Here is a 72,089-nt window from a genome sequence, read left to right on the forward strand (position 1 = left end):
CTAGAATGAGGGTCCTTGCTTGGACAGGGGGTAACCCGATTGCCAACCAAAGACCCCATTTCTAACAGTGGTCACAAACTCTGTGATTATGGACATGGCAGGTTTTCCAATTTTAACAGGATTCTGTGCATTTGGCCCTTAGCTCTATACATTCAAAGTTGTTAGGGGTGTTTAATATGAGAAAAATACCATGCTGGAGGAGTGAAATGTTTTTAAGTGTCGGACCCTAATGTTCCTCCATTAGATTTTCTGTTATAAATTAAGGGTGTTGATTTGCCATAGATTTCTGCCTTGAATGCTCTACAAAATACAGTTCTTCTCAATTTTTGGGCATGATTGAGCTAGGTGTCAGTTTCCAGTAATGGAGATGTTATATCGTTAAGTAAGTCCTTCACGGTAGTAATACTCGTATACTGTTGTCAGCTGATCTACTGAGTCCTTCCTGCCAGTTAATTTGATATGCTGTGGTTCTAAAATGTATAGTTGTGCTTTCTTAAATATCAAAACAACAGAACATCGAAAGAAAGAACAACACACTGTTTTGTCTGCAAAAGAGAGAGTTTCAAATTGTTTGTCTTGTTTTATATCCAGAACATAGTGGTAAAGGTGAAACTTCACCATCCTACATAACAGTATTCTGTAATGACACGTTGAATCTTCATGGGCAGTGTGGCATGCAAATGCCTCTTTTTGTTTTATAGTAGGTTGCTTTTCTCGCGAGTAAACACAACATGATTTTAGTTTTCATGCTTGATGTTATATGCCAGGCTGTATTTCATGCCTTGAACTAAACTTTAGTCAGAAAGTGTTATGAAAGTCGTCAGACAAAGACATTAGATGTTCCTAAGAACAGAAAAAAATCTTCATCAGTTCAGTTTAACTTTAATATGTGCACTTGGAGATTCTGGATGTTCGTTGATGACTAGAAAGATGTCAGCAGTATGTTGTAATGAGAATTTCATATTTATAATATTGGAAGAGAAGTAAATAGATTGCTGTTGAACCGTACGTAAATCAAATTCAGTATCACATTGAACTGGCATCTAAGAAGATGAGATACTCTCCTTTCCTGGGACACCCACCTCACGTGTTTTTTTTTTAAAAATCAAATTAATTTGATTAAATATTCAAAAAACTGGCAATACATGGTCTAATAAAGGTATACATACATAATGGAAGTCATTCTGGACATGGTATGTACATTTGGTCAATAGATGTGAAAAAGTGCCTGTTTTGACATGGTTAGCTCCCCACTTTTTGTCTGGTTTATAATGTGGTTTCAAAGTTGTGAGTGCCCTAGTCTCCTGCTAAACAGGTTTCCAGGGCCAGATCACTTTCCCATAAAACTGCTGTGAGGCATTGGCACAATTAGCAACACCTTTAGTGGTCAATATAGGTCTCTAATAAATGGCACTTAGGGACCCAGCGCATGGGGTATAGAGGGGGGCCCCCTGAGGGCAGCAGCATAGATTGTGCCACCCTCGGGGACCCTGCATCCAAGTGCACTCAGCAGTGCCAATGCAGGCTAAGGGCCTGATTCTAAGCTTGGCGGGTGGCGGGAGCCGCCCGCCAAGCGGGAACCGCCAGAAGACCGTACCGCGGTCAAAAGACCGCAGCGGTCATTCTGGGTTTCCCACTGGGCTGGCGGGCAACCGCCAAAAGTCCGCTCGCCAGCCCAGTGGGAAACACCCTTCCCACGAGGAAGCCGGCTCCGAATGGAGCCGGCGGAGTGGGAAGGTGCGACGGGTGCAGTTGCACCCGTCGCGAATTTCAGTGTCTGCAAAGCAGACACTGAAATTCTTTGTGGGGCCCTCTTACGGGGGCCCCTGCAGTGCCCATGCCATTGGCATGGGCACTGCAGGGGCCCCCAGGGGCCCCACGACACCCCATACCGCCATCCTGTTCCTGGCGGGTGACCCGCCAGGAACAGGATGGCGGTATGGGGTGTCAGAATCCCCATGGCGGCGCAGCAAGCTGCGCCGCCATGGTGGATTCCCATGGGCAGCAGAAAGTCGGCGGTACACCGCCGGCTTTCCGCTTCTGGCCGCGGCTGTACCGCCGCGGTCAGAATGCCCGGCGGAGCACCGCCAGCCTGTTGGCGGTGCTACCGCCGACCCCGGCCCTGGCGGTATTTACCGCCAGGGTCGGAATGACCCCCTAAGTGTCCTGATGCAATCCTAAAATGCAAACATGACATGGCTCACAGCCTGTGTGACCTGTCCACTACACACTGCATGCAATATAGGTAAGCCATCCCTCTGGCAGGCCTTATAGCCCTAAGGAAGGGTGCACTATAATGCATGTCTGGGCATAGGTGAATGAGCAATATCCTTCTACTGCGTCCTTGCCAAACCTAGGACATAGTAAGTGTACAGAGCAGCCAATTTAAATGTATGTGCTAGACACTGGTCAGTACGAGTTTCACAGCTATATAATGGCCACTCTGAACCCTAGGTTGTTTGGTATCAAACAGCTCAGAACAACAAATCCAAACTGGTACCAGTCTTTGATTTATTGCTAAATTTACCCAGGGGCCACCTTAGAGATGACCTCTGCAAAGCAAACTAGCCTTGCCATGGTTGCTGGCCAGTCCCAATCAGCCTACCACTGCCAGACAAGATTATGGATCCCTGGGGTGAGGGTCTTTGCACTCTGGGACCAGAAAACAAACCCTTCCTGGGCAGGGGTGTTACACCTCCCTTCCCAGTAATGTGCACTGCCCTGCCTGCAAGCTTCAAAGGGCTTGCACCTTGAAACTCAACCCTCAGCACTGCTGCCTCCATTGCAAATCCCCACTTTTGGAGGGAGAAACAGCAGGAAAATGCACAAAGACCAGGATGAGTGGTCACCTTCTTCCTGCACCACCCCTCAGGTGTAGCCGGTGAGGTGACTTCTCCATTTAATTTTCCTCTATCTTGCATGGTTGGAAAATAGCCAATCAGGATTAAGGGTGTGACCTCTCCCCCTCAGGAAGTGGTCACATAGGGGGTGTAGCCACCCTAAGGTAGATGGCCTTTTGGCTACTACTAGGCACTCCCCTAAACACCCCCTACATGCAGTATTTAGTGGGTATTCCTAGACCTGCAGATCATATTTGATGGACACAAGAAGGCCAGCAACAAAGAAGACCTAAGACTCGAGAACAGAAGTCCTGTTGCAAGAAGAGAAAGGTGCCAACACCTACCTGCTACACCCTGAACTCAACAATCGCTGCTGAGGGGTCGACTGGATATCAGACAGACTCTAAGAAACCCAAGAGGACCTGTAACCTTCTAAAAATTGCCAAGAACCTCCATCCAGAGAGAAGGCATCACTCCCCGCAGCCAGCAAGCAAGATCCAGCAAAGTCCCATTCACTGACCGGCTGCTGAGCAAGGAACCAGACACAGCTTTTGCAGCAGACCTGAAGGACAAACCCTGCAAGTGTGCCAAGTTTGGTGGTACTGTGACCTGCAGTGGCTGAACCATGCAATAGCTGGGGGTACTGAAACCCAAACATCAGACTCTCAGAAGGAAAGTCCACTCTGAATTCTCCGAGGACCAGAAGCAAGTACCAGTCAAGGATCTTCAGGCCCCCCAAGACCCAACTCCAAGAGTGGCCCTGCATACCTGCAATCCACCCTCCAAATGACCTGCCCTCGGTTTCCAAAGTCTCCTTTGCGCACAGCTCTTGGTTTATTTATTTGCCGTGCACCCAGCCTCCCTGGCCTTTGCAGCGGAGAACCAGCTGGGTTCTAGGGATCCCCAACCCCTTGCAACCTCTACACTCTGAGGGGACCCACCGGACTCACCTTTAAGTCCACCTGTGTGTTTTTTTTGCTATACTTCAAACTGAGAGAAGACAAAATGAAAGGAATGCTGGCACTCTCACGCTGAGTAATAAATGTATTAAGGCACTTCTCAAGGTCAAATGCAGCAACACAAGTAAACTTCTGAAAATAATCACAGCAGTAGAATAATAATGATCATAGAAACAAACAAAAAAATACACTATTTTATTCATGAACCAAGATGACCGCGAAAAGAGAGAACTACCCACAATGAGAATCCAGGCAAGGACACCTTGGACACTGCGATCACTTACAAACTGCAACTCAAAAAAGGTGGTCTACTTGATCAGATGCCCTTGGAATTTACTGTATGTAGGAATGACAACAGGGAAGATCAAGACACAAATAGTAGAATATCGGCACACTATCAGGTGCATATGGGATGCCATAAAACCTATGAAATATTTAATTGAGAAAGGTCACATTGAGAATGATATGGAATGATGCACCTTGGAGAAACTTGTACAGACGTGCCATGATGTGACAAGGCCTCTGTTGATATCTGTATTTGTGTTTTAGTATTTATAAAGCGCATTCCGGCCATGGCATTGAAGCGCTGGGTATGAGATGAGTAAGTGTCAGAAAACCCAAAAGAGAAATGAGAGGGAAAAGGCAGCTACTGGGGAAAGAGCCAAGTTTTTACTAGGCTCCTGAAGGTCATAAAGTTTTGTTCCTTCCTTATAATCAGGGGGAGCGAATTCCAATACTTGGCCGCCACTATCGTGAATGATTTCTCTCCCATCTAGTCTTGCAAGTTCGAAGAACATGGACCAAGTGGGCTTCTGTTGATCTGAGTTTCCGGCTTGGGGTATACCAACGTAGCCTTAAGGACAAGTATTCAGATCCACATCCATGCACAGACTTATAAGTTAGGCATAGAGTTTTAAACGTAATACGCTTTGTGACCGGTAGCCAATGCAGTTGCTTCAGGCTACTGCTAGCTGATGCCGAGCGGGGAAGATCTAATATGAAGTGGGCAGCAGTATTTTGTATCAGCTGGAGCTTCCCAAGTGAAGAGTTGTCAAGATTGAGCAACAAGGCATTACAGTAATCTAATCTGGAAATTACTAATGCCTGGATGACTGTGATTCTAAGCTCCTTTTGCAAATAGGGAAAGATTTTTTTCAGCATTTTCAAAGTCCAGAAGCTAGATTTGGTAATGGAGTTCACTTGGGGCTTAAAAGAAAGAAGTTGTCAAAAATAACTCCCAAGTTTCTGGTGGCAGTAATAGGGGCAGGTAGTTCGCCAAACTTCGATGGCCACCAGTGTGAATTCCACAATTCCTTTCTGGCGCCGAAGAACAAGATCTCAGTTTTGTCACCCTTCAACTTTAGCCAATTCAAGCCCATCCAACTGTTGACCTCCCACATACATTTGTGAAAACGATCAGCCACTTCCTCCCAGTTTTTAGGGACTGGAATGATCAATTGTGTATCAGCATAAGAGGTGGGCATGAAGCCAAACAAGCAAATCAGTCTGGCTAGAGGAGCGACATACAGATTAAAAAAGGTAGGGCTGAGTGAGGAGCCTTGTGGGGCACCACATGGCAGATAATAAGCCGGTGCCTTGAAGTCTCCCCAACTCTCCGTAATAGGTTTTCTCCCAAAGAGGATTCCAAGATCTTCAATGCTGTATCTCTAATCCCTGCTTGATAGAGATGGGATGCTATAATCTTTGAACAGAGATGGATATACTGCCTCTGTATGGATGTGGTGGGTCTTAATGATGAGATTTTCTGGGGTACTTTTGGGATTGGACAGGACCAGTAACTAATTTCTTTTGAATAGTCCTCTCAGGGTGACGCAGAAGAATTTAAATAAACCCCTGGTCTAGCCCTCCCCCCCAAACCTGCACACACACACCCTATCCCCTCTCCCCCTGCACGGTTTTATTTTTTTTATCTTTAAGTTTTCTTTGCTCCCTTTCTTTTTTCTTTTTTGACTGGCAGGGGATGGGGGAACAGAACCCTTACTTTATATCCTGACCCTAGACTTGAAGGTTGGACCATCAGTACTAAACCCATGTCTGATAATGAGGGGCTTAGGTTTCTCAGCCATTTGACACTGGTAAGAATCAGGCATAAAACACACATCCTGATGTTCCCGGCCCTGGATACAGCAGGATGAATCTAATCCTTGCCCCGCTGGATATATTCCCAAAGGGGCATGCTGTTTTAGGCAGACTCGACTGGAACAGGTATGGCAGACTACACTTCCCATGATCTCAGGCGATTGTAACTACGATACCCAGATGTCCTTCAAGATTAGCAAAATAAAGACATCCACAGTTCACCTTAAAATGAGAGTGGTAAGAGGGGCCTGGATATCAGTTCGGCCTGCCGAGGGGAAGAGCTAGATGTATCCAGTAGGCTCTCCTTTTTAAGAAGTAAGTACGGGGGACTCAAATGATTATCGGAGATTTTTAGCCTTGGTAGCTCAACAATTGCTCTATGCGGGAGGTTTCCCTTGAGGCTAGACCCCTATTTCCATGCTCTTAATTTGCACTTCCTTGTCCTCTGGAAGTAGCCTTAAAACACTCCGGGTGTTGCCAAGGACAGTGTACCCATGCACAGGATTTTGTGTTTGAATAATCGGCTCCTCAACCTCGATAATCGCAAACAAGCCTGGAGACACGATCCCGACCAAAAAGCAACAGGGACTATGGGCTTCTTTTAAACTGGCTTTCGTTTTTTCTTTTTTCTTGCTTTTCTTTCCATCTCTCCTTTTCCCCCCATTTTTTCATTTTCTTCTTTTCCTCTCCCGTCACTAGTAGGGCCTCTATATACATTAATGATACAAACAGTTAAAACTCTTCAGTTACGACTACATTACTGACAAACTAGAAAATGTAAAGATCCTCAGTCTGAGCAGTCTTGTGTTTCTTCAGGGTGTGACTATAAAGGGTGTCGCCCGTCTCATGAACCTAGAAAATAGAGATTCACGAATTAATTGTAAGACGTAGAGGTGTATTGCAAACAGAAATACTGTTCATTATATGCATTCTGTACTGGTGTTTGTCACAGGCCATTTCAATGGGAATTAGGCTAATGCATGAATACAACCACAGTGTGGCACTGTTTTGAGTGTAAATATGAATACTCATGTGTGGACACTGGGCTTATGAGTGGGTTGTGTTTTTATAAAAGTGTAGGCATACCTGGAGTGACTTGTTTTTGTACTTACAGGTGCCTAGTACAGATGAGGTCCTATGTAAGGTAGAGCCCTTTGCGGGTGACTCTCTGCAGTGTCTTGTAGGGTGTATTAAACTTTTGGTGGATAGGGATGTGAGGCCCTGATGAATGCCCAAGACCCAGAAGGGCTTATAAGAATGGGCAGAAACATGTTGGCTTGAACGGGTGACACGAACCATTACTATTGTGACTTCACCGTATGATTTTAACAATACCTGTGTTCCCCATTAATAAAGGAATGACCAGGGGTAAACACAGGGTATTTTTATAAATCTGGTTCCTGGTCTTTTTATCCAGTTAATATTTATCAAGAACTCCCCTCTGCTCAAAGGAGCCAGATGGTTGAGTCTGCCCCGGTGGTACTGACCCTACCAGGGTGGGGAGTAGAAGCCAAGGATGAAGCATGGCACTATGAGGTGTGTGAGGCTTCTACTTCCTTAAAGGGAAATTACCTGAGTGTGGTCTTGTGAGCCGAGTAATTCACCTCAAGAGGTGTTCATGTATGATCAAAGTGGATAAGTGTCTTCCCTGGAGCAGTCATATTATTGTGTTTTTGGTTTTGAATAGGGGTGTTATGACAGCACGTTGACGCTTCCCTACTCTTCAATTGTCGTGTTATGAGTAAAGGCTTCCCACTCCCAGAAATGAGTTCTATCTTACCCCGGTCATCAAGCTTCCCTCTTAAATACCTTAAACAAGCTGGATTGGAGAATTCTAGAAACTCCCCCTTCCATACAGTAAGTTGTTGGCCACATCCCAAGGTGCGCTCTCAAGACCGAACTGTTCCCTACTGTACCATAAACATTCTCTGGTACATCCTTATCTCTTCCTCAATCCTTCATGTTACATGCCTGCCTTGGAGAGAAAGAGAGCGAGAAGAGCGAAAAGCATGTTGCATAAGTTGTGCGCAGAATACCTGCACCACCAATATGTCATTGTTTGAAGCTAAGCTGAGCACAAAATGGTGTCAGTGGTCAAGATGTAACTGGGGGTGAAATACAGATAGCATTACAACAGTGCATTTCCAAGTGGTCTCTCTCACCTGTCCTGCACCAGCTCCAAGACTGTCAGCCGCTGCTGCAGCTCGACCCAGAAACCACCTGAAGTTCTCCAGGTAGCCCACAGGACATCTTGATGACCTCAACCTAAAACCAGACAGTAACATTTGTGAAAGCATTGCCTGATTTTACACGCATTTGTAAAGTGTTCTCCCATTGATTCCTATATTGCGTAATTAAGCACAAAATGACTATTTCTGCTAAACTTTGAAAAATCTAAATTTAAAAAGTACTTAACCAATTTTGATGATTTGGTCTTAAAGATTTTATGATCACAAGTCCTTCTTTTGAGTGTGTGTCTATATATATCAATACTGTGAGTACAACAAATGCTTAGCACTTGCCATGATTGGCCTAACTCCTCAACCAAGCTACCACAAACATTAGAACATTAGGTGGTCTAGTTTTTATCTCTGTGAACGAACGTGGGTTTGCTAGGACTATGCACGGTGCCCATTGTTTTTGTACATTATATAGGGAGGCAGCCTCCTACATTTGTACATATCTTAAAATTACAAGTATTAGGGACGTCCTAAGCAGGCAGAGAGCATAACATCTAATTGTCGGTGCATTACAAATCCAGACAAACAGGCCCAATCTGCACTGGTGCACACACTTGTTATGTTCACTTGCCACAGACTGGAATGATGCATTCAATTACAGAGAAATCATGGACACCTAGAGTTTGCTGGAGAAAGTACAGCAGTGAAGGAAAGAATGGCCACTCAAACTGCTGCTTCATGTGTCACTGTATGCTGAAATGGCCTCCCTTGGGAGAGGCAAAAACTGATCCCTTCTGTGGGGTGGCCATAGGTTGTCACTGGAGTCCTGCATGACACCTTTCAAGGAATGTCTTTGAGGGGCACATTAACCAGGACATAAGGATGTGGAGTATTTAAAATGTCAATTAGCTCATTCATTATTATGCGCTACACTACGGAGGCTCACCGTTAGCCCCCAGAATGGGTCACTAGAGTGCGGCCAGGGAGTATTATATTTTCCCATCAGGTGGACACCGTGTCCTTGTGCCCTGTTCTGAGAAGGCCTAAATAGAAGAAAACCCCACTGGTCTATGTATTTTAAGGAGTTCCTAATGCCAAAAATAACCATCAGCACCTGGATTCATCCAAACGAATTGTTCCATAAATTAATAGATCATTCCCCGATTGAAGATCTTTCAAGGAATTTTTGAAACTACCTCTGGGTGGAATCTGGGTACTTAAATTAATTGTAGGCATCCTCCATAAATTTCAGTTTCAACAAGGATGGGTGCAAAGAACTGCATCATATTAGATTGTTTTCTAATTTATGTGCACAAAAAGATGCAAATACTTATTTTGCGCCCTTGTTGACCTATTATAATATGTTCTATATGGTGATACCTGTAAGACTTCTGTGCATATCGAATATGTGATTGGATTGAAATAAGCTCCACCGATAGTGAGTTGCACCGCTATTGATACACCAACAAGGTGTCTTTAAATGATCCTGATACAGACCGTTCTAATTTCGTCAGATATAGAGCTCTGGTTCACATAGGGTTATTCGGATTTACCCTTTAACCCGTCAGACGTTTTTGTACAATGTCACCCTGGAGATGAATATACCTTAAGGTTCTAAGAGGACAGACAATACCATTCATTAAAATATACAGCACAGTATAAGACTGGTCACACAATGCTCGATACATACAACGAAAGGGAAGAGACATCGTAAGCTGTTTGATGTTCATTATCAAACAGTAGGAGCCATTCACAATCTCCTTTTCATGTGTAAGTCAAATGTCTCCGAAGAAAAATAGTAAAACTCTGCATAAACTGGTAGCTAGTTCACAAATGCGAGGTGCCGCTTACAAATGAGAAAATATTCAATTGACACTTTTCCGTTATTTCAAAGTGGGACTTTGGGAATGAGTAATCTGCATAACTATGGAGTGTGAATGGGATTGTGATTGTAAATCAGAAAACTTCCAAGGAGTTTAACCTTCCATTAGAGATGCTTTCCTCACACTGCTGTTCTGAAGGCACATTTGAATCAGTCAGGCATGATGACAAATGTAAGGGTAAAGGAAAGAGCATAGCTCTTACTTATTTTGCAGCTGTAGATAAAAGAATAGACGCCTTTATACTGAAAAATGTTTTTCACGTACAGAAGCAATGTAAAAACATAGGTTCAGAAATACATTATTTCTATGAAGGTCCATTACACAGACCCTTCACTATCTGGAGATGCTGCACAAATACGATAAGGGAAGTGAGTAATGCAATTCATCATTTTCCCTTCTGTAAGCCTTAAAGCTTTGTTAATTGAGAGTGTTGTCACAAATCTTCACAATGTGTCAGATTATGCCTAAGTATACGGGGTATTAACACTATTTGGTTAATCTGTTCGAGATGGCATAAGGTTTAGACACAGAGGGGACTCTTTACAAAGGAAGATTGGCGTATGTAAATTAGTACTCCTGTAGTACACGTTTTACATACTCGTACATGTCTTTGTGAATTGGCCCCTTAAAACATCTAAAATGGAAATAAAATGGGAATATTCATATACAATTAGTACAAATAGAAAGGATTGTGCCCTTTTTGCACTTTAACCAATGAAGAGATGGATGTTTATGTCCGATTTGCTTGTAAGAATGTGTAAACGAGAACAAATGGGGGACCGTACAGAGATCTATTCAAATCTACCCACCCACCAAGGCTTTCAATCCCCCCAAGAGGTTGGAAGTTCCCTGTAGGATGACAGAAACAAGCTAATGACATCACTTTGTTAGAGACTATAACAATTCTCAGGCTGTATTTATTTCAAATTCATAAACAGAACATTGAAAACATTTCACAGCATTCTTGCACATTATTTACAATATGTATGTTGCTTCATTTTTGGGGATAACTAATACAATGAATCTCCTAATAGCAGCTCTTAAAGGAGTCATGGTTGACCTGCCCCCAGACACCCATGGCATTGACTATTCCAATTGACTCCGGGGCTGTAATCCCCCTACAACAAGTTGCTCATCACAAAGCAAACTCACGTGCTCCTTCATGCTAGAGAAAGCATGGGCTAGCATGAAATCTGGACCCCCAAACACAAACATACCAGAGCCAACCCAAAGCAAGGACCGTCCCTGACACCCAATGGAGATCAGCCTGGGGAACCTGGCCATAACTTGGTCCCCTGGCGCAGTCACCATCCCCTGAAATCCCCAGGGCCATGTAATGGAGTACCATGAGAGGCCCCGACAATCGCTGTAGCAGGAGTCCTGAGCCCTTCTCTATCCCCCACAGTACCCCAAGCCCTGGTTTGAACCAAAGGCTTCCAGTTCCATCTTGGATTTACTGGCACTTCTATTCCTCATGTCCATGTTGTCCACCTGCTTTGTATCCAAACATGACTCCTTCCCTGCCACAGGCCTGGGTGGTTACCCGACCAGCCAGACCCCCCCCACCCCTCAAAATCTGACATAATTAGTGTTGAGAAAAATTCTGTATCCCAAATGCTACCAAATTTTCAACAAATCATCCATGGCCGCTGTCCAACAGGTGGACTCCACCCCTATGGAACATGGGCAGTGCAGGGGCCCCCAGGCACAGCCCCACCCTGCTTATCACTGTCTGCCCAGCAAACAGTGAAAAGCACGATGGGTGCAGCTGCACCCGTCGCACGGCCGCAACACCACCGGCTCCATGAGGAGCCGGCTGCAATATTATGGCAGACATCCCCGCTGGGCCGGCGGGATTGCGACCGCATAGGCGCCCGCTCGGCGGTTCAACCTTGGTGGGTGGCCTCCGCCGCCCGCCAAGGTTGTAATGAGGGCCTAAGTCTTTAATTTTGATTTTGTGTTTCTTTTCTTACCACTAATATATGTTTTATTTGTGCTAGGAAAATTACACACTGTGCCCGGTGTAGCTTGATATTAGTAAGGCTTTGAGGCGAAATTGGTGGCAGTACATATCCAAATGCAACAACCCACATTTTTAAGGAACCTTTCAACTTCCGGATAGGGTCGTACCCCACGCTTTAGCAGCTACAGCGGAGGTGGGATTCTTGATGGGCCTCTTCTGTCTGCAGCTTAGCAGACATAGGCTCATAATAAACGTAGAATGATAGGAGGATGGGTGGATGGATGGATGAGTGAAAGGGTGAATAAATACAGGGATGAATGAGTGAAAGGATACATTTTAGGATGGATGTCCAAAAAGAAGGACAGATGCATGGATGGATGAGTGAGAGGGTGAATGAATAAGATGAGTGAGAGGGTGAATGAATGGATGAATGAAAGCATGGATGTATAGACGTATGAATGAATGAGTGAAAGGTTGGATGTAAGTATGGATAATTAAAAGGGAGGAAGGATGAATGGATGGATGAGTGAAAAGGTGGATGGATGATGAGAGAAAGGATGGATGGATGAGTGAATAAAAAGATCAATGAGTGAAAGAGAGCATAGATCGATGGCTGAATGAAATGTTGGACGGATGGATGAGTGAAAGGCTGAATGGATAGATTGCTGAGTGGATGGATGGAGTGAAAGACTGGGTGGATGGACGAGTGAAAGGGTGAATGGATGGATGAGTGAAAGGATGGCTGTACGGATGGATGAGTGAAAGAATGAATGGGAGAGTGAAAGGGAGTGTAAATGATGGCTGGGTGAAAGGGTAGGTGGATGGATGAGGGAAAGGGTGAACGGATTGACGGATGAGTGAAAGGGTGAATAGATGGATGAGTGAAAGGGTGGATAGATGGATGAGTGAGTGAAAGGATGGATGGATGAGTGAAAGGGTAAATTGGTGAATGAATGAGTGGATGTATGGGTTGTAGGGTGGATGGATGAGTGAAAAAATTGATAGCCGAGTAGAAGAGTGAATGGATGAGTGAAAGGGCGGATGGATGGATTGAGTGAAAGGGTGGATGGATGAGGAAAAAGATGGATGGATGATTGAAAGAATGGATGGGTGCATGGATGAAAGGGATATGACTGTGTGAAAGGGTGGATAGATAGATATGTTTGATAGATAGGTTTGAAGATTGATAAGTAGATGAATGAATGGAATGGTGACATTCTGAATGTTAGATGAAAGACTGAATGGATGACGGAATGTATAGGTGAAATTGTAGATATTTGCAGGTGGAAGGAAGGATGAAAGGATGAATGAATAGGTGCTTGGATGGAAGAGACAAGCAAGCTCTTTTGGAGAGGGTTGCAATGATTTCCTTCACTTACTTCATGCCATAACTGCTTTTGTTTAAAGTTGGGGTGTTTTAATTTTTTTGCTGCTCCCTTGCTTCCGGATTCAGGTGCACAATCCAACAGCATTCGTTGAAAGAGAAAACACTTTAAAGCCAGTGACACTGGGTACAGATATTGTACACAACATGTAACACATTTTCCTCATCTACACCTATCACGTGACAGTAGAGCTATCTCAACTAAGTACAATGTTCCTAACACGCTGGGGTGTGCAACACAAAGCACACACGGATTTGAGTAGTAACTCATTAGCTACTTTTCTGACACAGATCGTAACTGGATTTATACTTTTCAAACTTGAACGAAAATTGTGACTAAATGCAAAAAGCCCGCTGAGTTAATATTGTACATTAAGAAGTGTGTCCCTATCAGAAAATGTTGCTTCTTTCAGTCACTATGACGAGTGACGCTCAATTCATGTTAGTGATTACGAATTCTAGTTGCGCATTGGTTAATGAGGACACATATAGATTTGCATTTAATGACTTTAATCAAGGTTAATTATTGGATTTAGCATGTTGACGCTGCTTAGTGAATTGGATTAGGTTTTTCTGACCAACATTATCTGCTGAAAAACACATGTTGAGAGTTTTCGTATGTTGATCCCGGTCATTTAGCAGGAGAATACTTAATTAAAGATTTTAAAAAAACAGCCGATTGAATCAATCTCATTAGTAGTCCAGAGATGGTTTGTTTTGAAGCAGAAAAAAGGACGGTGCTATTTTCATACATTTTCGCCACCTGCCATAGTCACCCTGTGCAAAAATCACAGCACATAATTTGCAGGGGTGTATATCTTAGGGTCGAGTCTGCGTTGCATGCGCTTGCGCATGCGTATCGCAGCAAGACTCTTTTGTATTTAGAAAAGGGCTCGGAGTGTTTTTTATTGGTTCGTGGGCTTCCCTAATAAAATCTGCTTGCTTTCATTAGTCGAAGGAACGCATACGTCATGCCTTTTCCGGTGGCTAGCCCTCCTCCAGCGCAGCGACCAAGTACAGAAAACATGCGAGGCTCGCTGTTTTCCATCGGGCTCGTGGACTTTTTTTTCTCTAATTTACGAGCCCGATCTCGCTTGGCAGAAGTCGAGTGCTTTACATACTTGATTTCACTTTTTCGGGTTATGTACATAAATGCACTTTTGCCCGATAGGTGAAAAGTCGGGTTAGGAGTTTACAACGCGATCAGCTCTAACATGAGCAAACAAGAGACCTGTTGCATTGTAAATGCTTGTTTAAGGAATTGTGCACTCAGTCCTAGTCACCTCGGGCAAACCGAATTAAGCGTGTACAGCAGCGCAGATCACAAGTTTGTAGGATATATGTAATATAAACCCTGGGACTGTATTACACTTTCTGTCCTAAGGTGCAACAATATTTTACACGGCTTTTGTGCCACTGGCACTTTGGTATTGCAAAAGGGCCTTCAGAAGCTTGGGGGTTCATTCTGTAAAATGACGGTATGGCTTTGCAATTGCATATATAAATATATATATATATATATATATATATATATATATACACACACACATATAGATATGGTGCAAGGGCAATGAAGCATGAAACTGACAGGAAGCACTCTGACCGCATATCACAATCAGCTAGCACACAGTCGCTGCACGCCCAGGTGTGCCTCTTGGGAGGAGACACAGAGGCCCCAGAATCTCCCATCTTCCTACAGGTATCCCCTGAAGGCTTGCGCATCAAAAAGCAACATCCTGTGTGCTGATCACTGCTCTTCCTGGAAATTGACCCCAGGTCAGCCATCACTTTTCTTCTTTTTTACCAATTTGTTCATCTTACCCAAATGGATTGTTCTCAACACAGGCACAAACTTGCACTTGATCTGGAAACAGCATATGTTTTTAAGTTATGTATTTAATTTATGCCCACAATCCTGGTATGTGCTGGGAAGAGCCAATTAAGGGTGCACTGAGATGCAGTCCAAGAAAGTACAGGTGATGTGAATTATGGCCCCTGAGGACACATTATACATATTGGTCCAGAAGTGCAACAGTCCTTTGAACCCACTCTCTGACACTTTGGTCATTTAGATAGGGGACAGAGAGACCTGTACAACCCCTTTTCAATATTAGTCATGCTAGTGAAAAATGTGAGCTGTGTCGAACTCAAGGGGCTGTTCCCCCATTTACATGGAATAGAGTGCATGCCTTTGTCTTTGCCGCTGTTCTGTACTACAGATTAAAGTGCGGAAACAAAGAACCTTCCAGGAAGCACAATGATTGTGTATCACAAAATAAGGTAGCCCACAGTCAGTGTGCAGGTGCCTTGGCGGTAGTATAGGGGTCTGAATATCCACACAAGTATTCCCTTACAGCATGATGAAGTCACACACTGCACCCACTTGGGGAAGATCCCTGCCCACTCCTAAAAGTGAGCTTACTCTGTTATCCGAATTGAAAGGAAGGTCATCAGTTTGAAACAGCTGATCTGATTGCCAATAATGTGATGTTTCTGGTGCTGGTGTAATTTTGTCTTTTGTTCTGTAATCCGGTGCATAGACCTGGTCTGCTCCAGAGGCAACTGATTACGATAGAGCTGTGGATCAGATCAGAAATGTTCACCCAATATGTACCCCATGGTTTCTGGTTTACATGAAAATAGATGGATTTCCCCTGGGTCATGTTACAGAAAGCAACCTAAGGCGAGGCATGTGGCTCCCTGGGACAATACAGGCATTCCCTGATGGATGTGGTCACACATCCATTCCATGCGGACTTCCTACCTCCTCCATAATGTCCTTTGTATCTTTTTGCTTTTGAAATGTGAACCTGCAAATTCAATTAGTAGGTCTGCCTTTCAATGCTGCACAGCCCCAATGCAGTTGCGAGTTCACGTCGGCACTTGGGACGGTGCATTTTCTATGCGTCATGTGCACATCGGGTGCATCTACGCCCTTTGCAGATATGTATGGTGCACCTTTGTTTATAATCAAGCCCTCTGGGCGCAAAACAGTATAGTATCATCGCTTCTGAGGAAATTAAATATTGTGTTATTTCCTCTAGAGGGAAAATAATTGTTTTATTAAGATGCAGACCATTTGTATAATTGAAGGCGTGCTAAAGTTGCGGAGGCTGCACATTATTAAAAGGGATTTCTTCAGTTGGATGAGTGCATGACAGATTCATCTTTCCCAGGGTCAATGCCGCTGTAACAGAAGCAAATAGAGACCAGGGGAAAGTGTTAAATGTATGCCACTTATGATATGGCAGTCATGAAGGGGCAATACAGTCACTGGGAACTCATAAAAAAGTCTCCATGGCACCATTCCCCTAGTTCAATGTTCAGAGGTAATGCACATGCATAGAACCTGTCAATTATGTCTTGTCCACGCTGATAATATTTGTCTATGTGCAATATACAAAGGACCCACATGAAGGTGTAGAAGTCTGGTAGATCGGATACACACACTAATGCAGCTATGGGTAAACCCACTGCTACAAGGCTGTGTCCTCCTACACATTAAAACAGACTGTCTGTAATATTGAGAAACTGGTGGGCATATTTATCATAATGTAGTGTCACCTTACACCACGGAGGGGGTGACGCAACACTAAAGTCAGATTTAGCAAGCCATGCAAGGCCACCTTGCATGAGACAAGGGTGACTTAACACTGAAGTCAGATTTGTCAAGCCACTGAAGGTCACCTTGCATGGCCCTGAGTGGTTTGATACATCTGGAGTAACACAAGGTAGTGCAAATCACTGTCTTGTGTTACTCTTCCACAAGGAGGCGTTCCATGCTTCTGGAGCATTCCCAGATTTACAAACGTTGATAACCCTGGAAATGTGTCAAAAAGCTATGCCTTCCCAGGTAAGGCACAACAAGGAGAAAAATCTCTATTTCTCCAGTTTGTTTCCTCTTTCTAAGTGTGCTACATTTTGCAGCACACTTAGAGGAAAATGCCTCTGGGGATTGTTTTGTGCAGGAATGTGCCTCCTTCGGGCACAAAAACATTCTTTCGTGCAACAAAGGCACCCTTGCACAATGGTGCAAGGATGCCTCTGTTGGTGCAAAGCAGCACATTGTTCGTAACTGAAAGAAAGGATGGAAATGCACCATATAATGTTACGTGCGTCACATTCTTACCCCTTTCCCTTTCACACAGTGCAGCACAGCAAGGTGGCTTGCTGCACTGTACTGTGTGAAATAATGATACATCTGCCTTTTTGTGTTTTTTGTTATAGTGCAGGCCTTTGCTGAATGTGGATGAAGTGTAACTTGATTCTACTTACTTAACACTACAGGCATTATTTAAAGAAAGCTACAGGGCAAATGCCTAGGTAAAATGAAACAGATTTGCAGAAGAATAAATAATATAACTCTTTGAGAAGTAGAGCATACATTTCTTGCTTTGTGTGTTACACCTGGAAATCCCATATGTGGGCATGTTAAGTCATAATGTGCACTTTCAGAGTCAAGGGTGGGTGCTCTCAAAGGAAGAATCATGACATTGAAGCAGGTCATGCCAATGAGTAAGGGCATTTGATGCTGTATGCCTGACTGGGGATATCACATCAATTCAGTTGCATTTAATCTTCACTACAATAAAGTAATTAATACATTAACATTACACATTCAAGAAAGAATATATGACTTTTGTAGTTTATAACAATGATTTTCCCAATCAAATTTTCTAAGATGACTTAACTGTCTTCATCGTCATCCCTTACATGCTTTTATCATGCCAACACCTCGGGTTATGGTCTGTTAACACTTCAAATAAGCTCCCTTGAAACATATGCAATTAAATCACTAGGTTATTTACACTGAAAGATGGCTATCGCATAAATTCAGAGGTATCTAAGCTCCATTAGAATCATACTATTGTTAAATTTACATTACACAATTAGCTAAGATTGCAGTACATGACAATGGTCCTCAACGTATAAATTTCCCATGCATCACTTTAGGTCATTGGCATATACAGGTTTGCCAAAGAGGTACCAACTGTAAATGAACTGTCTACACTGGACTCCAATGTGAGGGAATATAAACAGCGGATATTATAGCTGACGACAAAGGTTACTGTTATGGACAAGGAGCAGAAAATATGCCGTGTTAGATAACAGATCAGGAAATATAGTTAAACAGCAGAATTTAGGGGGTCATTACAACCTCAGCGGTCTTTTTACAAGACCACCGAGGGACCGCCGTGCAGAAGACCGCCAGTAGTGGCGGTTTGCCGCTCGGCGTATTATGACTGTTGGCTGCTCTCCATCCTTTTTCTGACGGAGAGCCGCCAACAGCCATACTGGCGGGCGGCGGGGAAGTGGAGGTTGCTCCACCTTCACCGCCACGCCAACAGAACACCGCCCACCGAATCACGTCCTGTGATTCGGCGTGGCGGTGTTCTGTTGGCGGTGTGGTGTCGGTGGAGCTGCCCCCATGGCTCCCGTCCCCTCCCGGAGGATCGTCGGACCAGGTAAGTCGATCGTCCATGAGGAGGGTGGGGGTGGGGGGTGTTGTGTGTTGTGTGGGTGCATGGGGGTGTGTGTCTGTGTATGTAGAGGGGGTGTGTGAGTGCATGGATGCCTGCGGGGGTGTTGCGTGTATGGGAATGAGTGCGTGTATGTCTGTGGGTATGTCTGTATGGATGTGTGCGTGTATGTTTGAATGTGGGTGTGCGTGTCTGCCTGTGTGTGTGTATGTAGGCATGTATGTTGGCGTGTGTGTGAGTGTGTAGGTGGTGCCTGCGTGCGTGTCGTGTGGGTATGAGTGAAGTGATGTTGGGGGTCGGGGTGGGGAGGGGGGCCCTGCCACCTTTGGGGGGGTGGCAGAGGTGGTGGGGGGTGTAGGTGAGGGAGTCGGGGTGGGGGTGGGGGGTGGGGGAGACCCCTATCAGTGCCAGGGAAGGAATTCCCTAGCACTGATAGTGCTTACCGCCATGGTTTTCATGGTGGTGCAGACCGCTGGAAAACCGCGGTGGTAAGCCGGGTCAGAATACCGCAGGCGGTATAGTGACGGACGCCAGGCTGGAGACCCAGGTCTCCAGCCCAGCGGGCAGAACGGAGAACCGGCGGATAACCGCCATGGTCATAATACGCTGGGGTAAGACCGCCAGCCTGTTGGCGGTCTTACCGCCGGTTCTCCGCCTTCCGCCAGTGTTGTAATGACCCCCATAGTTTATAGACTATATATATGGCTATGAAGAACAGCTGACTCCACAGAAATACACCCCTGCCTTTACTTGATTTAATTTAAAATGGAAAGATTGAAAACCATTTCTACATTTGGAAGGCAAAAACAGGGTACATTGTGAGTGTCATCAATGAAGCATCTTTGAAAAACAATTGTTTTTCTCCTCAAACTCCAGAGAAATGTGTTTCAACTAGGATGGACTGATTATGTTGAGTTTTTTTCCCTACCAGAAAAAAGCTCTGATTTTTAGGGTGAAGGTAATTTCCAGTGCTTAATTTCAGCCGGTGTTTCTGGTGCTCTGTGCCAGAACTTCATTATCGACACCAGCACTTATGACAGTCTACCACATGGTGGTGTTGTCTGTCTGATTTTGAAATAAGCACAACAACAGTTGTTTTATAATTTGATGTACAATAAAAATGACTAATACCTGCTGCCCAAGCCATTGTTATGGCTTTGGGTGGCCTAGAACAGTCTGTCACACTTGAAAGAGTGTGATAGTACTTGTGTTGGTCCTGTCATTGGCAGCGCTGGCAGAGGCAATGGGTGGTGCAAGCTGCAGTGTTCTTCTGAGAAGGGCCTTGGCAATTACTTTTTTTGGGATAAATTAAGCAGTGGTAATTTTGAATGCAGGTGTGTGGAACCCCTGCTATGCTTCTGACTAGCTTGGATGTCCCCACCAGAAGAAGTATCAAGATGACAATGGGCACAAGGAACTTTATCAGCAGGGTGCACTCAGAGACCCAAATTATCGGAGAGCACCATGAGTCACAAATAACAGTAAGAAATCTGAAGACCTAAGAGTCATCCAAGTAAGTCAAGAACTCAATTAGCAAGTAAGACAGTGCAGAGCACTACTCCTCAAAGGGGCCCACAAAGATGCGAGGCAATGGGATATCATTGGGAAGAATAAAGCATCAGAGGGTGTATGAATATACCTACACTGCTGCCAATGGAGAAGTGTTAAATCGAAAGAGCTAGATAAGCACCCCAGGGATTACAAATATACAACCCATGTATACAAACATAAGGGCCATGATGAGACATCAAAGGCATACATTTTATCAGAAGAATTTAATTATGGCAGGAATGGCAGGAGAGAGTAAATATTGATGTAGTAACAGGTGAATAAAACAGTCATCAATCAACAAGGATGAACAAAACACTTAAATTGTCCATTAAAAGCAGCATTAGAGGTTGTACTTAACATGACCCCCAAAAGGACCTGCAAAAGTGATTATCAAAAAGACATCAGAGAAAAAGTAAAGACGATGGATGCCCAATGAAACCAAAGAGAGAATTAATATATCACATACAAAGTTCAATGTCAAATAATTGGTCAAAGAACTGTACCTAGAATATAGACCCTAAACTCACCTACATTGGAAAACATTCCACGCGTTCTGGTAATTTTTGTCATTGCCTAAATAGTCAGTCTAAGAAACTCGTAGATATAAGTCTACAGTGCACTTTTGATTTGTTAATCTTTTCGTGAAGGAAGCCGTAAGAGGTTCCTTTGGCAAACAAGTACCAGAGAGTCTGAAATGGAAATTAAACTGTTCAGTACTCCAATAATTTTTTTAAAGTTGCCTATTTGAACATACATACTTGAAAGTATATAATAGGTCATCATTGCTTACCTGAGACTGCAGATGTGTCTGTTAATGTTTTAAGAAATGTGTTTTTTGTTGGGGATAATGTGGTAATACTTGAAATGTGTTTTCTGCAACAATGCATATTATTACAAGTAAAATTTTAAACTAAAAGTGCATTGTGAGGACATTTTAAATATGTATTCTAAAGCGCGTCTTTGTCCGGGAGGCGGCGGCAGCCACTTATTGAAGGGCAGGAGCCTTTTAAACTTGAACCATCGCACTCCCGCCCTGCGGGAAGCGCGTCTTTTTCCAGAGGCGGTGGCAGCCACTTATTGAAGGGCAGGAGCCCTTTAAACTTGAACCATCGCGCTCCCGCCCTGCGGGAAGCGCGTCTTTTTCCGGAGGCGGCGGCAGCCACTTATTGAAGGGCAGGAGCCCTTTAAACTTGAACCATCGCGCTCCCGTCAGCGCCTGACAGAGGCTGGGCTGGGCCACCCCCCTGACATCCTTCTTCCGGCTCCTATTGATATTGGTTTCTTCAGGGCTATAAAGAGACGCTTGGAATTAGACCTGTAGCCGGTTTTGGCACTGTGGTCAGAGTAGAAGCCCAAAATAACTTTCTTGTACCGCTGCTTTGTGCTCACCAGAGCAGGAGAAGGCTGGGTTGGGCACACTCTGTTGTCATTTGTATTAGGAATCGTATATATCCTGTCTGCGACCAGCTAAGAGTGCTTATTCTAGTTAACCCTTCATACATAATGGGGAAAAGAAAGCAAAACCAAATAGGGAATGGTATGAATAACACAACCCAGAGAAGTACTAATACAATTACCAATTATCTTACAGATGCCATGGGGAAAATAAACGAAGAAATCATTAATGCTGAAGCACATTTAGTGGCAACAAAAAATGTTCTATATGAGGCTATCGCCAAAGTGAGCTTTGAGGCCGTAGGCTTAACTCCAGAATTAAAAGCCCCAGAAGGAAAACTTATTGAGCCAGATTCTAGATTCTCTTTAGGCCCCTTACTTCCTACAGATATAATAGAGGAAATTGACTCTCCAAATAGTACAGACGACCAAATCCTTTCACCAACCAAGAAAAAAAGAAGTAGCCAGATTACCAAACCTAAATCCATGGTAGTACACTCACAGCTTCCTAAGAGTAACAAAAAATTACACAAATGTATGGGGTCATGCAGTAGCACTATCATCAGATAACGATGGTTCCCTACAAAAACGTGTGGAAACCCTTTTTAAGAAACTGCATGGCAAGTTAGATCATATAGAGACAAAAATATTGTCAGAATTTAAGGAGATAAAAGAACGCATAACCAAGATAGAAGTAAGTGTTAACTCAATGACTAAACCAGAAACTCTATCTCTTAGCAGTGATCTTATATTAAACGAGAATCAAGAGGCTGCAGTCTTAAGGAATAGAGCAATGATAGGGCTTGCAGATTCCAACAAAAGGAGTATGAAATGCCGGCATCCCATACAGGAAGAAATTCCTCAGCATAAGGCACCTATGATTTATCAAATGGAGCCCATGGATAGAAACCACAGATGCCAGTCCGTGACTAAGAACAGACCCGTGAAAGAGGTGTTACAATTACCACCAGATGCTATCCCATATACAATCATTCTGAAAAATGTTCCCAAACTTGGCCCAAATATTGTCGAGACCTGGCCAGATATACGTAATAAGGTAATACACTGGATGTCAGGGAATATATGTACACCAGATATACTATTTTCTGAGATCTTATATGCAAGGAGAGTTGACTAGGTGGGAAATTTGGAGGAAGAAGAGGGAGATTGTATTGTGGTCAACTTTCGTAACCCTTGCTTTGTGGGCCAACTACTAGCAGATTTGGATACAAGACATCGAAACTGTAAATGCCTAAGGAGGGAGATTATGGCTGTTCCCCTAGGATACTTTTACAGAATGATGAACACCACAGGCATAAAAGACACAGGGGTGGCAGGGAATACATCCAGTATTTTGGATAGGCATAATTAATTAGAGAATTCCAACCGTTTTTCCCCCCTGAGTAACATGGAGGATCTAGATTGACTGCAGGAGAACCTGAGTAGGAAAACGACTCCGATGCATAATAAAATACAACCTACCACTATAGTGCCCATATTAAAATCTCCAAGTGGTAATGGTGACACTGAGTCAGATGGGGGACCACTAGTAGGAGACCTAATTACACTCATGTCATGGAATATAGCTGGAGTAAAAACGAAAATGGCTGAGAAGGAATGGCAGACTATAATAAGTTCATCACATATAATCTGCCTACAAGAGACATGGCACACGGGATCCTTCTCTATGGAAGGTTATGCCACATTCTCCTCACCAGCCTCGGCCTCACCCAAGGGAAGGGGAAAGGGAGGTTTAGCAATCTTTATTTCAACATTGGTACCCTACTCATTGGTGAAATCCTCCCTCGATTCCCCCTACTACCAGTTCTTATACTTTCGGATAGATGGGATCTTAGGAATTGTACTAATAAACTATTACAACAACAAATTTGATGGTACTAATAGAGTAGTGGCATCGACGCTCCACAATGACTTACAGGCCTTTGTAAACGATATAACTTCAAGTTACATAATAATATGGGCTGGAGATTTTAATATCAGGATATGCAAGAATACTATAGGGGAGACATGTGGATTTGTCGACGAGGGAGGACGTACTCAATTTCACTTTTTACATAATAACTATGGAACTGTATTGAATTAAATACTATTTCGATATGACCTAGAGCAGATGGAGCAAGATGGGTATAAAGGAGAGAAGCTCCCATCGTTTGTAGGAAGAGGACATTTCTCGTTAATTGACCATATACTAATGTCAAAGATCCATATGGATACGGTCGTTTCATTGAAGATTGAGCCTACTATTTATAGTGATCATTACCCCCTGATACTGACTATGAGATTAGCTAAACCCTTCAATATAGGTGAACGATTAGCAATGGATATAGGAATAAGAAGTGGAAATGGATTTGCGATTAAATGGACTGGGATAAATGAAACAGATGTGATGAATAAAGTTGTGACACAACATCATCAAGAAATTATCATATGTACAGAATATAATCAAAATCCACATTCGATCCTAGGATCCTTTAACCAATTTAGAATCGCCATTGCAGGAAGTTTAGTGAGAGTATCGGGGAAACAAAAGAGCGGGAAAGTGGGGTGGTTTGATCACAATTGCTCATCAGCCAGCCAGGAACTAAAACAAGCCCTGCAGGCCCGACCAAGAAATAGAGAAAAAGTAATTATTAAGCGTTCTAACTACAAACATGCATTAGAAACCAGGAAGGCACAATTGACAGCTAGGGCATGGGCTAATCTTGAGCAAGCAACAACACTAAGAGATAGTACTTTATTTTGGAAAACAATCAACCAACCTTTCCTAAAAAATAGTGATGTACCCGAAATAACAGTACATGTTCCTCTATTGGAATGGCTTTCTCCTTTTGGTTCAATTTTTAACCCAGAGAACCTGACTATTCACCCGTCAAAAAATGGGATAATTGAGATCAATCCACCCTTCTTGAAACCAGTTAGTCTAGAGGAAGTGAAATTTGCCATGGGAAGATGCCCGAAAGGGAAGGCGCCGGGCCCTGACGGGGTGCCAGTAGATGCTTATTTGACATACGTTGATTTATGGTGCCCTATCCTGACCCAAGTCTTTCTGAGTGTGACAAAGGGATATATTTTAACATCATGGAGTAAAAGTAAAATTGTCCCTATTTTTAAAAAGGGGCATAAAGACGACCCCAAATGTTATCGGCCAATTTCACTCTTGGATACCTCTGTCAAATTGCTGGGAAGAGTACTTGTAGAAAGATTAGAAACATGGGCATCTAACAATCATATACTTACAGAGGCCCAATTGGGATTTAGGCCTGGGGTTGGTACCCTGGAACAATGTATAAAACTTAATTTAATAATAAGTAAGTATACAATGGCAAAGAAGGGTCATGAATTCCTCTGTTTTGCAGATCTTAGTAGTGCCTTTGATTTGGTGAATCATGCTAAGTTGTGGAAAGTTTTAACAGATATGGGTGCGCCCTCAGATATATCAAGCTTTTTGGCACAACTATACAACAATCTAACAGCACGGTGAGATATGGAAGAAATGAAGAATGTACGCCAGGTTTTAGGATAGGGAGAGGAATACGCCAAGGTTGTGTTTTAGCGCCGCTCCTATTTTCTCTTTATATAAATGGTGTTGATGCCCATTAAAAAATTTAAAAAATTGACAGCCCTAAATTAGGAAAATGTTCTATCACAATCCTTTTATATGCAGATGATGCAGTTTTGCTGTCACGAACTGCAAATGGATTGCAGCAACTAATGGAGGGCTTCATGGAATTTATGGAGGAAAGAGATATGATGTTGAATATGAGTAAAACAGTGGTAATGACTTGTGGACAGGGAAAGGCCAGGAAGAAAAGCTATTTTATTAAGGGCCACAAATGTGAAGAGGTGAATGGATTTACATACCTGGATATACAATTTTCTAACATGGGACATTGGAAACAACACCTAGAAATTACCAAAATGAAGTATATTAGGACAACTGAGGCAGTCTTTAGATTTGCCAAAAAAATTGGTAATAAACCCCTAAGGGAAATGCTGCAAATTTACAAAAGTAAATCAATCAGCAGCATCACATATGGTTCTGCCCTTTGGGGTTCGATGCCCGAGATCCATTCATTACAAGTGTTAGAGAATAAATTTTTTAACAGATTACTCGCAGTCCCAAATACCACTTCCACATACATGGTACACAAGGAACTGGGTAGTCCCTACGTGGTGGACCTAATATATATAAATGCGTTGTCAGCTTGGCATGGTATTTGGTCAAAAGAAGGGACGCATCTTACCCGAAAGATTATCAAAGATTGCCTTACATTAGAACATCGGGATAGAATCCCATGGTTCATGCACTTAAAAGATCTGTTGAGAGGTATAAATCTAACACCAAATTTAGACAACCCAGGCATAGTTCTCCAATTTAGTAAGAAAGAACTGAAAAATCATTTAATGGCTAGTGATAGAGAAAATAGAGAATGTATGAAATCAACGGTAGCTCTTTACATGATTGAAAACAATGAGGTAATACCAAATTATTTACTGACAGTTGTGAATACTCAGCATAGATTTTATTTGACCCGATTACGTTTTAGAATGTTGCACCTTTTGGTAGCCTTCCCAAAGATGAGAATTTGGAGTAAAAGCCTACCGAAGTGCCCCCTGCGTGGGACGATTTGCACAATCTACAATGCACTTTATCATATCTTGTAAATTTTATCATGACATTAGGAAACAATTCTTAAAACCATTATTTATTATTAATAAGTTATTTTATTGCAGAGAAGCTTTTAACTATTTTTTTAAATTGGACACTAATGAGAAATGTGAAGCAGTGATAAAATGTATTCTACATGCAATTGAACAGAGGAAAAAGTTGTCCTATTTAGAAAAACTCCGATATGAGAATGAATAACCGAATAATTTGTCACAACAAAGATTTTTATCCTTTTATTTATTAGTAATGTACCTGGAATTTTTTTTTCTTGTGTAAATTTTTTACCTAAAAGAGACTGTTTTTCTTTTATGGAGTAAAATCCGAATAAAGATTGATTTGATGATGATGTATTCTAAAATGTGTTTTTCTTTTCTAGTACATTGACACTTTAGAATAGGTTTAACAAGACATACATAAAGACAAAATAAAGTGCAATATCCATCAGTGTAACTTTTTGCTGACAGTGTTCTGTATTTACCATGTTTATTTTCACACACTGGGCAGAATTAATTGGTGGATGTTTTCAATGAAGATGAGTGTACGAGGGTGAGCTTGTCTGAAATGCTGGTCTAATTGCTTCACTGTCATTGTGAAACAGATTATTTTTACCAGCACTGAAAGGCAACATGCTGTGTTTAACCTGTAGGGTGCCTGGTGCAAGGTGGCCTCATCCTCGCACTCGGTTCCTGTGTGCAGGGGACGAGACCAGCTCGTCCTGCACCGGGCCCACGGGGGGAGGCCATGGCGGGCAGAAGCCACTAGACACCAGGGATTTTTTTTGTGTTTGATTACATTGATAAGAGGAGTGACCCCTTAGGCAAGGGTCGCTTCCCTGGTGGGGCACATTGTTTTTAGGCCATTTCTGCTCCCCTTGGGGGCAGATCGGCGTTTTTGATTTCGGCTGATCTGCCCCCAAGGGGGACAGAAAACACTAGGCACCAGGTATTTCTTTTACAGATGGTTAGTGACCCCTTAGGCCAGGGTCATTCCCCTGGGGGCAAATTTATTTTAGGCCATTTCTGCCCACCTTGGGTGCAGATCAGCCTATTTTTCTTAGGCCAATCTGCCCCCAATGGGAGGCAGAAACCACTAGACACCAGGGATTTTTTTTATTTTCTGCCAATTTCACACAAGGGGAGCAAATTTATTGTAGGCCATTTCTGCCCTCCTTGGTGGCAGATCGGCCTAATTTTGTAAGGCTCATCGGCCCCCCAGGGGGGCAGAAACCCCACCAGACACCGGGGAAGATATTTTTTTTAAAAAAGGGGATGAGGGTATGGCCATACCTTCCCCCCAAATAAATGGGGACAAAGTTGTTCTGCCCACCGGTGGGAAGATGGGGCAATTACCCCTGATCCACTCCCCGGGGGAGGGGGTGGCAGAAAGCCTACTAGATGCCAGGGAGTTAAAAAAACAAATAGTGGGTTGGTGGCTACCAACCAGTATGGGCACGGTTATGCCCCCACCCTTAACTGAAAGAAGTAACAGTCTTTCAACTCTCCCCTGCACACTAAAACATGTTATCCCATGGCAAGCAAGAGGACATTTTAATATTTTGGGTTTTGGTTTTACATTTGGGCATGAGAGCGTAGCTAACTCTCAAAATTGTCCCACTTGGAATGGTGAGGGCTGCACTTTTTTGGACTTTGGGACGCTGCCATGTAGAAAAATCCACAAGACCTAGTCACACCTGAACACTAAACATCTGGGTGAGTCTAGGGTGGTGTGCTTCACATGCACCCCGCACCATTTTCTTATCCACAATGGCCTGCAAAACTCCAATTTTGCTGGAAATCACACATTTTCCCCACATTTTTGTGATGGAACCTTTCGGAATCTGCAGGAATCCGCAAAATTCCACCCAGCATTGTCGCATCTATACTGATAAAAATTCTGCCCCACTTGTCAGCCTAAAAATACTTTTTTTGAAGCTGCTTTGGTTCCCCTCAAATTCAACATGTTTTTGGCTCCACCCTGTCACAGGAACTTGGCCCACCTACACACTTGAGGTATAATTTTTACTGGGAAACTGAGGGAAACGTTGGGTGGTAGGAAATATGTCCCAGTGCAGTGATCCCACACAGAAATGTGGCAAAAATGTGATTATTTTGCTACATTTGAGCTTTGCTGAGGATTCTGGGTAAGAAAACATTGGGAGATCCACGCAAGTCACACCTCTCTGTACTCCCTCAGGTGTCTAGTTTTCAGAAATGTTTGGGTTTGGTAGGTTTCCCTATGTGGCTGCTGAGTCCAGGACCAAAAATGCAGGTGCCCCCTTTCAAAAACAGGTAGTTTTGTATTTGATAATTTTGATGTCTCCAGAGGGTGTTTTGGGGCATTTCCTTTTGTGGGAACTAGGCCTACACACACAAGTGAGCTACCATTGTTATTGGAAGACTTGGGGGAACGCTGGGTGGAAGGAAATTTGTGGGTCCTCTCAGATTCCAGAACTTTCTGTCACCGAATTATGAGGAAAAAGCCATTTTTGGGGCAAATTTTGAGGTTTGCAAAGGATTCTGGGTAACAGAACCTTGTGAGAGCCCCACAAATCACCCCATCTGGATTTCCCTAGGTGTCTAGATTTAAAAAATGCACAGGTTTCCCTAGGTGCCAGCTGAGCTAGAGGCCAAAATCCACAGCTAGGCCCTTTGCAAAAAACAGCTCTGTTTTCTTTGGGAAAATGTGATGTGTCCATGTTGAGTTTAGGGGCATTTGCTGTCGCGGGCAGTAGGACAACCAACACAAGTGAGGTACGATTTTTATCGGGAGACTTGACGGAAAGCTGGGTGGAAGGAAATTTGTGGCTCCTCTCAGGAACGGGCAGACTTGAATCAGAAAACCACATTTTTCAACACAAATTTGGCATTTTACTGGGACATACCCCATTTGTACTATTTTTGGTGCTTTCAGCCTTCTTCCAGTTAGTGACAGGAATGGGTGTGGATCCCGCAAAGCTAAACATTTCTGAAAAGTAGACAAAATTCTGAATTCATCAAGGGGTCATTTGTGTAGATCCTACAAGGTTTTCCTACAGAAAATAACAGCTGCAATAAAAAAATATTGAAATTGAGCTGAAAACAACAGCCATTTTTCTTTATGTTTTACTCTGTAACTTTTTCCTGTGATGTCAGATTTTTTAAAACAATATACGTTACGTCTGCTGGACTCTTCTGGTTGCGGGGATATATTGGGCTTGTAGGTTCATCAAGAACCCTAAGTACCCAGAGCCAATAAATGAGCTGCACCCTGCAGTTGGTTTTCATTCTATACTGGGTATGCAGCAATTCATTTGCTGAAATATGAAGAGTGAAAAATAGCTATCAAGAAAACCTTTGCATTTCCAAAATTGGCTCAAGATAAGGTTTTGAGGAGCAGTGGTTATTTGCACATCTCTGAATTCCAGGGTGCCCATACTAGCATGTGAATTGCAGGTAATTTCTCAAATAGACGTCTTTTTTACACACTCTCTTATATTTGGAAGGAAAAAATTTAGAGAAAGATAAGGGGCAATAACACTTGTTTTGCTATTCTATGTTCCCCCAAGTCTCCCGATAAAAATGATACCTCACTTGTGTGGGTAGGCATAGCGCCCGCGACAGGAAATACCCCAAAACACAACATGGACACCATGGGGCTCTGACCAGGTTCTGTTACCCAGAATCCTTTGCAAACCTCGAAATGTGGCTAAAAAAACACGTTTTCCTCACATTTCGGTGACTGAAAGTTCTGGAATCTGAGAGGAGCCACAAATTTCCTTCCACCCAGCATTTCCCCAAGTCTCCCAATAAAAATGATACCTCACTTGTGTGGGTAGGCCTAGCGCCCGGGACAGGAAATGCCCCAAAACTCAACGTGGACACATCCCATTTTTTGACAGAAAACAGAGCTGTTTTTTGCAAAGTGCCTACCTGTAGATTTTGGCCTCTAGCTCAGCCAGCACCTAGGGAAACCTACCAAACCTGTGCATTTTTGCAAAACTAGAGACCTAGGGGAATCCAAGATGGGGTGACTTGTGGGGCTCTGACCAGGTTCTGTTACCCAGAATCCTTTGCAAACCTCAAAATGTGGCTAAAAAAACACGTTTTCCTCACATTTCGGTGACAGAAAGTTCTGGAATCTAAGAGGAGCCACAAAATTCCTTCCACCCAGCGTTCCGCGAAGTCTCCTGATAAAAATGGTACCTCATTTGTGTGGGTAGGCCTGGCACCCGCGACAGGAATAGATCACACAACGGTCAATGTTGGTCCTTACAGGAGGCAGCTGTTGACCCTGGGGTGATCCATTCCTGACGCAGGCACTAGGTGTAGGCATTTCAGCTTTGCAGGGTATTCTGAGTAAGAAAACTTTGGGAAATCCACGCAAGTCACACCTCTGTGGACTCCCCCGAATGTCTAGTTTCCAGAAATGTTTGGGTTTAGTGTGTTTCTCTATGTGGCCGCCGAACCCAGGACCAAAAACACAGGTGCCTGCCTTACAAAACCAGTTTGTTTTGCGATAGATAATTTTGATGTCTCCACAATACGATTTGGGCGGTGGAATTTGGGGCTGAACTAAATTGGGGAGCTCCCAAGAGAGCACTCTCTCTATCTGCTTGCCGCCGCATTCACCTGCTCTCTGGGTTGGGCTAACCCACTATTACCCAGTTGCACAGACTGCTTGTGAAGGGACAGCAGGACTGTCCTCATCACCTCCCTCATAATTTACTGGAAGAGGAGTTATCGAATGGGACTCCTCCGACTGAAAAATCACTCCCAGTGTCTGTGCCATTGTCCTATCCCTCAGATGCTGTCTCAGTATCTGATGTCTCAGTCTCTGATCCTATGTCAGAGCTGTCCTCTATAACCCGAGTGATGGCAGCAGTCATCCATCAAGGTGCCATCTCTGCTATTGGCTAAACTGTTGCACTAAAACACTAGCCTACATAGACAGTCACCAAATCCATGGTGTGTGTGAGATACGTGCAACAGTAGAGGCCACCTTACCTGCGCTTCTTCCCTCAATCAGCACGTTCTTTCAAGACACTCAAAAAACACCTTGTCACATACCATTCGTCACAGTGTTTAGCACCTCCTGCGCCCAGTCCAACAATCATTATTAGTGCTCCCACTCCCTCCTCCTCGGATTCCCTCATTACCACCCAGCAAAAGTGCCCTTCATCTCTCCATAGCCGCCCTCCACCCCGCACATACATTTCATTTGTATTATAGCGCAGGTAATGGCTGACTTTACTAATGTACTCAGCTATTTACATAAAATACAGATTTGCACTTTGCAGTAGGCATATAAGCCTTCTGCGCTTCTTTATGGAACTAAAACTGCCACTAGACTCTCCCCTTTCTTACGAGGCCTTCCTGAAAGAGCTGCGATCGGGGGTCAGGAAACACTTTCAGGAAGGCCTCGTAAGAAAGAGGGGAGTCTCCCCTTTCTTACGAGGCCTTCCCGAACGTGGGGAAGGCCGTTTGTGGCCACTTCCTGCTCCGATGGGGACATCCACAGTTACGTCAGCGCGCCTCGCGGCACGCTCATGTCAGAAACGGGCGGTTGGGGGGGTGGGGGGAGACACGGAAGAGCTACTGTGTCTCCCAGGGAACAAAAAAAATAAAAAATCCTCGGGTGCGATGCACCCGAGGATTTATTAACCCCCTCGTTGGTGTCGGCCACTGGTCGTGACCCGCACCAGGGAGGTAGTGCGGGCGTCGTCCACTGGCCGACGCCCGCATTTAAAGGGTTAAATTCTCTCTAAAAGGTTGAGTCACAGTAATAGACAGAAGTGAACTATAGAAAAGGTTTACCTTCCCAGGGGTCCCTTGCAGGGTAGGGGCCTTGGGAAATTGCCCACTTTGCCTTAAAGTGCATCTGCACGAAACAGCAGATTTTCAGTATAGATTTTGTAACCAGCATTGTTTGGAGTGCTTTGTGAGATGCTGTTGGTTTACAAGTCAAGGCATCTCAAGAAACTGTCAAGCAATATTGTATCTGTTAGACGAGTAACTTCCTGGAAATGAAAGTAACCACAGTTAAGCGTATCCAGCCAACAATTACCTCAATTATGTGAAAATAAATCCTACCGTTATCATTAGAAAGGTGACCAAAAGTGAAAATAAGGACCCACTATAGTTGAAAGGGACTGAAAAATGCCAGTTGAAGACTATTGTTCGTGAGGTGACCCGTAAATTCCGGCACTGTCATAGTGCCAGCAAACTCACCTTCCGTGTCCTTGCCGAGTCATGTGATACTTACTTTCAGGACGCCCGCATGCACATATGGTTAATAAAGGGATACAATAAGTAGGACAAAATGAAGATGTACTTTTGCGTGGAGAGCAAAATTAGTGAAGAAACATAGGCACTATTTTGTATCGTAAAACAGGAAATACTGTTCCAAATTCCTTGCATGGCAATAGTGTAAACATTGATTATGAATATTGGATTTCTTGTTGGTTATCCAGTACGTGATGCAATATAAAACCATATTGATAAAATTGATACATTCACTGGCCACACATGAAATTGAAACATGACATTAGAGCAAGGCCTATTACAGTGATTCGTATAATAAATTGTTGTTATGGCAAATAATTACAGTACCACCGGGGCCGGGGTCGGCGGGAGCACCGCCAACAGGCTGGCGGTGCTCCGCCGGGCATTCTGACCGTGGCGGTACAGCCGCGGGCAGAAACGGAAAGTCGGCGGTGTACCGCCGACTTTCCGCTGCCCATGGGAATCCTCCATGGCGGCGCAGCTTGCTGCGCCGCCATGGGGATTCCGACCCCCTCACCGCCATCCTGTTCCTGGCGGTTTCGACCGCCAGGAACAGGATGGCGGTGAGGGGTGTTGTGGGGCCCCTGCAGTGCCCATGCCAATGGCATGGGCACTGCAGGGGCCCCCGTAAGAGGGCCCCACTTTGAATTTCAGTGTCTGCTCAGCAGATCACTGAAATTCGCGACGGGTGCTACTGCACCCGTCGCACACCTTCCACTCCGCCGGCTCCATTCGGAGCCGGCTTCATCGTGGAAGGGTGTTTCCCACTGGGCTGGCTGGCCGCCTTTTGGCGGTCGCCCGCCAGCCCAGTGGGAAACCCAGAATGACCGCTGCGGTCTTTTGACCGCGGTACGGTCTTCTGGCGGTCCCAGCCAGGCCGGCGGCTACTGCCGCCGGCCGGGGTCAGAATGACCCCCTATATGTCTTGGAATTAATATGCGTTTAGGTGTAAAGCTTGCATCAATTCAAAATATTGTCACTAAGTCACAAGACTAAACACAGAAGTTGGTGTAATTCTAAATGAGGTTATTTCCTTATTGCATAAGATCTCTGTCATTATATGCTTACGTGAAAACACTCCGATAAGTTGTGTTTGGAAGTAAAGTGCGGTTCTTAGTGCATGTTTATAGAAACACATGTAAGTCTTTGTCTCTATTAAGACCTTCTTTCACTGCTGTAGGCTTGATGACCCATTTACTTTCCATATGTCTCAGGATCAATGTTCTGTCCCCTCCCCATGTTGACGTACATACGGCATCTATCCCATGTACAATGATACCTAAAATCTCTCTCTGTTCATGGGCAGTTATATAGTGTATGCTGAAGGGATAGTCTATGTTGTTGGTACGGATAGCCCTTATGTGTTCTTGAATCTTTTCTTTCAGAGGCCTTATAGTGCTTCCAACATAGATGTGGTTACTCACGCATAATAAACAATAAACCGCATATCTACTGTTGCATTTTATGAATTTTGAAATCTTTTATGTAGCCTTAGTATTGTATTGAAAAGTGGCAATCTTATCTCTGACATAGTGGCATATGTTAGAGTTCAAACACACTTGTGGGAGCTGCAAGGGGGTTTAGGTAACCAAGTTATGCTGGTGTCAGGTGGTAAAAAGCTATGGCACAAATGGTCACATAGTGTACGACCTCTACTATGTGTGACACTTGGCTTATCAGTGTTACCTTCTTTTAGGTTGTTGTCGACTAATAAGAAGGACTAGTGTTTGTATAGAATTTTGTATATTTGAGAACTTAGCGCACTTAAAGAAGCAATCCAAGATAGCTTCTTCTGTTCTCTATGTTTCTTCTTGTTAGGTGCAGTGAGTAAAGTCTCCCATTTTGTTTTTTTGGATCCTATTATTGGCCTCTATGATAAGGCTCCTGGGATAACCTCTTGTCAAAAAACATTGTTCCATAAAGTGTAATTCCCTTGAGAAATCGCAATCCAGACAGCAGTTCTGTCTGATGGGGTAGCTTCTCCTTAACGAATAGCCTTAATTTGTGAATGTGGCTGAGAGCTTTTGTGTACAATATAGAATTGCAAGCCGTAGGTTTTCGTTACATTTTAGAACATATTTTGTTGCCGTTAGCAAACAAAGTAATGTCTAAAAAGTCAACTTATGTTGTACTGTGTTGACGGGAAAATTTGACATTATAAGTATTTTCATTTACGTGTTGGTTTAATCAGTAAAGGGAGTCAGAATCTCCAGACCAAAACAACAGTATGTCATCAATATATCTGCTCCAATACAGGACATGTTGGATAATTTCAGGTGGACAGTTCTGCCATAGGTGTGTGATTTCAAAAAAGCCCATAAACAGGTTGGCAAAAGATGGGGAAAACTTTGCTCCCATAGCCACACCCTGTATTTGACGATACCATGTCCCATTGTGTGTGAACATGGTATTGTTCAAAACCGTTTCAATGAGATCCATTAGCATGTTTGTGTGTTCCAACAGAGTGGCATCTCTTTTATCTAAAAAGTGCTGAATGGCTGTCATGGCTTAAGCCCTGGGGATGTTAGTATATAGTTATGTGACATCCAAAGTAACCAAGAATTGTCCTTCCATCCACCCAAAGTCACTGATCTTACATAGTAAATCCTTTGTGTCTCTAATGTATGAAGGTAGGTTACATACAAATGGTTATAGAAAAAGGTCTATAAATTCAGATAGGCTTTCCTTGGGGAAACCTATCCCTGAGATAATGGACCTGCCTGGTGGAAAGGAATCTGGTTTGTGTACCTTAGGAAGAATGTAAATACATGGTGATACAGGAGTGGGTTTGTGTAAGTAACAGTTTTCCACGTCAGTGGTGAAACATTGATCTCTCCAGTAGCTGAGCTTTATTTGTGTCATCTCATTCACTTCTTTCAAAGGATTATGTGTAAATCTGCAGTAAGCTGTTGTATATGTAAGTTGTCGGTCAATCTCTTTAATGTAGTCCTCTTTATATCAAGACTGTGGCCCACATTATGACAATGGCGGTATAAACCGCCTACCGTCCAGGTGAAGGCCACCAAAAGACCATCACTGCGGCTACCATCCGTCCGCCAGGTTATGACCACAGCCGGATTTCCATCACAAGAAGGCTGGAAATCCGGCCGTGGCCATATGGCGGATTGTGGTAAGGTGGAGCTGCTACCACCAGCACCGCCACGCCAGTAGACCGTCACCAGCCATATTATGACATATGATACAGCCTGGCAGTGTTCTGCTGGTGGGCACTGCTGGCGGTAGCAGCGCCCCATCCCTTTCTCTGAAGGAAGATCAACTGGATGCAGGTAAGTTGGGCTTCCGACAGGGGAGGGGAGTGGGGAGTGTTGTGTGTGTGGTTGTGTGCATGAATGTGTGAGTGTGTGCATGAATGGGTCTGTGTGTGTAGTGTTGTTTGCGTGGGTATTGGTATGTGTGTGAATGCGTGTAAGAATGATAATGTGAGTGCGTGTCTGCATGTCAGTGTGAATGTGTGTACTGATGTGTGCAAGCATGACTGGATGCATGCGTTTATGAATGCGTGTATGCCAGTGTGAGTGAGTGGGTGTATGCGTGGTGCGTGTCTGCGGCTGTGTGTGTTTCTGGAAGGGGGGATCGTGGATGGAGAGGGTTGGTGGGGGCTGTCTGGGGAGTGTTTGGGGGGTGGGTGAGCCTATTACCAGTGACAGGAAAGGAATTCCCAGTCACTGGTTGGGCCCACCGCCATGGTTTTCGTGGCATTGCTAATAGCGGCCACTCTATTATCGCTTGTTATTTCCGGCCCAGCGGCTGCTACCGCCATGGCGGAAGGAATGGTAAATTGGCGGGTTGGCTGCAGCCACCCTGCCAATGTCATAATGTGGCATTATGTACTGCTAGCCTGTTGGCAGTACTACTGCCACATTATCACCTACCGCCGGGGTCACAATGACCCCCTATGTTTCCACCTTTGTCTGCAGGTTGAATGTGTCGTCTTCAGCACAAATCAGACTTATGGTTATGTATATATGTGTGAATCAAAGTGGTAGAGAGTGTTGGGTAACAAGTATTAACAAAAACTGAATTGTAATAAGAAAGAGAAGCTTGAGACTTTTGAATGAAACACAGACCAAAGGACCTGACTGTTATATCGTACTCCATGGACTGACTTAAACGTGTTTGTGACAGCCAGGTGAATGAATGAGGATGCTTGTTTCCGGTCCAGTGAGGACCTGGCTTGGCAGTTCGGGCTGGACTGTTCCCATGAGGAACAGGGTCAAGACTGATTTGCATATGGCTGGGTCCAAACTGGGGTGGCATGGTGAGCAAAAGAACGATGGATTAAACCCAGATCTGTGACTGGGGGTGAGTGTTTGACAATGTTCAGCATTCCGTCCATCACTTGTTGTTTTTGAATGAGGCGGCGGTGGCAGGGAGTGTGCTTGTTTAGGGTGTGACAAGGCAACATATAGTACATTGCAATATAATGAAAATTGAATGGCAGTTGTAAAAATGCACCATACACTGTGAATTGAAATTACACAGGGAACAAGGGAGGATGTTTATTTTGCCATTGTTGTATGTAACGGCAAAGTAAAATGACTATACAGTTTGCACCTCTCACACTTGAAACATAGAAACTTACAAGGTCTGAAAAACGATGCCTACGGGACAATTCAAATAAGATTTTTCGGTTGATAGTTGGCTTAGTTCATATGTGGCACAGCAAGATACAATAACACACTGGTTGTTTGCAAGAACATTACTGTGATACAAAAGTTATATATTTTCTTTTTACATAGTATGGCAGTCTAATTGTTTTTGCTTGCACGCATATTGTATATTTTGAGGTTTAGAGTTCTGTGTAAATCCATTTATTTACTTACATATTTTCAACCCACATAGTCTGGTGAAGGATTGCTAAAATGTAGGCTCTGCAGTTTCAATGTGGCACATTAATTATTACACATAGATATAACTATCGTGCAGGTAGTATAAATATGTGGCGGCATGGGGTGAGAATGTAGACTTCTGTAGGCCCTCACAATTGGCAAGGGCAGCCAGATTTTGTAATTACAATGAGGCAGTGACCAGTACACAATCCCACCCAGTCCTGTGTTGTGAGGCGTGGATTATTTAAATGTGTACGTCTGTGGATTTTTTTAAATTAAGTACTGAAAATGCAGACTGGAATTTATTTTCACTTGTAGTCAAATGATTTTACCTATCAGTGTGTTTGAATAATCTAGGAGGGGTGCTGACATCTATGAAGCATTAAGAAAAACCTCTCTGATTTAATTGGTATTGTGTGAGTTCACTTTTTGTTCACAATGTGTCTGATGGTGCACTGAGTGTGGGTATGAGTTACTGATTTTAGACTTTAACAATCAAATATTTTTTTTACTTTGCCCTGATCCTTAAACTGCTCAAACTGAGCATTACGTACACCCCCATAGCACACTCAAGGTGGCAAAGCTGAGCAGTCTGAAGCTTGTTCATTGAGGTGGTATATGGTAAGAAAATCTGAACTCATAGAAACATCACATAACTCTTAATAAATGTGGATCCAGTCCACGATATTACTAAAATGATATAATTTACTTCAGCAAACAACACATTATCTGTACATAAACCTCTGACGGCAATTCAGTTGATACACAGTTATCAAGTATCTATCAATATGGTTTCAGTATAGCCTAGACTGCGCAACTAGGGCAGGTATTGAATGATTTCACAATAGAAGATAGGCTTCTGCTCTCCTGGAGAAACTAGAGGGTAATGAGTGTCAGTTGCTCTTCTGTGTCCTTATTCTGTTGCTTAGCTACAATGGAATGGAATGTTTATGTTCAGGTGTGACGGTTGTTAGGGATCAGTTGGAAGGCAGATAGAATGCTGGATTCTGTCTGTATTTGCTCCTCAGCTACAATAAATACATTACTTATTCCTACCATCTTGGAGTCTTTACTATGGAACAGTCTGCTGCCCTTTCCCAAAGTTTTGGTTAACTCAGCCCCAATGCGATATTTTCTTTACCCCTGGGAGTTTCACACTTGCGTGGTGCCTTTTTGTCCTTGGTTGCCTTTATCCACAGGCCAGTCTTGTGAATGCGAGCCTGAGATGGCGGAAGGAGGTATATGCCCTCACACGGCCCACAAAGCAGGACTTCATTGACTTTTTCCCAGCTCAGCAGATTTTTCTACACTATGCTTCTGGTGTGTATAACCAGGTTAGATGAATGTGGGCAGCACCAGCACCTGTCATGAAAGCCTGTGCTGTGATTGTGTTGTTCATGAATCTTCCCAAAGGTATTTTCCTGGGGCCCAAACAGAAGGCCAAAACTCAAATAAAGTGAAGAACCCATCCCAGGTCGCACCAACTGGGGGGAGTGATTACAGCCTGATGCAACACTCCTTCAGTTCTTCAGTTCTTCAAATGAGATTGAAGTTTGCAGTCATGGTTTCACAGCACAAATTGGTCACAGACACCATGGTTTGATTTATAGTTTGGCAGGTGGGTTACTCTGTCACAAACTTGCTGGAGTGCCTGTCACCCAAACTCTAAATCAGACCTTTGTCTTCTTTTGATCAGAAAAGAGGTATATTTGCTGTTCTTTGGGCATCTGCAGTAATAGACAATTTTGTTTCAAAGGACGGGCCTGTCCTGCCACAAGATTCTGCTGCTGCTACCACTCTCAGACTTCAAATTCCCAACAAGCTGATGGTAATCACACTCAGTGTTAGAATTTTTTTTTGGTTGGTTAGGCAGGCACCTCAACCAGACATAAACCAGCACTCTAGTCAGGGCGAGTAAGTTACACACCAAAGATAAACTGTGCTCACCCCCTGGTAGCTTGGCACAAAGAAGTCAAGCTTATCTTCAGAGATCATGTGAAAAGCGTTTGCGAAGCACACAATGGTGACACAATAAATACACCACAAAAGAGAATCCACACAGGATAATATAAAACTGTATGCCATATATTGTGAATGTATCATTAGATTGCAAAACCTCAATGGTCTTAAATATGATGCAGTTGTGCAGCTACTGACCAGTTCCTAATATTATTTGAATGCATGCCAAATTGACACATGCTATATCAGGAAATGCAGTCAGATATAGTAAAATACACATAGGGGGTAATTCTGACCTCGGCGGTAAAAGGCCCTTACCGCCAGTCAGAACTCCGCCATACTACCGCTGCGGCCGCGGTAAACCGCCACGGTCATTCTGACCACCAACTGTGAATCCGTCAAAAACCCGACATCCAAGGAAGGCCGCCTCATCAGCAGGCCGCGGAAAACTGGAGATGACCAAACCTCCACCGCCACGCCAACACAAACACGCCCATGCCATTCTGACCCACCAATCCACGCGGCGGTCTTTCAACCGCGGTATTCCATTGGCGGTACACACCGCCGCGGTCAAAATACACACACAGCTCCAAAACACAGCCACATTGGACAATTTGAAATACACACACCTGACACACATACAAACAACACTCCCACACATCCAATCAACTATAAAACACACACCCACATCACCCACAAACCCCTACGACCGAAGATCAGAGACGAAGGAGAGAGAGACACATCACAGAATAGAGAGCTACATCACAAAGAGGCACAGTACACCATCACACACACCACATAGAAGCACAAAGCACCACACACCAACACACTCTTCACCATATACACCACCCCACACCTCATCCACACCACCCCATGGCACCCCAAAGGCACCCACGCTTTTCGGACCAAGAACTCCGGGTCATGGTGGAGGAAATCATAAGAGTTGAACCCCAGCTCTTCGGCTCACAGGTGCAGCACACCACTATAGCCAGGAAGGCGGAGCTATGGCACCGGATCGTGGACAGGGTAAACGCGGTGGGACAGCATCCCAGAAATCGAGACGACATCCGCAAACGCTGGAACGACTTACGGGGAAAGGTGCGCTCGATGGTCTCGCGACACAACATCGCAGTGCAGAAGACTGGCGGGGGACCTCCACCCACTCCACCCGAATTCACAGCATGGGAGCAAGAGGTACTAAACATCCTGCATCCTGATGGCCTCGCTGGAGTACACGGAGGAATGGACTCTGGTAAGTACAATCTCAACTACTTCCCCCCCCCCCAGCATGCTAACCCCCACCACCACCCTCACCCCCAACCCCCCATCACACATCCTCCCTGAGAATGTCTCTCCAGCACAACCCACCCAACACCAACCCCTGCATGCCACCACAAACTATGGACACCCATCACCTAAGCATGACCACTGCACATACCCCCCCCCAAACACCCCCACAACACCTCCCCCAAGGGAATGACAGCACTGGGGGACAAGGGCACCCATAAATCGCACACAATAGCACACACAGAAACAATAACCATACTCTCTTACCCCATGCAGGACCCGAACGCCAACACACCGGCCAGGAGGGTCCAGAAATGTCCATCCCCCCGCCGGAAGAGGCCCCCAGTGATGACAGCAGCTCTGTCGACCTGGAACCTGATGACCAGCCCGGACCATCGGGGACCTCTGGACAGTCGGTTCCCCACACACAGGCCACAGCAGACCCAACCCCCTCTGGGAACAACAGCACAGCTCCCACCCAGCGGGCCCATGCCTCTGTCTCTAGGACAGGTCAATCAGCGGTGTGTCTGCCACTACAGGGCACCCAGGCTAACCCACCACCCCAACAACAACAGGGACCTGGGGGCAGTGGTAGTGGGCACACCGTCCAGGGGACAGAGGCCGGGGGAAACAGGGCAACTCGGAGGGCTGCTGTGCGACAGGGGGGGGGAGGAGAGGCCCAGGGAACCGACTCTCCAAGAGGCCCTCACCACCATCATGGCAGCCTACCACCACTCCCAAGAGACGATGGCGACGGTACTGGCCAGGTTCCAGGAGATCCAGGCACAGCAGGAGGAATGCTACATGGGGTTCACCAATCATCTCACCAACATCTCTACCGCTATGGGGAGCATAGTCCAGGCCCTCAACCGGATAGAAGACACGTTGCGGGACCATGTGGCACCACACAGGGCCCCTGTCACTAGCCCGGACCAGGAACAGCCTACCACCTCCGCCGGCGCTAGTGGACAGGAGGCCCCACCACAACGACAGGCCACCAGAACCCCACCTCCTGCTGAAGAACAACCACCCCGCAAGAGGAGCCTGAGATCCAAAAAAAAGACAGAGTAGGATGTCAAGACCCCCGCCAGCATGAGATACCCCCTGAAGTCATCCCACTGTCCCACATTGCCACCCTGTCCAACCTTGAACTGCCCCTGCTCCATCCTTCCACAGGCATATGGACAATGCACCTGTGAGACTGAGAACTGGACTCTGCCATGGATATTACTCCACCCCCATCCATCACCGTGTTAATATCATGTACCATTATCTAGCACCAAAAATAAATCACTCAATGCACTGAAATCATGCTGGAGTCAGGCTGTATTATTTACAAAGGTATAACACATTACCGATCAATTATGTTCTGTTAACTTTGTGCTGAACACATACCGAGATCATAAAGCATTAGTCCATGGGCTAACCAAGCAGAAGTCACGCAGTGGGTCATACAGCACTGAAAAGGGAAGGGAAAATCAAACATCAGTTTTAAAGAACTGGGGGATCATAGACAAAGTTGAGAAGCTGGAGGCTTTCAGGAAAATTAAAATGGCGTGTGTGATTCTTACCTGTGTGCTACTGAAAATACTGTTGGATAACTCCCTGTTGTCTGTGTCGTCCTCTGAGTCTTCCTCCTCTTCACTCTCCACAGGCTCCACAGCTGCTTCAACACCACCATCTGGACCATCCTCCTGCAGGAAAGGCACCTGACGTCGCAATGCCAGATTGTGAAGCATACAGCAGGCCACGATGATCTGGCACACCTTCTTTGGTGAGTACATCAGGGATCCCCCTGTCATATGCAGGCACCTAAACCTGGCCTTCAGGAGGCCAAAGGTCCTTTCTATGATCCTCCTAGTTCGCCCATGGGCCTCATTGTACCGTTCCTCAGCCCTGGTCCGGGGATTCCTCACTGGGGTCAATAGCCAAGGCAGGTTGGGGTAACCAGAGTCACCTATTAGCCACACACGTTGAATCTGTAGCTGTTCCATCACATAAGGGATGCTGCTATTACGCATCACATACGCATCATGCACTGAACCAGGGAACATGGCATTCACATGGGAGATGTACTGGTCAGCCAAACAGACCACCTGGACGTTCATAGAATGGTAACTTTTCCTGTTTCTGTACACCTGCTCATCGTCTTTTGGGGGGACTAAGGCTACATGGGTCCCATCAATGGCACCAATTATGTTGGGAATATGTCCAAGGGCATAAAAATCACCCTTCACAGTGGGCAAATCAACCTCCTCAGGGAAAATAATGTAACTCTGCATGTGTTTCGTCAGGGCAGACAACACTCTAGACAAAACTTTAGAAAACATTGGCTGAGACATTCCAGATGACATGGCCACTGTTGTCTGGAATGAGCCACTTGCAAGAAAATGGAGGACTGACAGCACCTGCACCAGAGGGGGAATTCCTGTGGGTTGGCGGATGGGGGACATCAGGGCTGGCTCCAGCTGGGCACACAGTTCATGGATAGTGGCACGGTCAAGTCGGTATCGTAGTATGATGTGGCGTTCTTCCATTGTCGACAGGTCCACCAGCGGTCGGTACACGCGAGGATTCATCCTTCTCCTCGCAAGTCCCAGCGGACGGTGCCTAGGAATGACAACATGGAGCACAGAGTCAAGCTAATCACTGGTACGTTCACCACAGCTTGCATAGCACACGGTTATCTATGTATTGAAAGCCGTGTATGTGTGGCAATGCAAGGCCTAGGCCTGTGTGTCGCAGTAGAAATTATGCCATGTGGGCCCTTGAAATGGCGGCTGCCTGACCTGTGAAGTGGGACAATGGGATGTGAGGTCACTGCACTGGCGGAGCACACCGTGGCGGTAGGCGGTCGAAGACCGCTATACGGAGCCACATTGGATCACATTGAAGCCTATGGGTTTCAGGAGCCAATGACGATGTGCGCCGGCGGTCGCGGTACGCACCGCCGCGGTACGCACCGCCGCGGGCATGACCGCCATTTTATATCTGCTTAATCACTCGAGACCTGATCATCCACAGGAGAGGACCTATACTGCAAGTGCTGCTGTGAACTCGGTCTGGAAGAGACAATGGCTGCTGCGACTGGGGAAAGGGCCCCTGCCTTCACGTCTGAAGAGTTGGAGAAGCTCGTGGATGGGGTCCTCCCCCAGTATGCGTTACTCTACGGTCCTCCAGACCAACAGGTGAGTACACCGGGTGCACATGGAATGGGCGATGCCTGTGTGGAGTGGGGTGGATGTAAGTTGGTGGGGTGGGGGGCGAATGAGGAGTGCAACGCACAACAGATGAGAGCATGTGCTATATTGCAAGGTTGGGGAGGGGGGGGCAATCACATCTAACATGCAGTAAGTTGATTAATGTTTCACTCCCACCCTGTACATGTCACATAGGTCAGCGCCCATCAGAAAGTCGAGATTTGGCGTGCCATCGCCAAGGAAGTCCGGGCCCTGGGGGTCCACGTCAGACGGGGCACCCACTGCCGCAAGAGGTGGGAGGACATCCGCCGCGGAACCAGGAAGACCGCCGAGTCACTGCTGGGGATGGCCTCCCAACCTAGGAGGGGTGCCAGTCGTACCCTGACCCCCCTGATGTCCCGGATCCTGGCGGTGGCCTACCCTGATTTGGATGGGCGCTTGAGAGCATCACAGCAGACACAAGGGGGTGAGTATCAGCACATTCTGCTATCTTTCTGCGCAGTGGAGGCGTCTGGGTGGGGGAGGAGGGTTGTGGGTGACATTAGGCCAGGGCGCTTTCTGTAGTGTAGTCCTCTCCCTTAGGCATGGCCCTGTGCTCCCGGCCCACACCTCTGTAGGGTGACAAGTACAGCTATTGATGGTCCAGCCTCACACATGTGCGCGTTTGTCGTCTCTTGACCTGTTGTCCGAGTCAGAAGTACTGAGTAGTGTACCCCGAATGTGCGGCTTAGTGCATGCGGCTCCTGTGTCTGTCCTCTCCGCCAACGGTGTTGACATTGCATGCACTCAACCAGGTCTTCTTTTTCTCCCCCCACCCTTCTTCTTCATCTTCTTGTGCATGTGTGCATTAGCATCATCAGGCGGAGGAGATTTGGCATCGGAGCACGAGGGAGCTGCAAGCCACAAGGCCCCGGTGGGCCCAGGAACAGACACCGAGGGCACCAGTGAGCCGGAGGGCGAGGGGAGCACCACAACGGGGACCGGTGGTGAGAGCAGCGACACAGACACGTCCTCGGATGGGTGCTCCCTAGCGGTGGCGGCAACATCCGTGCCCCCCGCCTCTACAGGTACAGCCGCTACCCAGCGCACCAGCCCCGCCCTCCCTGCAGCCCCTCAGCCTATGCTCCGTGCCCGCTCGCCCAGGAAGGCGGGCGTCTCCTTCGCCCCAGGCACCTCAGCCCCTGCCCCTGTCACCCCTGCTGCCCTCAGTGCGGAGCTCATTGACCTTGTGAGGACACTCATTGTTGGGCAGACTACCCTTTTGAATGCCATCCAGGGGGTAGAAAGGGAGGTGCATCGGAGCAATGCCTACCTGGAGGGCATTCATTCGGGTCAGGCTGCCCATCAACGATCGTTCACTGCTCTGGCCTCAGCACTGACGGCAGCCATTGTCCCTGTTTCCAGCCTCCCTCTTCTGACTGCCTCCACCCTGTCTCTGTCTCCTGTTCCTCAGCCTATCCCACCCACACCATCTGACCAGCCTGCACACACCTCAACACCCAAGGGCAGCTCATCCAGACACAAGCACCACAGATCCCACAAACACTCACCCAAGCAACACCCAGATGCAGACATTCCAACAGTCACTACCACCCCTGTGTCCCCCTCCTCCTCGTCTCCCTCCTCCCTCCCTGTGACGTCTACAATCACACCTGCATGCACACCAACATCAGCCAGTGCTTCCATCACCACCACACCCTCCTGTACAGTCCGCACGCGTGCAGTCACCACCCCCACTGCCATTTACACGTCTCCTGTGTCCTCTCCCACTGTGTCTGTCACCACCTCTTCCAAGACACACAAACGCAGGCAGCCACCCACCCAACAGACATCCACCTCACGACAGCCTACAGCACCTGCACCTTCACCCAATGACAGCACACCTGACTCTCCTACAACCACATCCTCTTCCTCCACTCCCATCACCACTTCTCCTACCCTTTACCTTGGCCCTAAAAAACTTTTCCTGGCTAATCTTGACCTCTTTCCCTCCGATGACCTACCCCCTCCATCTGCAAAGAGTCCCAAGAGCACCACAGCCACCACCAGCCCAGCTTCGGGTGTCACTGTTGTGCATGGGTTCTGGAGTCCACCCTTTGCCAGCAGTGACACCTCCATCAGCAGCAAGGACACATCCAGCCCCCCCCCCGGCAAGAGGACCAGGAAACAGAAGGGCATCCGTGCGAGGACTGACACGGCTGCCCCCAAGGAGCAGAGTTCGCCCACTTCACCAGCCACAACATCTAGGGGAGGCAAGGGCCCGAGAGCCCCATCTAAGGAGCGTAAGGGCAGCAGGGCGGAGAAGTCAGCCAGCAGGAGCGCGGAGCAGGTGGGCCCCACATGCTACATCCCAGCTGTAAAGGAGGACACCAAAGGGCCCAGGACTCCGTCACCGAAGGGTCCAGAAACATCACGGTCGGAGGGCGACTGAGCAGGGAGTCCAGCCCAGGTCTGGCTCCCTTGAACCTACTGGATGTGCACCGCTGAACAGGGCCCGCCGTGCAGAAGAGCACCGCTGAACAGGGCCCCGCCGGGAAGATAGGCACCGCTGAACAGGGCCCCGCCGTGAAGATAGGCACCGCTGAACAGGGCCCGCCGTGCAGAAGAGCACCGCTGAACAGGGCCCGCCGTGCAGAAGAGCACCGCTGAACAGGGCCCCGCCGTGAAGATAGGCACCGCTGAACAGGGCCCGCCGTGCAGAAGAGCACCGCTGAACAGGGCCCCGCCGTGAAGATAGGCACTGCTGAACAGGGCCCGCCGTGCAGAAGAGCACCGCTGAACAGGGCCCCGCCGGGAAGATAGGCACCGCTGAACAGGGCCCCGCCGTGAAGATAGGCACCGCTGAACAGGGCCCGCCGTGCAGAAGAGCACCGCTGAACAGGGCCCCGCCGGGAAGATAGGCACCGCTGAACAGGGCCCCGCCGTGAAGATAGGCACCGCTGAACAGGGCCCGCCGTGCAGAAGAGCACCGCTGAACAGGGCCCCGCCGGGAAGATAGGCACCGCTGAACAGGGCCCGCCGTGCAGAAGAGCACCGCTGAACAGGGCCCCGCCGGGAAGATAGGCACCGCTGAACAGGGCCCGCCGTGCAGAAGAGCACCACTCCGCTGGGCCCCGCCGTCTCAAGCACCGCTCCGCTGGGCCCTTCCTGTCATGCACCGCTCCGCTGGGCCCCGCCGTCTCAAGCACCACTCCGCTGGGCCCCGCCGTCTCAAGCACCGCTCCGCTGGGCCCTTCCTGTCAAGCACCGCTCCACTGGGCCCCGCTGTCTCAAGCACCGCTCCGCTGGGCCCTTCCTGTCATGCACCGCTCCGCTGGGCCCCGCCATCTCAAGCACCGCTCCGCTGGGCCCTTCCTGTCATGCACCGCTCCGCTGGGCCCCGCAGTCTCAAGCACCGCTCCGCTGGGCCCCGCCGTCTCAAGCACCGCTCCGCTGGGCCCCGCCGTCTCAAGCACCGCTCCGCTGGGCCCTTCCTGTCAAGCACCGCTCCGCTGGGCCCCGCCGTCTCAAGCACCACTCCGCTGGGCCCTTCCTGTCATGCACCGCTCCGCTGGGCCCCGCCGCCTCAAGCACCGCTCCGCTGGGCCCCGCCGTCTCAAGCACCGCTCCGCTGGGCCCTTCCTGTCAAGCACCGCTCCGCTGGGCCCCGCCGTCTCAAGCACCGCTCCGCTGGGCCCTTCCTGTCATGCACCGCTCCGCTGGGCCCCGCCGTCTCAAGCACCGCTCCGCTGGGCCCTTCCTATCAAGCACCGCTCCGCTGGGCCCCGCCGTCTCAAGCACCGCTCCGCTGGGCCCTGCCGTCTCAAGCACCGCTCCGCTGGGCCCCGCCGTCTCAAGCACCACTCCGCTGGGCCCTTCCTGTCAAGCACCGCTCCGCTGGGCCCCGCCGTCTCAAGCACCGCTCCGCTGGGCCCTTCCTGTCATGCACCGCTCCGCTGGGCCCCGCCGTCTCAAGCACCGCTCCGCTGGGCCCCGCCGTCTCAAGCACCGCTCCGCTGGGCCCTTCCTGTCAAGCACCGCTCCGCTGGGCCCCGCCGTCTCAAGCACCGCTCCGCTGGGCCCCGCCGTCTCAAGCACCGCTCCGCTGGGCCCTTCCTGTCATGCACCGCTCCGCTGGGCCCCGCCGTCTCAAGCACCGCTCCGCTGGGCCCTTCCTGTCATGCACCGCTCCGCTGGGCCCCGCCGTCTCAAGCACCGCTCCGCTGGGCCCCGCCGTCTCAAGCACCGCTCCGCTGGGCCCTTCCTGTCAAGCACCGCTCCGCTGGGCCCCGCCGTCTCAAGCACCGCTCCGCTGGGCCCTTCCTGTCAAGCACCGCTCCGCTGGGCCCCGCCGTCTCAAGCACCGCTCCGCTGGGCCCTTCCTGTCATGCATCGCTCCGCTGGGCCCCGCCGTCTCAAGCACCGCTCCGCTGGGCCCCGCCGTCTCAAGCACCGCTCCGCTGGGCCCCGCCATCTCAAGCACCGCTCCGCTGGGCCCTTCCTGTCAAGCACCGCTCCGCTGGGCCCCGCCGTCTCAAGCACCGCTCCGCTGGGCCCTTCCTGTCATGCACCGCTCCGCTGGGCCCCGCCGTCTCAAGCACCGCTCCGCTGGGCCCCGCCGTCTCAAGCACCGCTCCGCTGGGCCCTTCCTGTCAAGCACCGCTCTGCTGGGCCCCGCCGTCTCAAGCACCGCTCCGCTGGGCCCCGCTGTCTCAAGCACCGCTCCGCTGGGCCCTTCCTGTCAAGCACCGCTCCGCTGGGCCCCGCCGTCTCAAGCACCGCTCCGCTAGGCCCCGCCGTCTCAAGCACCGCTCCGCTGGGCCCTTCCTGTCAAGCACTGTTTATGGTTCACTGTGCCCACCATGCCTCCTCCTTGACCAGTGGAGACTGTCATCCACCTGATGGACTGTGGCTTTGCACTCCCCAGGATGGCAGAGTGGGCAACCCACCCACTGTAGAGACTTGAGAGACTGTGGCTTTGCACTCCCCAGGATGGCAGAGTGGGCAACCCACCCACTGTAGAGACTTGAGAGACTGTGGCTTTGCACTCCCCAGGATGGCAGAGTGGGCAACCCACCCACTGTAGAGACTTGAGAGACTGTGGCTTTGCACTCCCCAGGATGGCACAGTGGGCATGGTGGCCCCTTCGTGGATCTGGCGTCGTGGACTCATGTGGCTGTGGTGCCCCCCCCCTTCCCTTCCCCCTGAGGTGCCTGTAGTTTTTTCATCAGATGCCCCTGCAGTGTTCTCTCCAAAGGACTCAGGTCTCCTGTGTGGGCTTTGCCCTTGTGTCGCTACACTATAGCCCACGGACTGTTCTATTTAACTTTGATGTAGAGGACTAATTGCCTCGGTTCTCCATAGCAGTGTGTATAGTATTATTTTGTTATGGATATTTTGCATAGTTGACCGACACATATTAGAGTCTATTTTTTATATAAATTTTTCTTCACAATTTAATTATGTCTTTGCATTTTTCAGGGGGGTTTGGGTGGTGTCACTGTGCATTGTTGCTCTGCATTGGTGTGTACATAGTTTGGGGGGGTGGGGGTCGCATATGTGTGTGCCCGTAACCTTTCCTCCTCCCCCCTCCCGTGTGTCGTAGGTGCCGTACTCACCGTTGTCGTCTGCGCCGACGTTCGTACTCGTGGTAGATGAGAAGGTAGACGAGAGCAGGAAGGATGTTTAATTCGGGTTCCATGCTGTCCTCCGTACTCGTGGAGTGTGTTTTGGTGAGCGTTTTCCCATCCGTAGTCTGTTTCCGCCGTGTTTTTATCGGCGGGGCTCCCGCCCCGGAAAAGGTGGCGGATTGGTGAGTTGCAATTCTGTGGGCGGTACATTGTCTGCCGCCTGCCTGTTGGCGGTGACCGCTGCGCTGTTTGTCTGTACCGCCGTGGCGGTCGGAGTGTTAATGTGGCGGGCTGTGTTGGCGGTTGCCGCCAGGGTCAGAATTCAATTTTTTGGACCGCCGGCCTGTTGGCGGGTTGGCCGCCGCTTTATCACCGACCGCCAGGGTTAGAATCACCCCCATAATATCCTCACATTACAGAATACCTGTTAAACCTTGGGGCATGATAACCAATTTACACAAACCATTGCATGAGGGAGAGTATTGCAACTTGGGTAGGGAAGACAACCATGACTCAATACAGTAGGTCACACATATTTAGTCCCCACAACATTCCCCACCAGGACAAAGGGTGCAGCTCACCTGCCCTCCTATGAGGTGTTATAGGGTAATTTGGAATCTCTGCTGAAGGATTGCATTTGCTACAAAACGCTGGGTGCACGAAACTCTGTGCACTTACTATACATTGTACTATAAATCCTGAGTGGGCACATGGAGACAATACCCCATCCATCACTAACTGTACCTAGTCACCATCAGAGCATAGGGAAGTATTGCTACTATACACTATATGGTAGTTACCAGCTCTGTGTAATGCCTCCACCTGACAGGAATTGAAAGTACTGTACTTCGGGTCCCAGCATCATAGGCTGTCAGAACACCTGCGCACCCATTACATGACATATGGTAACTTGGAGCAGTCTCTTATCTGCAATAACTCCAACCGCATTCATGATCCCCGTCGAGGTGTCTCCCCATACTGTAAACAGTGACCCCAAGGTAGGTCCTAAAGAAGGGGGAGGGCACACACTCTGTAAAGACAAGGCGGGAGGCCTTTTTTGGTACCCCCACAGCAGTATCCTCGAAGGTAGTTGCCTGCAACCGTACAGTGCAGCTGCTGCACAGCGCAGCCTTCCCAGCCACAATGCGACATGCCAAACTGAGGGACAGCTGTCTACCATTGAAAAACAAAAAAGAAGGCAACAGGACTCAGGGTGAGTCTGTGACCTCTCATGGCCTTTCGGCTTGCCGGGCACTCAATCCACCCTCCGTTATGGTCATTGCTCACGCAGCGTGATCGCCATCCAGAACGACACTCACAGAAAGGGCATAGCTACTGATTCCAGGAAAGAACAAAAGTGGGTGCTGGTATCCGTGCGGGTGCGGGTGTTGGTGTTTCTATTGGTGCAACAGTGCTGAGGTTCAAAAGGACCAGGTGGGTGACCTTGGGGATGCTGCTCTCTATGGCCCCAGACAGGGGCTTGCACATGCTGAATTCAGGGGGATGCACCCACCATGTTTCAGCACTAAAAATGAAGGCCCTCCTCATGTGCTTAGTGGCAGCCAGGATGTGAAAACATACAGTGCTCACCAGGTGCTAGACGCATGCACAGGGATTGAGGCCCATAATACGCCCACTATGCATGCAGGTGCCAGAGGCAGCAAAGGAACAACAGGAATCCTGCACTGGCCCCTGGGAGAACACTGAGGGGAACACAAGGCAAGCAGCAGTATGCTGGTAGGCCAGCCCAACCAGTCCAACAGTCCTGTTGGCGATCTCTCCTGGTAGCACCTGTAGGGCCCTTGCAGAACAGAGTCAGGGAGAAGCTGGCAGCTGGGCAACATGCAGAAAAGCAATCCAGATGAGTCATTTATGCCACCCAGCAGCAGGTGGCATGGCAACAACAGAGGAGCAGTCCAAATTAGTCCTTTGTGCAATCCTGCAGACCTCCCGGCAGACGTTCAGTCCCAGTTTCAAAGTACCCTCTAAATCATGGGGTGAGACCCACTGCATTATACTCCAAGAGCCCAGCTTCTAGAAGGTGGGAGAAGGTCCAGCCAGATCTGAACAGTCCCAAGAATTTCCCTTCTCCCCTACTCTGGCTCCAGACATCAGTAGGAGGTAAATGAGCCTTTTGGGTGTGTGCATGGAACAGCCTTTTCACGTGTAAAGGGTGAATGCCTTCTGCCTCTCCCAGCCCAAGAAGACCACCAGCATGGAGAAGAATGCACATATACTCCTGTCACACCTAACATTCCATGATTGATGGCTGTCTGGAGAGTATGCACAAACTATAGCTTTCACTCTGCTCTGGACGTAGATTGGATTCAAGCTACAAAGCACTAGAGCTATATAAGCACAGAGATATGCTCACTTTCTAAGAGTGGCATTTCTAAAATAGTAATGTAAACTCCACCTACACCAATAAGCAGGATGTCTCATTACCACTCCAAATATACCAAACATGCCAATGCCACTCCTCACAAATCAGAAATTACCACTTAGACCTATGAGAGGAGCAACACTCACAGCAGTGAGTAAAATAGTCTGTTTGTCACTGCTAGGACGTAACATAAAAACAGATGTCCTAACATTTACATACATAGCACCCTGCACATAAGGCTATCTAGGGCCTACCTTAGGGGTGACTCATGTGTAGTAAAAGGGGAGTTTAGGCCTAGGCAAGTAGTTTGACTTGCCAAGTCAATGTGGCAGTAAACTGTGGGAGCCTGCACTGGCAGGCCTAAGACACGTTTGAAACCCTACTTCTGTGGGTGGTGCAATGTGTGCTGCAAGCCCACTAGTAGCATTTATTCACAGGGCCTGGATATATGGTATACTATTTTACAAGGAACTTGCAGGTCAAATTAATAAGACAAACAAATGTAAACCAATTGTATTAAGTTTTTGGGGAGAGAACGCATGCACTCTAGCCCTGATTAGCAGTGGTAAAGCGTCCAGAGTCCTAAAGCCCACAACAAAATTGTAAGACAATTAGGAGGAGAAAGACAAACAAGTTTGGAGATAACCCTGCAGAAAGAGCCGTTTCCAACACTTATGAATACCAGGCATACATACGCATGAGCGTCCTGTGTGCTGAAGTGAAAATCAAAAATCAGCTGAAACTCACAACAGGGAGCTCAAGAGAATGCACACTCTCCTGGGCCATGTTAAAGTGAATATGGACGTTTTTGTAGAAAGGGTATAGGAAAGAGTCCAGACATTAGCGGAAACGAGAGAAAAATGAAAGGGATGGAGAGAGATATTGACAAAATGGAGAGACTGAAAAAGAAATAAAGAAATAGCAAAAGAGGCCAAGAGAGAGCCAGTGTGTTAGCAAGGGAAACCCCATTAGGGTGTAATCGAGAGAGAGCGAGTAAGAAGAAGAAAGATTAACAGAAAAAAGAGAAGCAGATGAGGAACAAGTATAAAAAGGGAGAGAGTCAGACGGAGAACAATAGGGAGGAAAGGAATAAAGAGAGAGTATGTAATAGAGAGTGTCGTGGGAAGAAGGGAAACAGACGCTCAAACAATTCGTTTGTTAGAAAGATATAAATAGAAGAGGTGAAGTAGGAGGACACAGCTAAAGACAGAGAGAAATATAGTAAGAAAGACTGATGCTGTTGGAGACTGGAGGTTGGGTCAATTACACCTATTGGCACTAAATATAAGACATTAGTCTACGAACACAAATAGAAGCTTTAGGGTCCAAGGCCTTGACTGGAATCACCACCCTTTTTATTGGTAAACTGGATTGTTTGCTAAATCATACCGTATACTTTCCTCAGACCTAAACCATAATGTCAGGATGCCTTCCAGGGCGTACTGCAACCGCAGACACATTGTCTGTAACGTTAACAGGCAAATAATATGTCGCCAGCCACAGTTTTAACCATTTAAATGGTTTTCAATTCTGTAGAGATATTCTAAAAGCTGTCATTGGTTAAATTTAAACCCAGTAGCAATTTCTTCCTAAAGTGTACGCAGTAGTCTCTGCTTCTCTTTCTTTGTTTACATATGCGGTCTTTTAGAGCTAAATGAAGATATACAAGGGGATTATTGAGTTTAAGTGTTTACATCTTTGTGTATCTTTTTACGAGGCAAAATTCTGTTCTAGGACGTGGGAACCACGTAATATTGGATATGTTTTACGAAAGCCGTCAGATCAGTGTTTTCCAAATGTTGCAGATAGGCCGCTTTTTTTTTTTTTTACTTTAGTTTCAAGCAGCACCCAGGAACATGCTTCCTCATTCTGTTCCTCAGTTCCCTTTTTATTGCATCTTTGCGCGGTCGTGGGTAAGATGAGGTAATGCAAAACAGAAGAACATAACAACGCTTTTATGGAGTTCTAATAAAAGCGGCATTTCAAGACAACCGACAACAGTAGAGAATCTGAAAATATATTTTCAGTTTATCTACAGGCCTTCTGTAATTTATACGTTCTTGCCTTGTGCATGAGCTTTCTGCTTCTGTGTGTAGGTGCAGAAATGTGGCCCATTAGGGGCATGCCAAATTCCTTGTTTCTCCAAGGCTCTCATTCCATATTGGTTAATGCCTCCATGTTGGGTGCAACTAGGATTGTATGACGAGGAAGTTGTCCAGGCAACTAAGGTCACACTTGGTGGGAACAACAGAAGCCAAAAAGACCTAATGCTCATAAATGTTTATATCCCCCACAGAAAGTACGTAAAGGGGGAAAAGTGGAAGAGTTTAGTGAATTAATTAAGGTCTTACAAAGACAGCATAACGAGACCATATTTATAGTCTCTGGCGATTTCTGTCTCAACATGGTGGACATAAGAGGGGGAAACGCAATGAACCAAGCTGCAAGTAAATATGGAAAATACCTGGAAATCTTAGGCCTAAAGATGCTAAATGGGAATGGCAACGAGGATAATCCAGCCTCTATAACTTTCGCAAGTGGCAGAATTTGCTCAACAATTGAATACACACTGATAGACAATTCTGCTATACCCCTGGTGAATAACTTCCAAATCAAGTGTAGAGCCGAGGGCGACTGCTTCCCTCAAACACTGGAATTAGCATGTAGATTTGAGCAGCTGCAAATCTCGAGTGGCTTAACCACATTCCCCTCTATGATTAATCTTAAAAGAATAAAATTGCGTCAGAAAGGGATATTGGCCGCAATGGATGAGGTGTATCGCAGGGCAGGGTCCTTGGAGGTGAGAACAAGCCTCGCGGCACGCAAGAAAACAACTCTGATTTTAAAAGTGACTGGAACGAGGAATAGGCTGAGGTAATTCTCCTTCTGTTAGCAAGATTCCCAGCTACAGTAAACTCAACAATTCAGCCTCATGTTTTTAATAAAAAGAGGGATAGAGAATGACAGGTCTGGTTCAACAAGGCCCTGTGTATTCAGAAAATACAAGTAGTTCGAAAATCCAGGAAACTGGCAAAAACAGCCATCCGGGGGGAAGCCCCGGACAAGCTTACCTTTGGGCCATGAAAAAAAACTATTACACCGACTTTTGGAGTAAGAAAAAAAAGATATCAAGAAAGCACATGGTCCAAGTTACTCTGTGCAAGCAGAAAACCAAACAGCAAGACTTTTGGGGAAATGGTAAATGAGTTGGTGCTTGGCAAAGGCATATGCCATAACACTGGAATCGATTCAAGCTCCTGGGAGAGCCACATTTGTAATTTGTATGGACCACCGGAAGATGAAAAAATGTTAGATCAATCCACGACCCAGTTGCTCAGGGTCCAACCGCGCCCAGGAATCAAGACTTCCTCGAAGCATCAAGTGGAGGAGAAGCTCACGGCTATCTTGGAGAGAGCAGACAATGACAAAGTCTGGGTGCCAGAACAAATAGCCAGACTGATTAAGAAAATGAAGTCTGGAGGAGCTGCCGGTCCAAACGGCCCCCCAAACACCATCTTTAAAGGAGATCCACAATATTGGGTGCATTACTTCACTCACACCAAACAGGTCCCAGAATCATGGAGAGGCAGTATAGTGCACAGTTTATAAGAGTGGAGACCCAGCTCAGCCATCAAATTATAGGCTATTTGCCTTAATTGACACAGAGGCAAAACTGTATGCATCTTGTCTGTTACAGCACCTTCAAACCTGGGTGGATGAAAACAACCTAATTCTGAGTTTTCAAACGGGGTTTAGGGCAGGCATGGGAACATCAACAAACCTAATAGCCATCTCCCTCGTTGTAGAAAAGGCCATCCATAGGAAAACAAGCATCTGTGCCTGCTCCACAGATCTTAAGTCCTCCTTCGATCGGGTCCCCAGGGAAAGGCTTTGGTCTAAACTGGCCAAATGGGTGTTAGACCTGGCATCCTTGGCGTGGTCTCCCCTGTCTTTTTGAATCTGCTTCCCATGTTTTGACTGTGTGCTGGACTCAGTTTTTGCTGTTTTTGGTACTCTGGACACTTTACCACTGCTGACCAGTGCTAAAGTGCAGGTGCCCCTTAAATTATATGTGTAATTGGCTTTTCCATGATTGGCATATTTGATTTACTAGTAAATCCCTTGCAAAGTTTACTAGTGGTGCTGAAGGCCTGTAAATCAAATGCTACTACTGGGCCTGCAGAAATGGTTGTGCCACCTACATTAATAGCCGTGTAAACATGGCTCAGACCTGCCACTGCAGTGTCTGTGTGTGAAGTTTTAAACTGCCAATTCGACTTGGCAAGTGTACCCACTTGCCAGGCCTAAACCTTCCCTTTTTATACATGTAAGGCACCCCAAAGTTAGGCCCTAGGTAGCCCCATGGCAGGGTGCAGTGTATGTTTAAGGTGGGACATGTACTTATGTGTTCACATGTCCTAACAGTTAAATACTGTTAAATTCAGTTTTTACTGTTGCAAGGCCTACCTCTCTCATAGGTTAATATGGGGGATGCCTTTAAATATCCTTAAAGTTCAGTTTCCCTTTGGGAGCAGAGAGAACTGTGGAGTTAGGGGTCTCTGAACTCACAAGTTAAAAATATATCTGTTAGTGAAGTTGGTTTTCAGATTGTTAGTTTGAAAATGCCTCTTTTAGAAAGTAAGCATCTTCTTGCTTAAACCTTTGTGTGACTTTGCCTGTTTGTGGATTCCCTGTCTGGGTCAGAATGACAGTTCGGCTGTTTGTGACTCTCCTCTAGACAGTGACACAAAGGGAACTAGAGGGTAGCCTGCATATCCTGATTAGCCATCTGAGCTGGAGTGGAGGGGGGAGTGGTCACTTACACCTGAATTGGTTGTGCCTTGCCTCACACAATGCAGTCTCCCACCCCTTGGTGTGTGTCTGTGTCCTGGCCTGGGCAAGGAAGGATCTTGTGAACCACAGAGACATTCCTTTGAAGTTTGCCTACTTCAAAGGCAGAAAGGGGTATAAATAGTGGACCCAAAACCCCAGACTTTTAGATCACTTCTGGAATCAAGAGGAACCTCTGCCAATGAGAAGAGCTGAAGGGTTGAGGAGAAGTGCTGCCCCTGCCTGTAATTGTGCTTTGTTGGACTATCCTGCAATTGCTGCTTCTGCCTGTGAAAGGGGACCAAGATTGGACTTTGTTGTGCATTCCTGCTTTAGGTATCTCTGAGGGCTTGAAGTACAACTTGCCTCCTGTTTTGAAGCCTCAGGGACAGCAAAGGCTTCACCATCCAGTTTTGAGTCTGCATGCTGTGGATTCTAGCTTGCTAGAGGGTGCCATTCGAGTTCCTGTGCCTAGAAAACCGATCTAACGATGCTGGACGACACCGTGTGACTTCGGTAAGGATGCTGCTGCACAGAAACCGTGACGCTGTCTGCCCCGAAGCCGTGGGCTGCGCAGAAGCGTTATGACCCCAACGACTCCACAGGCCTCGTGGCACAGCCACTGATCCAGCAAGACCTTGTTGAGATCAGAGTGTTGTAAGCCTGATGTCCATGACATCCGGTGCCATTGTAGCACATGCGCCCCTGTGATGTTATCGTGAACCCAGAAGGTTGCCCCACAGCACTGTGACTTCGCCGTACTTCGTCTCTGCTGGAACCAAGGGACTGATACCTCGCAACAGATGCTGCCTCACCTCCACCGCTCTGCAGTAAGGACCTGGCGCCTCTTCAAGATACCTCTGCTCCTTTACCCCAAGCCAGAACCAGAAGCAACGCCACTTCAGATCCAGTGACGCCTCGCTCCCCGACATCATTCACCAGCCTGTTTTCTACTTGTTTACAAAGGTACTGTACCTGGGGGTCCATACAACTCCGTAAACAGCGCCAGTGGCGTTGCATTGTGGGAAACAACACCGTCACGATGCCACTTAATACCAACTTGCAGCATTTGTGCCTCTAGGCACTATGTTTGTGTTTTTAAGTGCTAAAATCATATTTCTAATTGTGTTTTGTGGATTTTTATCATATTTTGTGTTGTTTATTTAGATAAAATATTTACTATTTTTCTAAACCAGTGTTGTGTCATTTTGCAGTGGTTCACTGTATTACTGTGTGTGTTGGTGCAAATACTTTACACATTGCTTCTGAGTTACGCCTGCCTGCTCATACCAAGCTACCAAGGGGGTGAGTGGGGGTTAACCAGTTGTGTTTTTCCTTTGCCCTGACTAGAGTGAGGCTCCTTGTTTGGACAGGGGTAACCTGACTGCCAACCAAAGACTCCATTTCTAACAATATGAAATCCCAAATAATTTGCTAAGGGCACTTTTAGATCTATTCACTAACACCTGGGTTCAGGTAAAAATAGGAGATGGCACTAGATTAACAAAAAGAATACCCACAAAGACTGACTTAAAGCAAAGCTGTGTCTTGGCTCCAAGCCTGTTCAATTGATATTTGGCAGATCTTGCTGGTGCGCTAGCACAAGTGAACAGCCATCCTCCAGCTGTCTGCCCATAGAAAGTTGGGTGCCTTCTATATGCAGACGACATCTTGCTATTGAGTCATAGACTATTGGGTCTGCAACAGAGCATGCCAGACCTAAAAACCTTTTTGGATCAGCAAGGCCTAGAAATAAATCTGGGTAAAACAAAATTCATGTGGCTGATCAGTGCAAATTACAAATCCTTTGCTTGGTTTTTGGGAGGAAAAAAAGTGGAGTTAGTCCAGTCATACAAATATCTAGGAGTCCATCTTGAACGTCGATTGAAATGGAAGCACCAGTCGCTTGCAATCCAGGCAAATGTCCATTCTTCACCATATAGCTTTAAGCTGCTCAAAAAGGAAACTAGATTGTCCCAATTTGTCTCACTTTTTCAAAGTCATGTCAGCTCAGCTGCTCCCTGCCATCTCTTATGGCACCAAAGTCTTGCAGGGCCCGGAGATCTTTTTACCAAACAAAAGCCAAATTAAAGCATTCAAGACTGTTTTTAATATTTCAAAAAGTGTAACTCCCGCCCAGGTCTGGCTGGAGTTTGGCCTAAAACCAGGTCTTTCAAAGCAAGGGAGCCTTCCTCTATGCATCTTGGAGGCTACGGGCTGCAGAGAATATCTCCATAAACAATTCCTGATCACAAGAAGTGAAGGCTCAACAAATTACCAACAGAAAAGGAACATAGGGAAGCTACTTAAGCCAGGTCATCCAAGTCTTGGGTGCAGAACAGCCTGGAAGTGCAGTATGGGGAAGGCCCCATTCAATAAATCCATAAACATCTCTGTCTGCACTTTATTGCTCATAACAGATAAGGACTCTATGGCTAAAAGATGGCTTACCTGGGCAGTTTTGGGGTCCTATTTGACGCAGTCTCACCAGGGACATTTATCAGAACACTTTTCTTTTAATGTAAAACATTAGTTCCTATTACATTGAATGTTTTTTTTTTTGGGCAACAAAGACACATGCCTCTTAGGAAAAAACAGTTTCCTGATCAAAGTTGCCGATAATGTGGCCATAAACGAGAAACGTTAATGCATGCCCTCTCTACTTGTGCAGCCCTGGGCCTAGAAAAAGGAAACCTGTCAAAACAGCATCTTCTTCTTCAAAATGTTTGTTCCTATAGACAGGCTGTAATTAGTTGGCTAATTGTCAATTCGATCCCACACTGCTGCAGGGGAGTGAAGTATGTACAGCTGTTTCACAAGAAGCTGGCTAGGGCCAACTCTGGGCAATTGTCTGCGCAGAAGAAACCAGGAAGTAGAGGGCCTTGGCTGGACACCGATTTCAGTGCCTACTTTTTGTATCTTGAGATTAACTGACCACAACATTTGCCATGTTTGAGGCAGCAAAGGTGTTAGACTTTTCATCCTTGGCGTGGTCTCCCTTAACTTTTTGCCTCTGTTCCCCAGGTTGTTGATGTGTGCTGGACTCTGATTGTACTGTTTTTATTACTCTGGGCACTTTACCACTGCTAACCAGTGCTAAAGTGCAAGTGCTCCTGTTTAAAATGTGTACGTAATTGGTTCTCCATGATTGGCATATTTGTTTTACTGTTAAGTCCCTAGTAAAGTGCACTAGAGGTGCCCAGGGCCTGTAAATCAAATGTTACTAGTGGGCCTGCAGCACTGGTTGTGCCACCCACATAAGTAACCCTGTAATCATGTCTCAGACCTGCCACTGCAGTGTCTGTGTGTGTACTTTTACACTAGAAATTCTACTTGGCAAGTGTACCCACTTGTCAGACCTAAACCTTCCCTTTTCTTACATGTAAGGCACCCCTAAGATAGGCCCTTGGTAGCCCCAAGGGCAGGGTGCACTGTATGGATAAGGTAGGACATATAGTAATGTGGTTTATATGTCCTGACAGTGAAATACTGCCAACTACGGTTTTCACTGTTGCAAGGCCTGTCTCTCTCATATGATAACATGGGGGCTACCTTTAAATATGATTAACATGTAGATTCCCCTAGAGAGTAGATGGACATGTGGAGTTTGGGGTCCCTGAACTCACAATTTAAAAATACATCTTTTAGTAAAGTTGATTTTAAGATTGTGCGTTTGAAAATGCCACTTTTAGACAGTTAGCATTTTCTTGCTTAAACCATTCTGTGACTCTGCCTTGTTTGTGGATTCCCTATCTGGGTCAGTTTGACAGTTGGGTTATTTTTCACCTCGCACTAGACAGTGACACAAAGGGAGCTGGGGTGTAACCTGCATTTCCTGATTAGCCATCTCTGCTAGGAGGGAGGGGTGGAGTGGTCACTCTCATCTGAAAGGACTGTGCCTGCCTCTGACAATGCAGGCTGCAACCCCCTGGTGTGTGTCTGAGGCCTTGCCTGGGCAAGGCAGGATTTCACAAGTAGGTGTGAGTCCCCTTTGAAGAAAGGTGACTTCAAAGACTAAAATGGGTGTAAGAAGGGCACCCAAATCTACAGACCTGAGAAACACTTCTGGAACCAAGAGGAACCTCTGCCTGGAGAAGAGCTGATAGCTGAGGAAGAAGTGCTGCCCTGCCTGTGACTGTGCTTTGTGGAGCTTTCCTACAGTGCTGCTTCTGCCAGAGTAAGAGGGCAAAGACTGGACTTTGTGTGCCTTCCATCTTGTGATAAATCTCCAAGGGCTTGAGTTAGAGCTTGCCTCCTGTTGTTTGAAGTCTCAGGGACAGCAAAGACTTCTCTCTGCCAGCACCTGGAGTCTCTGGAGAGACTCCTGCTCTGGCAAGTGGTGACCTATCCAGTCCCTGGGCCCTTAAAAGGAAAGCTGGTGGAAATCCAAGGAAATCGACTTCGGACGACTCCGGACCGACGCCGCTGCTGAATCCGGTAACGCCGCCTGCACCCGACGCCGTGACCTTCGCTGGAACGCAACGCTCTTCGCAGGCCTGACGCCGCAGCAGCCCTGCTGAAGTCCGCGACTCCGTGGAAGTCGCCGCACCACGTCGTGATCGACGCCGCTCGAAGTGCACGGATTCAACGTTTCGCACAGATGCCGCGATCCCCGACTTCGCGCATCGGCTTGTTTTCACTCTTCACCAAAGGTACTGTACTTGGGGGTCTACACCACTCCGTGTCCGGTGCCGCTGGTGTCGGATTGTTGGGAACGACTCCGTCACGACGCTGTGTTAACATCTCATCGAAGCATTTTTGTTTCTAAGCGCTATTTTTGAGCTTAATCTCTAAAAATTCATAACTTGACTTGTGTATGTCGGATTTTTGTCGTTTTGGTCTTGTTTTGTTTAGATAAATATTTCCTATTTTTCTAAACCGGTATTGTGTTATTTTGTAGTGTTTTCATTAAGTTACTGTGTGTGTTGGTACAAATACTTTACACCTAGCAGTCTGAGGTTAAGCCTACTGCTCTGCCAAGCTACCAAGGAGGTAAGCAAGGGTTAGCTGAGGGTGATTCTCTTTTACCCTGACTAGAGTGAGGGTCCTTGCTTGAACAGGGGGTAACCTGACTGTCAACCAAAGAGCCCATTTCTAACATTGGTGATCAGCGGTTGGGATTTGGACTTGTATTTGTACTTGACATACAGTAATTAAGTGTACACTACTGTTTGAGTTCAGACCACTACGTGACCACATACTACCAATCTTGAGATTTCTTTTTTTTTTTCTATTTGGACTGTTTTTGCTCTGCATTCATTTTTTTTCTCGCTGATTCCTTGGTTGACTTTCTTTGGAAACTTCATTTGGGAACTTTTTTTTCTGCCTTTGGAACTTTACACTTGTTTTTGAATCTTCATCATGTCCCATGCTGGAGATGCATCAGCTGGAGCTGACTTTGACCTTGAGAAATTGGAGAGTTATACCAAAGCTCAGTTGAAGCAGTTCTTTAAAAGTTTTGACTGTCCCATTAAGAGCTCATCCAGGAAGGAGGAGCTGCAAAAGGCGCTGAGGGCCTGGGTGACAGCCAAGAGCACTGAAGGGCACACAGAGGATGAGGGAGATGAGGAGGATGAGGAAAAGTGTTCAGTACACAATGGTATTGTGGGTGGGCCTGTTATGTCCAGGGAGAAGGTCTCCAGGACAGGTAGCAGTGTCTCATCCAAGGGTCTGACACCTGAGGAGTTACAGGACAGACAGGCAGAAAGGGAGTATCAATTGGAGCAGAGGAGGCTAGCCCTTGAGGAGAGGAAGTTAGCAATGGCTCATGAGCTTAGCTTGAGAGAGATGGATCATAGAAGCCAGTCCAGTAGAGATGGTGGCAGCAATCCTACAGAGCAGCCTGAGAGAAGGGTACACATCCGAAAATACCTTGTGAGGGATTATAAGAGGGAGGATGATATCTACTTGTGGTTCAAGGGTTATGAGTCAGCTCTCCACATGAACCTGGTCCCTGAAGCTCATTAGGGGGCAGCCCTGTGGAAGCATTTTGAGGCAGAGGGAGGGACACACTGACAGCCTTAGGGGATGCTCAGGATCTCACCTACCCTGTCATGAAGGAGGCTTTACTCACCAGGTATGGTGTCACCCCTGAGCAGTACAAGGAGAAGTTTAGATCCTACAAAAGAAAGGAATCCCAAACATGGTTGGAATGTGTTGATTCTTTTTGCAGGTCACTGGATGGTTGGGTGAAGGGCAGTAAGGTAAACACGTATGAGGGGCTTTACAATTTAATTGCTTGGGAGCACTTGTACAGTTTATGTTTTCCAGAGCTGCGCCAGCACCTCATTGACAGCAAGCTGACTGACCCCAGGAAGCTTGCACAGGAAGCGGACCGCTGGGAGAGCACCAGGGTCCAAAAGAGGTATGGGGGAGACCACGCCAAGGGTGGGCAGGGTCCCTCTCAGAAGAAAGGGGGGGGGGAGGGCAAACAGGGGGAGTTCTCTAAAGGGCCCCAAACTGATTCCCAGGGTAAGGATTCCCAACCCCCCAGTGAAAAGAAGCCATGGTTGTCCAAAGGGAAGCCAGTGGCAGGTGGTCCCCCACGTAAGTGCTATGCATGTGACCAGGTGGGTCATGTGAGGGGGGACCCCAAATGCCCCAAAAGTACACCAGCACCCACTGGTGCACCGTCCCAGGGTTTGGCCAGTGCAGCGCTTGGGGAGGAGTTGGTTTCAGGTGGGTGGGAACCAGCAGAAATGACCCTTGTCTCACTAGGGGACAGTGAGATGGTCCAGAGAAACCTAGAGCCTGATAACACTAAGAAATACAGGCAATGGGTGACCATCAATGGACAGAGGGTGGAGGCTCTGAGAGACACCGGAGCCAGTGTGACTACAGTGAGGAGTAACCTGGTGTCTGAAGAGCAGATTGATCCCCGGGTACTTCACCAAGTAGTTGCGGTAAACAACTCTGAGCGCCTCTGCAGAGTGGCGCAGCTTCCCTTTGAATGGGGGGGGGTCTCAGGTTCCTGGAAAGTAGCTGTGAGTCCAACCATGCCTGTTGATTGTTTGCTAGGTAACGACCTGGAGGATTCCCCTTGGAAGGAGGTGGAACACAGGTCTCACTTGGAGATGATGGGTCTGCCTGGGTGGGTATGCGTATCCACCCGGTCTATGGCAGCCAATCAGGGTAGTCAAGAGCCCCTGGAGCCTGAAACAGTGGCCCAGGGGACCGCCAAGAAGAGGAAGGGCAGGGGGCGCGGGAAACCGGCCCCGAGGTTCCCACGGTCCGGGAGGAGGCAGAGCCTGAGGGTGACGCCCCGGAACCTACAGGGGAGCAGGTGGCTGAACTGGGGGAGGTCCCTGAGCTGTCACAGTGGCAGCATGAAGGGGGACCCACCAGGGAAGCATTCTGCACAGCGCAGAAGGAGTGCCCTACTCTTGAGGGGCTGCGAGAGCAGGCTGCAGCCCAGGCGGCTGGCGAGGCGCCAGGTACTCACCTGATATATTGGGAGGATGGCCTCCTGTGTAGTGAGCCTAAGGTTCCTGAGCCTGGGTCAGCTCGTATGCTGGTAGTACCCCAGTGCTTCAGGGCCTTCCTACTGGGTTTGGCTCATGATGTGCCTTTGGCAGGACATCTAGGGCAGGACAAGACCTATAAGAGGCTTGTCTCCCACTTTTACTGGCCCTTGATGCACAAGCAGTCAGCTGCTTATTGTAGGTCTTGTCATACTTGTCAGGCAAGTGGCAAGAGTGGGGGGAAATGCAAAGCTCCCCTCCAACCTTTACCAGTAGTCAGTACTCCCTTTGAAAGGGTAGGAATTGACATTGTGGGGCCTCTGGATCCCAAGATAGCCATGGGCAACAGGTTCATCCTGGTCTTGGTGGACCATGCCACCCGGTACCCAGAAGCCATTCCTCTAAGGACTGTCACTGCCCCCGTGGTGGGACGTGCCTTGATGGGTGTTTTTACCCGCATGGGGTTCCCCAAGGAAGTGGTATCTGATAGAGGTACAAACTTCATATCCACTTATATGAAGTCTCTGTGGAAGGTGTGTGGGGTAACCTACAAGTTCACCACCCCTTACCACCCCCAAAGTAATGGTCTGGTTGAGAGATTCAACCGCACCTTGAAAGGCATGATTCAGGGCCTGTCAGAGCCCTTGAGGCGTAAGTGGGACGTCCTCTTGCCATGCCTTCTGTTCGCTTACAGGGAGGTGCCTCAAAAGGGACTTGGCTTTAGCCCCTTTGAGCTCATCTATGGCCATCCTGTGAGGGGACCGCTCAGTCTGGTGAAGGAGGATTTGGAGAAAGCTCCTTGTAAACCACCCCAGGATGTATTTAGCTACATGCTGGCACTAAGAAACCAGACTGCCCGCTTCAGGAGTCTCGCTCAGGAGAACCTGGAAGCAAGCCAGGAGGATATGAAACGGTGGTACGACCAGAATGCCACTCTGGTTGAGTTTCAGCCTGGACAAAAAGTGTGGGTCATGGCACCAGTGGAGCCTAGGGCTCTCCAAGATAAGTGGACTGGGCCTTTTGAGGTGGTGGAAAGAAAGAGCGAGGCCACCTATCTGGTAGACTTGCAATCCCCCAGGAACCCTTTGAGGGTCCTACATGTCAACCGCCTCAAACCACACTTTGAGCGAACTGAGCTATCCATGCTCCTAGCGACATATGACGGGGTGGAGGAAGAGAGTGAGCCTCTTCTTGAACTCCTGTCTGCAGGAGAGAAAGATGGGTCTGTGGAGGGAGTGATCCTCTCCCCCTCCCTGACTGAGGAACAGCAGAGGGACTGTCGCCACGTGTTGGGACAGTTTGCCTCGCTGTTTTCCCTGATCCCAGGAGTCACACACCTGTGCACACATAATGTGGACACTGGGGACAGTACACCTGTTAAACATAAGGTTTACAGGGTGACTGACAGGGTCAGGGCTTGCATTAAGGAGGAAGTCTCCAAAATGTTAACCCTAGGGGTTATTGAGCACCCCAGCAGTCTTTGGGCCAGCCCAGTGGTATTGGTCCCAAAGGCTGCTGCTCCTGGTGCCACTCCGGAACTTAGGTTCTGTGTGGACTACCGGGGTCTCAATGCGGTCAGCAAGACTGACGCACACCCCATCCCCCGAGCTGATGAGCTCATTGATCGGTTAGGAGCTGCCAAGTTCCTCAGTACGTTTGATTTAACATCTGGGTACTGGCGGATTGCCTTAACTGAGGGGGCAAAGGAGAGGTCAGCATTCTCTACCCCAGATGGGCACTTCCACTTCAATGTGATGCCCTTTGGGATGAAGAATGCCCCTGCCACCTTTCAGAGGTTGGTCAACCAGGTGTTGGCAGGACTGGATGAGTTCAGTGCCGCCTACCTGGATGACATTGCTGTGTTTAGTTCCACATGGGAGGAACACCTGCAACACCTCTGGAGAGTGCTAGAGGCCCTGCAGAAGGCAGGCCTCACTATTAAGGCGAGCAAGTGCCAAATAGGGCAGGGTTCTGTGGTGTACTTAGGACACCAGGTGGGGAGTGGCCAGGTGGCACCCCTACAGCCTAAGATTGACACGATTCTGGCTTGGGAGCCTCCGAAGACCCAGACGGAAGTGAGAGCCTTTTTAGGTCTCACAGGATATTACCAGAGGTTTGTTAAGGGATATGGTACCATTGTTACCCCCTTAACTGAGTTGACTTCTAAGAAGCAACCCAAGAAGGTGATCTGGACAGAGGCTTGCCAGAACGCTTTTGATGCCCTGAAGGCCGCCATGTGCACAGCACCTGTGCTGATGGCACCTGACTACTCCAAGGAGTTTGTTGTGCAAACAGACGCCTCGGAGCATGGTATTGGAGCAGTACTCTCACAGCTAAATGAAAAGGGCCTAGATCAACCCGTAGCCTTCATTAGCAGGAGGCTACTACCCAGGGAACATAGGTGGAGTGCCATAGAACGCGAAGCATTTGCTGTGGTCTGGGCACTGAAGAAGCTGAGACCCTACTTGTTTGGGACTCACTTCCGAGTTCAGACCGACCACAGGCCCCTCAGATGGTTAATGCAGATGAGGGGTGAGAATCCAAAACTGTTGAGGTAGTCCATTTCCCTACAGGGGATGGACTTTACGGTGGAACACCGTCCTGGTACAGAGCACGCCAATGCTGATGGTCTGTCCAGGTTCTTCCGCCTTAGTGATGAGAACTCCCATGAGGTTGGGTAGTTGCTCCCCACTTTTAGCTGGGGGGGACACGTGTTAGATTTTTCATCCTTTGCGTGGTCTCCCTTAACTTTTTGCCTCTGTTCCCCAGGTTGTTGATGTGTGCTGGACTCAGATTTTACTGTTTTTATTACTCTGGGCACTTTACCACTGCTAACCAGTGCTAAAGTGCAAGTGCTCCTGTTTAAAATGTGTACGTAATTGGTTCTCCATGACTGGGATATTTGTTTTACTGTTAAGTCCCTAGTAAAGTGCACAAGAGGTTACTAGTGGGGCTGCAGCACTGGTTGTGCCACCCACATAAGTGACCCTGTAATCATGTCTCAGACCTGCCACTGCAGTGTCTGTGTGTGTACTTTTACACTAGAAATTCGACTTGGCAAGTGTACCCACTTGCCAGGCCTAAACCTTCCCTTTTCTTACATGTAAGGCACCCCTAAGGTAGGCCCTAGGTAGCCCCAAGGGCAGGGTGCACTGTATGGATAAGGTAGGACATATAGTACTGTGGTTTATATGTCCTGACAGTGAAATACTGCCAACTTCGTTTTTCACTGCTGCAAGGCCTGTCTCTCTCATAGGATAACATGGGGGCTACCTTTAAATATGTTTTAAGTGTAGATTCCCCTAGAGAGTAGATGGAAATGTGGAGTTTGGGGTCCCTGAACTCACAATTTAAAAATACATCTTTTAGTAAAGTTGATTTTAAGATTGTGCGTTTGAAAATGCCACTTTTAGAAAGTGGGCATTTTTTTGCTTAAACCATTCTGTGACTCTGCCTTGTTTGTGGATTCCCTGTCTGGGTCAAGAGCTGGAGAAGAGCTGATAGCTGAGGAAGAAGTGCTGCCCTGCCTGTGACTGTGCTTTGTGGAGCTTTCCTACAGTGCTGCTTCTGCCAGAGTAAGAGGGCAAAGACTGGACTTTGTGTGCCTTCCATCTTGTGAAGAAATCTCCAAGGGCTTGAGTTAGAGCTTGCCTCCTGTTGTTTGAAGTCTCAGGGACAGCAAAGACTTCTCTCTGCCAGCACCTGGAGTCTCTGGAGAGACTCCTGCTCTGACAAGTGGTGCCCTATCTAGTCCCTGGGCCCTTGAAAGGAAAGCTGGTGGAAATCAAAGGAAATCGACTTCGGACGACTCCGGACCGACGCCGCTGCTGAATCCGGTAACGCCGCCTGCACCCAACGCCGTGACCTTCGCTGGAACGCAACGCTCTTCGCTGGCCCGACGCCGCAGCAGCCCCGCTGAAGTCCGCGACTCCGTGGAAGTCGCCGCACCACGTCGTGACCGACGCCGCTCGAAGTGCACGGATTCAACGTTTCGCACAGATGCCGCGATCCCCGACTTCGCGCATTGGTTTGTTTTCACTCTTCACCAAAGGTACTGTACTTGGGGGTCTACACGACTCTGTGTCCGGCGCCGCTGGTGTCAGCTTGTTGGGAACGACTCCGTCAATACGCCGTGTTAACATCTCATCGAAGCATTTTTGTTTCTAAGCAATATTTTTGAGCTTAATCTCTAAAAATTCATAACTTGACTTGTGTATGTCAAATATTTGTCGTTTTGGTCTTGTTTTGTTTAGATAAATATTTCCTATTTTTCTAAACCTGTGTTGTGTAATTTTGTAGTGTTTTCAATAAGTTACTGTGTGTGTTGGTACAAATACTTTACACCTAGCACTCTGAGGTTAAGCCTACTGCTCTGCCAAGCTACCAAGGGGGTAAGCAGGGGTTAGCTGAGGGTGATTCTCTTTTACCCTGACTAGAGTGAGGGTCCTTGCTTGAACAGGGGGTAACCTGACTGTCAACCAAAGACCCAATTTCTAACAAAAGGTTTTTAAGGTTTTAATGTTTTTTTATTTTCTGGGGCCTCTTTCTTCCATGCCATGTGTATTAACATTTAGGACCCAAGTTGCAAAGCGCCAACCTACCTTAGCTCTTCTAAAATCTCGATTGGCCAAGACATTATCAAAACCAACAGCTTGAATCCTTTTATGAAATCATACTTTTAAAATTATTCATGGTATTGTAAATGACTGTTTTACACCATTTCAGAACATAAAGGAGTTTTTGCGCTTGCGCCATTCATATGGGTATTACCGGCTGTATTGTACCTGAGTCTTCCATTTCCCAGGGCCTAACTCTTGCTCCCATTGTTTTAACATAGTTTAAATGTTTTTACTCATGAATTATGTAGTTGGTTTTATCCACCCAGCATGGGTGCTTTATCATGTTATACATTGCAATGGTTTTTATTAATCGAGCAATAAAGATTGTCATTTCATGTCATTTGTGTCCGAGACAGCATTCCAAGTCATACCCATATTTTTCCTGATCCTTTGGTTTTCCATGCACAAATTTCACCTGTTAATCCCTACTGACGTTTGTGTGGGAAAAAACACAAATCCACAATTTTGCTTCTTGAAACAAGGTAAACGTGTGAAGCAACACAATTTATCACAATCCAACACGTAGAACTAGCAATAAGAATGTATGTAACACTGCAGCAATGCAAAACTGCACTATGCAAGACTGCTATTTTGCCATGGTGAATTACTACACTCAAAACAGGGCCCCTCTGAAGAAGAGTTTTTAGAGACTTTGAGCCTCAAGTTCTAATTATATTGGCTGCAATAACTGGTCCTCATTTTCAGCTAGTAATTGTGGGACCTATGCTAAATTTTGCATACTGACCTATTTACTAATCCATCAGTTCATAAAATTCCAAATCGGAGTAAGTCTCATTCTGCCCTTTCAAATTAATATTCATTAAGGTAGGCTGTAAATTGTGACTCACTTGGATTCAATACAATCACCATCCCAATGAAGGGAGGGCTGCCTGGCAGGGGTACAACTAGGCCCAGACTTTGTAGGTGGAGGGGTGAGGGAGGGGCTGAGATTTTGAACACTGGGGGCAGAGCCAACTTCAAAGCCTGATCCAAAATCACTCATGGTTGCTACCCATAAGTAATTTAGGCCCATATTTATGTTTTTTGAAGCAAAACTGCGCTAAAGCAGTCTTGCGGCAACACTATTAGTGTCGGCTTGTATAATTTTACAGCTCCAGTCGGGTGCCATATTTAAGGAATGGCGCCAAGAAATGGCTGGTGTCACAAAACATGTTGCTAGCGAGTGGGGGTGGCTGTATGGGAAATGAAGGTTGGGCTCCAGGAAAATGACGATAGGCAGGACATTTCTGCCACTAATCAGCCTAGCATCATTTTCTGACGCACAAGCAGCCACACCCATGACTCCTGTCTACGTGTGGAAAGGAGTCATCCACCACCCCAATGACCAGCACAGGGGACTAGTGTCCTCTGGGCATTGCCATTAGACCCAGTGCCAGGAAGGGGGCTGCATGTAAAGGCCCCTGATGGCACTTTACAGAAAAAAAAAATAGTTACCTTATTCACCTGAGATGGGTTACCCTGTCCTCTGGTGTTCCTCTGGTGTGGGTGAGGGTGTTCCTGGGGCTTGGGGTAGGCACCTGTGGGTCAATTTCATGGTGTTTGGCCATGGAAATGGGTCACGGGTACCCTAACGCCTGGTCTGAGCCAGGCACTAAATAATGGCGTTAAGCAGGCTTAGCACCAATATTTAGGTCCGCCTCCCCTGTGCACCATTTTTTATAGGGGATAAATATGGCACTACGGGCTTAGAGTCATTTTTTGGATGGGAATGCCTACCTTGCATCTCATTGACGCAAGGTGGGTTTACACATTCAAAAAAGTGCGCTAACTCCAATATTTTGACACTAGACATGTCTAGCAGCAAAAAATAAATATGAAGTTAAGTTTGCGTCATTTTAGCGTAAAAAAGTTGCAAAAATGGCGCAAGCAGAGTATAAATATGCCCCTTAATACTGTAAAATGTTGCATTTTAATACAAATTCGCGTGGTATACCTGTACGAAAGTGGAATTTTATGTTAGTGCTCCAGTTTCCATGACAATAAGTAAGCCAATGTAATACCGTAAAACATGCAAGGGCCATTTGAATTGGTCAGTGCATAACACTTCTCAAAAAGTATTTTGGAAGCGATTTAGCTCATCCTCCTTACATCACAATACATTAGAAAATTAAATTGATGGCTAATTGTGCAAACGTATCACTCTCTTTTCTGTCACCTCACTATGGTTCGATTGCAGGGGAAAAGGTTAAGGAGTATTTCTTTCTGCCATAGCATACTTGGTGTAAAAAGCGTGAAAGGATCTGTCTGAGAAGCTGACTTATTACTCTGAATTGATGATCACTGCATATGCCTAGCTTAACTCCATCAAAGCGTTGCACTCTGACCTGAGAGAGAAAATTGGATTGTTTGAAACTCTTCTGAGGGGCATTGAGGAGAACATGGAAATGACTTACTGGAAGAATGCTTTCTGTGGAACAGGAAGTAGAGATAGTTGAAAGATGGAGAGGAGCTTGAGAGGGAATCTTTGTGAGCATAAAGAAGGTGGAAGTTCTTCATAATATGTTAAGGGGCATCCACTTAACAGTAGTAGGAATCAAGGCTGATATATTGGCAAAGGCTCTTCCTGGAGAAATGCAGATGATAATAATTTTTTTTGACCTGTTACCTACTGAGATTTGTGGATTAACCAGAAAGGCCAATAAACCTTTCCCAAAACCAAGACAATTTGAGATGGATAGAGGAGCTGTTGTTTTAGTGCTGGTGGAATCTAACGATTGGAGAGATAGGATTTTGTGTTAAGTGAAATCTGTTTTTCTAGCTGAATAACATTTTGCTTTTTTTCAAGGACTTACATCTCACTACACTTAGCAGGAAAAGAGCCCTACTAGAGATTGTACAAGACATGAAATCAAGAGGTTTTACAGTCTCAGTGGGAAGATTGATCCTGGGGGGAAGAGATTTATGGTTTCACAGGCTGACTGCAAAGGCATTTGTAGGAAGATTAGGCACAGGTACTGGATGAATTATGTGACTCACTTCAGTTTAGTTTGGGGTTGAGGTTCTGGATGTCTCCTACATCAATGGTGTGGCGATGTGTTGAATGTGCCCTAGATTTGGGGAATTACTTGGTCCTAAAAAAGACAAGAGGACCCTTCTCAGAAGAGCGATAGAAAGCATCTTATGTAATTTAGCTATGTTTTCTTATTTCTTGTCTCCTTACTCTCCCCTTTAAAAAACTTGGATGAG

The sequence above is a fragment of the Pleurodeles waltl genome, chromosome 1_2 (genome assembly GCF_031143425.1).
Source record: "Pleurodeles waltl isolate 20211129_DDA chromosome 1_2, aPleWal1.hap1.20221129, whole genome shotgun sequence".
NCBI classification, from domain to species: domain Eukaryota; kingdom Metazoa; phylum Chordata; class Amphibia; order Caudata; family Salamandridae; genus Pleurodeles; species Pleurodeles waltl.